The sequence below is a fragment of the Pteronotus mesoamericanus genome, unplaced genomic scaffold (genome assembly GCF_021234165.1).
Source record: "Pteronotus mesoamericanus isolate MK-2021 breed Mesoamerican mustached bat unplaced genomic scaffold, CSHL_Meso_final contig_116, whole genome shotgun sequence".
Taxonomy (NCBI): domain Eukaryota; kingdom Metazoa; phylum Chordata; class Mammalia; order Chiroptera; family Mormoopidae; genus Pteronotus; species Pteronotus mesoamericanus.
Window position 1 is genome coordinate 15,486,959 of NW_026555027.1, and position 72,089 is coordinate 15,559,047.

Here is a 72,089-nt window from a genome sequence, read left to right on the forward strand (position 1 = left end):
AGGATGTTAAGTCCTAAATTCTCAGGAGCACCAATAGTCTTTTGGAAGTTACTCCCCTTAGAGAAAACTAACCCCCCTTTACCTAGAGGAATATAGTCTGTTCCCATGACTCCCAAAGAGGGAATTATCAGCAAAGCATTTCTGAAATTCTGGGCAATTTTGTATTTAAGTCACCACAAGTGAGATTCCACAAGTTAGTCTTTTTTATTCTAAAGATGAAAGTAGAGAAGTTGATATCTTTTATATATATTTTTTCTTCCAGTATTAGATTTAAAAAAAAAACCCAACTTTTTGCTTTTCACTATTTTCCATCCAAACTTTACATCTGCAAAAAGTTATACAAAGAACAGTATCCCCAAAATCACAGGATAATTTATAGGAATACTACAATTCAAATCAACGTTAAAAATGATAAATGGTTTCTAAAAGAACTTCCCTTCCAGGGGTTGAGTTCTATCACAAGTTTACCAAACAGAATACTTAGTTTAAAATATTTGCATTTCCAGTACTTTATTTTATTCATGTTTTTCACAAGGACAATATATAGTATAGTAATTTATTAGTAATTTAGTAATATAGTAATTTATTAAGTTATAAAAAGACTCAATTAGTCAACATTGCAAAATAAGTAATAATTTATGCATAAACTAATACATTTATATTAAAGTATATTAATACTAATTAAACTAATACTATAGTAAAGCATAACTATTAATAAAGTAAAACAGTTACATTAAACGTTATAGGACAAACTATTTTAGGGGTCTTCTCTAGTAAGTTTGTACAACTAAAAAAATACCTTGAATTCACTTTTTTGATAAGATTGCGGTGGCTTTTTGTCTTGTTTGTTGTTAGCTTGGACTGCTTTTTATGCCTAAGCTTTTAGGATAAACACTGCCAATAAAAGATAAATCAGAGATGTTTCATTGATGACATATGATAAAAGTTACTGGGTGAGGTGGATGTTAAGGTTTAATATTTTAAGCCTTACACGACTGAGAAGGAGGATGCCTCAAAGAGCACAGCTGAAGCGAAGTGGCAGCAGAGGCAACCATGGCTTCAATCAATTGTCAAGATACAATTACAGACAGTGGTGGGGAAATGTGGTAAGTATAGCAACAATGAGAGTAGCACAGCGCACAGGTCAGCCCAGCAACAATTAGACCCATATCCTGAATTGCCATTTGTTACCCGTATGATCTTGGAAAAGCCTCAATTTCTTTATCTATACATTAATGATAAGTCGATAACAGTCTGTATTCCAAGGTGGCTGGTAAGAGAGCCTGGCAAAATGTTGAACACAGTGACTGATACATATTAAGTACAAGAACTTTTCTGCAAATATTATTAGTTTTTTTCCCCCTCTCCCAACAGTGCCCTTGGAGAAGATAGCAACATCATTGTGACAGTGACTAGTTTTCTCAACAAAGAATTTAGACGATTACTGTTTCTCTGGTAGGTTGCACATGTTTGCAGTGAGAACACTAATATATGTATTAGACCGTATGATCATGTCAGAATACAATGAGATGAAGCGAAGAAAAATAAATATCGTCAAGAGTTGGAATTGAACTACAAGAAAATCATAACAACAAACATTTATTCAGACTTTTTCATGGACTAGCATGTTTTGGAAAGCATTTCATGTTAACTCGTACAGATCTAATAATAACCACATAAGATTGACACTATTTTTTCCCCATTTTATTGATGAACAAATAGAAATCTAGAGAGTCAATAACTTGCCTGAGATCATATAAATAATGCATAACAGATGGGTCTCTAAGCAATGTTGTCTATATCCACAGTCTGAGGGAAAGTGTTATCCTTGATGCTAAATAAGCAAATCACAGTAAAGGGGAAAAAATGTGTATAACTTAGGTTTAGAGCCAGAAAACATAAGGAAAATAGAGAGACTTAGAATGATGTGATTCATCTACAGTGTGGGTATAAATTGTCTTATGGGGCTGTAGATGCTAAACACAAATCTAAAAAGAAGTGAGAATACACGTAACTACCTTGTTTCAAGGGTCTTATAAGTGCTTATTGAATCATCACTGATTACATAACTGGGAGAGCTGGATGGGTAAATTTGCAAAATTAAATGACTATACAATCATACAAAGTTAGATGTAAAGCCTTATACCTAGAGCTGAGTTTTTACTCAAATGAGACCATATGGCAACTAAGTAGAAGAGGGTAAGAAAAAATTAAATACCATAATCTGGAGGTCTTTTTTCTGCATATCTAAGGGCAAATTGGAAATCAAAGAACCAGATCAAAAAAGCATTAGTGTTTATCAGATATTGCTGCCAGGTACTTTATCATGAGAAACATCACATGCTGCTTTAGTGTTGGCAGAAGTTTTTATTGAGAATTTAGAGTAAGAAACAATGGTAAGATAGCTAAACACACCTTAGCATAGGTTATATTACTGCTATGGGAATTCTTAGGAACAGGATGGAGAAAACAGTAATATCTAGAAGTGCGGCTCGCACATCTTCTGGCATCAGGTCCCTTTGTAAGGAAAAGCAATTTGGAAAAATTTAGACCCAGTTATTATATCTTAGTTGTTAATTTATTTTAAGTAACAATAATAAACATGTTAACAAAATAACATTTAAAATGATACATTTTCACCACAAACGATGTTTGGTGAGAAAAAGTAGCTTTATTTTATATTTTCTCACCTTTCTAATGTCTGACAGCTTCAGAGCTGGATTCTCATATCTGTTTCTGTATCCAATATTTGTGATATCATATATCATATAGCTCTTGGAAAATATCATTGTACTCTATTTAGAAATCAACGATGAAAAAGGTAGATATCACCTTAGTATTATTATGAAAATTATTTTCATCTCTTGGACCCTAAGTTATCAGAAGGTCCACACTGAGAATTTCAGGAAAAAATATGTTGGCAGAGAGTAGATGTTTAAATAATGCTTTTGAAGGAATGAATGTGTACCTGAGTTGCAAGTTGCCATAAAATTTGTCCTGAAATTGCATTAGATGTCACCTTGGGAAATCATAAATTAGACAAGCCGCTGTGTTCAGACTGCCACATTCATCAAAACTCTTCAGGCTGAGAACTCTTAAGAGAATTGACTACACTCTGTTGTAATGACCTGATCTTAGGTAAGAGAATATGGCCATAGGAAAGTATAGGTGAACAACTTTGAAACAAAAAATGCAAGAAAGAATGTCACTCAGCTACAAAGCTTTTTAATCTCATAATAATGAAACTAGTTAGGATTCTAGCCTACAGGATATAACCCTCAAAGACATCATAAAGCTTATTTCAATGTAAACAATTTTTTTTTGGCTGTCTACTATAGGTACTGTAACATATGTTACAGTCCATATCATTAGACATTATATCAATGTTTGAGATATATAATACCAATAAGTATATAGTCTTACAACATAGAAGTCTTAAAACATAGAAGCTATAAAACATATGTATAAATATATTATGATAAATATATAATATATCTTTTATATATTATCTAATTTATAGATAATATATAAATTGAAGTGAGCTTAAATAAATTCAATTTTAAATGTTATTTAAAATTTGAGGCTAAAAGAGATCAACTTTCTACTGTACAATCCTTTTGAAGTAGTCATTTAAAAATGATGACTTCTTGTTGTGCCATTTTCCATTCCCAATGTAATCTCTGCACTAATATAAAATATCAAAATCTTAATGGCTTATATATCCTGGGAAAGGTGCTTTACTACCTCAACCTTTTCAATATTCTGTATTTTGATTGCCCTGCCCTTCAACTCCACTTATATTTTATAGCCTCATTGAACTGTGGGGAAGAAATTAGATTGGCAGGGAAAAAAATCACAAAATTCTAAATATTAAAGGTGTCAGCTGCAAGTCTTAAATTGTCTTATTTTATTCACCAATGTTAAGGACTATAATGGTTTCAGTGGTCATATTTTGCAAAATAATTTGAACTAAATCAAAATAATTCTCTTATGATTTAAGGTGGTGAAATGTATATAGGTGTGTGTGTGTGTGTGTGTGTGTGTGTGTGAAAAGAACTAGCATTTTATTTAATTAAAACAAACAAAATAAAAAAAGAACTAGCACTTTATAAAATAAAATCTATTTTCCCTTTGGTTGCCAGGTTTGTGCAATATTCTCAAAGCACAAATTCAAATTTAATCATACAAGGAAGAGGCACAATTGCAATGTTGAATGAAGAAACTCTAACCAGTCATGGACAGGGGGTGTAGACGGTCCGTATGGGCTCTAAACAGCAGCTGGATTTGCCTAAGAGAAAAAAAGCAAGTGAATATGGGTGGCGGATACCACTCTTTAAAATACAAGGCAATTTCAAGGAAAGGAACGTTGATGCTGATTGCGAAGAAAAGTCTGTTATAATTAGATCAGAAAATCAGAAACAGAGGGGCTTGATTTGAAGAGCTTTACACTAGGCTGAAAAGGAGACAAGATGAGAAATTGGAGTAGTAGGAAAAGTTAAGTTGCACTACAAGTCTAGCTCCTCGCTTACATTCGAACTTGTGGGAAACAATCATATCAGACAAAGAAAGCCTGCAGGTTCTGCTTGTTCATAAATGCATTCACTTGCATTTTATTTTCCGCTTCTCCTCGGCTAGCTTTCTCTCTATGCATTTGCAGATGTATCTATCTATCTTCATTAAAACTCAATCAAGAAGAACATTTGTATTTCTAGCTGAGAAGCAGTTTTCATGGCTTGGTAAGCAAACTGCTTTCTTCGGTGCATATTATTGTAATGTAACTCAGGAAATGGCATTAGATAAGACATTCCATTCCATGTTTTGTTTACCCCAAGAGATTATAAGCAATAGGTGAAATAAAATGTATATGTATGAGCACTTAAAGATGGGATAATTACTGCCTCTATGGAAACTTCAATAATTCATGCATGGGAAGACAGTGCTTTCTGGTAATGATACAAGTTACAAATCTTTTTTTTTATTCCAGAAAAAATAATGACACATGTTCTCAAAAAAGTAGCATTCTTAGCAATTTGTTGGGCAAAGAAAGTTTACATATCAATTCCTTTGCTAATCCACAAAATTCCTCCAAAAACAGTAACAAAAATTGTGCACCTTTGCATCTGTTTGCAAAAATGTGTATAGAGATATTTATAAAAGCATGAAACCATACATATGAAAACATGAAATTGTGTCAGGGTTGTGCCCAAGATTTCAGAGAAAAAGTTGTTAGTGTCCTGTATTGTCAGTAGAGGCCACGTCCTTTGTTTTATTATAGATTGCCAAAAAAAATCACAGCCTCTTGTTATGTTGTCAAATAAGAAATTAAATTTACAGTTATATTTGTTATAAAATATTTTGGTTCTTATTATTTAAACATTTTAATGAAAAAGTTGAAACAACATCCATAATTATAACTAATAAACATCAGCTTTTTTACAGAAGTTTTCACAAACTTTTCAAAGAATATCATTTCTAACCACTTTAATACACCTCAAAATAAGAATAGACTTTTTAATAAAACTATTCAATTATATATTTTATTAAATGTATTCACATTAAGTACACATTTTATCATAAATGGACTATTAGTTAATCTTTCTATGTATAAACCACTAGTAAAATAACAGTTGTTAGATATTTAAAGATTCTCTCTGGTACAGACACTTAGATTTCTATTTTCTTTCAAAGCGTACACACTCGCTGTTTTCTGTGGGGGATAATAACAGGCAAATCAAAACATCCATTATTGATACCCCTGTAATAAGTAATTCATCTCGCTCCTACCATCACTGCTGCTTCTTTCTTCCATATTCAGTGTGTTCCCCTCCCTTGGCTTCATGGCTGCAACAGAAATAATCAACTCTTCAGTCCCCTCAGCCAGTATTTGAAATACATCTGGAATGGTGACAATTTTTAAAAATACAGAATTATTATTATCAGCAATATCACCATTCACCTACTTTAACTTCTTTTTTATTAAAAATAGATCAATTATGCTATAAAATCCATATTTTGTAAATTAAAATATGTAAAATATGAGTAAAATTTTGTGAAGATCAAATAGCCTTAAAAATAAGTTTGGATTAGGTGTCTACTCTATAAATATAAATATAAATATAATTCAAATAAAAATAAGTTAACTAGTGTCTGTAGACTTTCTTATTTTCTTTTTCCAAATGGTTTATTTTCCTACAACTCCTTCTTTAGCGTCCACCTTCCCACAGAGCAAGGGGACCATGAATTGCTCTGAGTTCTGTTCACCTGCCTCACCAAGTCTCTTCTTTGCTGGAGCTAAGAGAGATGTGAAGACATAATCATGTCCCTCCTCCTTTCATGCTTCTTTAAACCTTTTACTTCCAAATACTGATACTTCAGATAGCTGTAAAGTCTCAGATGAGAATTGTCTTTTCAGAGTGAGCTTGAGTAGAGAGGGTCACAATTTTAGAGATAAATTCCCCAAAGGTGCTCTGACTCCCATAGAGAAATCCAGACACTGTCTAACCTCAGTCCGCAGAAAAGTACAGGCACTGAAGACTCAAACCCCATTGCTTCTTCCACCACTCTCTTAATAGTCTCGCTCATGGTTCTATCACCCCAAAAGCCAGAGGGCAAGGGAGCTTAAGCAGAATATAAATCAGGATTACAAACATAGAACAGAGTGGAAGAGAGTGTAGAGGGAAATGGAGGGGTGGGGATGGGGGAATAAATAAAAAACTGGTGGTCAAGGTAGAAATAGAAACATTCTGGCATGAAAATTATTTTCTTCTCTTAAGTAAAAAAACCTCCCTTTTACAGAGCATTTATTTTTTTTAAGTAAACAGCTTTAAGAGGAGGAAGTCATCTCCTAGATTCTGGAACAGTGAGAAGACTAGCTTTAGAAAAGACTAGCTTTAGAAGACCTTGAGTGATGTTACTTAACTAATCCTTGACCTTAAGTGACAGAAGCACAATTTTACAGTAGAGTAAATTTTCTCTTGAATCTGATTGATGAAAAAGCATGATCCCGCCCCCCTTCTAACAACCTCACTCTACATTCCAGCGAAGAATCTCTACAAACATATTTTGCAGAAAATATATTTTAGCTGTCAGAAAAAGAACTATTTGTGAAACAATGATAGCTCCAACGATTTTGAAGACTCTAAATAAAAGTCATCCACCAAGCCATGCACAGGATGGTGGAAATGGGATCCAAGACGTGCTTCTTCTGTCTCTGGGTCAAGGATTCACCTACTAAGTGGGCTTACTTGTGCTTTAGCGGTCATGTCCTCCCAACTAGATGCAATTCAGTAGATAATTGGGCCACAGAGATCTCATCAACAGCAATAGGTTCTCTGCCCCTGAAGTAGAGATTTGAATTATCTCAATCATTAATGTGTCCTTAAACCTATAAATATACATGATATTATATTCCATAAAAGTTCAATAGGGATTATTAATTTTAAATGGATGTAAAAATGATGAATATATTAGAAGGTTGTTACAGAGTGCAGACCAATATTACTTCAACTTAGCAACACATATTCTATTTTCACAATTCAGGACTCAACACATTAATTACATTAATTTCTCACTTTACAAATTTGAATTCAAAATTTATATCTATAATAATATTTATGGAAAAAGTTAATTCACTTATAATTCTGCAAATACAACAAACTTTCATCTCTATCAGGGTAGAAAATGGATCAGCATACTATTTCCCATCTCTGGTTTTCAATACATATTTTTTGGATAAAGAAGAAGACAAAAAACAAATAAAGAAAATAGTTTCTCTACTGTAATATCTCACATGGCAGAATATTGTCTGTGTTCCTTTTCTCTTTTCTCTCTCCTTTTTTTAATCCAGTTACATCCCAAGCATATAGACTCGGTATATAGAAGGTGGTCAGTCAATACATGTTAAATTAACATGTCCTGGACTCTTTTTAACTACAGTATATGTTAATCAATACATTTTCTCGTTAACTGAACAAAGAGTTTATGCATTTGTTTGTCCAAATTTGCAAGAGACATATTTATATATTCCAATTTCCTCCAATATTTTCACGCTTTGTTTATAATGAATCTGGCAATTGGACTCCTTCAATTCAGCTTCAATCTTTACATTTCCCTTAGAGGTAGAAATAAAAGGTCCAGGACCTTTATTGTTCAATGGTGTGTAATGTTTTTCTTGAAGGTGCTTTGCTGGCAATATCTGTTCACAGTTACATAAATGAAAGTTTTGGAGAGCAGAAACACCATTGATTAAAGGCTTCTCTGGGCTGGCTGCAGGTCTGTTTTATTTTTATTTATTTATGTATTTATTTATTTGCAGCAAAGAAGGTAAGGACTTATTTTTAGAAGTGGCCTACACCCAGAGATACAAGCCGGCTAATGCTCAAAGATCTGGCTCCCATGGCTTCCAGAAGATGGATTATAGTGGGGAAATATCATTAATCATGGTGACTAAGGGAGTTAGGGGTGTGATCAGAGTCATGGTCTCTACTGATTGTTCCCTTCTAGGGTAGGTGGGTAGAGGGTCAGTGCTTCCCTGCTTTAGATTGCTCTTATTTTAAAAACTGAGAGAGCAATGATTCTGCCATGTCAAACTTATGAGAATCACTACAAAAGATATTTTGTACTTTGAGAAGCCAAAGATTACTTTTTATGGACTTTAATGCATTTCAAATGTTTTAAACTTAGAATGTCATATCACTTCTCATATAATTAACAATTTTGAATCTCAGGCTGTCATACCAAGGTAACAAGAGAGAAAAAGATGGTCAGTGTTTAACTGAATTAATTTACTGTTTACTGTTTGTTTATTTTTAGAAAATGGGCAAAGAGATATGTTATACTAAAGTGCGTGTTCTCTTACGAAGTAATGTTCCAGTGTTCTCTAAATTTACGTCTTTTTTTCTAGTTTTTTTCCTATCCAAGCATCTACATACACATAATAATGTGAAAGTTATTAATAATATTGCTGACTATATATTATTAAAGAGATACAGTGCCATTTATTTGGGGCATTAGTTTTAGTTTTTCAACAGTAACTCAGATATATAGAAATAGAAAAATTTGTGTCCTGCATACTATTCAACTGTCTCACAATTTCCCTTTCACACACTCAGTACCAGCAAAACAATCATCACACTGAGTAGTCGGATTCATTTAATGTAACAATCACTCCTTTCATAACTTTGTAATTCATAGATTTACCCAATCTCTCTTTTGGTTAAATACTTAGTTTTCCAGAATTTCAAAATGATTCCTTTATTCAAGGTTAAATCCTGGCTCATGAGTATTTTCTCTGTGCTATGTTTTAGACTTCAGTCTTTATCCTTATAGCATACATGGCCCAATCTATTTTATGTTGGCAGGGGATAGCCTTTTAATTATACCCAGTTCTCAGTCCCCTGTAAATTTGCACGTAGATCTTCAGGTGACTCACTAAACCAGTACCATGAGAATTCTGAATTTTCTCCCACATTCCTCCTTGGGGCACACAAGAACTTCTGAACCGCCCCCCCATGTCCTATAACATCAAACAGAGTGCTAATTAGCATAGTGGAGGGGGGAGAAGAAGAGGATGCACTGGGGGCTTACGCACAGTTAACAAGATCAGAATCTCTCTGTCCTACTTTTTTTTTACTCCTTTCTACTTCCTAGAGTTCTCCCTGTTGTGAAGCAGACTTCCTCTAGGAATAGAAAATTCATTCTCTTTGCTATTTGAATGCATTAGCCTATAGGTGTTGAGATGTTTTTTAATAACTAAGATTTTTAAATGCTAAGATCCCAAGCCTCATAATGGATTAGTATCCTTTCAGCGAACTTTCCTACATAAAATTATTTTACATATTCTCATCGTTGTTTCCTTGTCATTTATACTGATTATAAATTCCCACAATATGTTGCATAACAAACAATCATGCAACCTCAGTGGGAAAGAAAAAAGTTTCTTTTAGTTCAGGTTGGTGAGGAGGTACTGCTGCCTGAGCATAGGTAGGGTTTTCATTGGTCAATGATGGTTTTGGCTAAAGCACCTGGAGACTCATGACAGTGGCTCATATAATTCTCCTACTTCACCTGGGACTAACCTGGATATATTCTGATGTTGATAGTAAAGCGCTAGATCAGGACTAGAAATACTTAAGTGCTCTTCCTATCTCTGTTGTATCATATTTGTTAACATTCAAAGTGAGAAATTCGACTGACCCTGTTGCTGGTGGAAATCGGGCTCATCCTCGGGATACCAAGGAAAGTATTGCATGGACCCATGCTTAGGAGATTGTGGTGCAGCAAGATGGTTTATTCTGGAAGAAATACGCCCCTGAGTTTCCAATGTTCCATCTCTGTCTGTCCCACCACGGAAAAAGGCCAACCTTGTCCTCAGCAAGGCCACAGCAAAGGCAGAGTTTCTGCTTCATATTAAAGCTTAGTCCTCGGAAGCCCACGCAGTCTGTTGCATACCCTGGTAGCTACAAGAAACACAAGGTCATCTACTCCCGAGTGAGAGAGAATGCGAGAACGTATTGGGCAAGTTTGTACTGGGTGGGTGAGAGGGAGGGACTTTCTTTGTTCCCCTGGGATTATATTAGGGTGGATGTTGGATGGACCAGGTGTTTCTGATAAGTACACCCCTGGTTAGACTGACATGTCTCTATGGTCAAGTACCTCCCCCAGCGGCCCCCAACAATTCAGGACCAAAGTGGGGAACGGAGAAATGTTAGTATGCTTGGTGGAGCAATGCTATCACGCCCTGGGGTATGAAACTATGCCTTCCTGGCTAAGCAAGCAGGCTCATGCTGCCCAGTTTATTGAACTCAGTGTCTAATTCCCTTAGCCCCTCTTTTTATTAATAACTAGTTAACTGCCTATGGTAACAATCCCAGAGTCCCAACTTGATGCATAAGACCCTGCCCAGAGTAGAACGTGTTTACGGTTGCACACTAAAAAGCATAAATATAAGGAAAGGCAAAGTGTTAGAGCCAGTAATGCAATCAACTTAGCAAATTTCTTGTTTTGGGGATTAAAAAGATGTTCATACTTCTTTAATCCTTCATCCATAATTATTTATTTTTAAAACACTATACCTAATTTTTTTTCAGTCTTGGTGTTTCATATAAAGGAAGATTATTAATTACAGAAAATGCATGTTTTTCTTTTCTTTATAATTACAATTTAGTTCTTGCAAGTTAAGTGACTGATCTGGGGGAAAATATGTATATCAATAAACTAATTCAGTCATGGATTCCACTGCATCAACGTCATACTGTTCTTTATGATCCCATTTTTTTCTCTATGTTTGTTACTATTCATTCGCTTGCACACATCAAGCCCAATCAAACACAAAAGAGAGTTTGCAGCAAAGTAGAGGTCCATTAGTTGAGGAAGGCCTGGAGTCATAGGTAAGCTAATGCTCAAAGCCCTGGCTCTTGGTTGGCTTCCAGAGGATGGGTTATATAGGGGAAAAAAAAATCATTAATCATAGCAGCTAAAGGAGTTGGCATTGTGGGCTCTACTTATCGGATGGGGCCAGGGTAGGGAATAGCTTGACCACTGTGTCAGGTCCTGATGTCAGCCAGGGCATTGTGCTTTCTGGTTTCATTATGGTGTGGTCTATAGGGTAGTTCTACTTTCAAATGCCTGGGGCTGAAATACAACTGAAGTCAAGATGTTCTCTTTAGCTTGACTGAAACTCTGTTTCTGTGGTCAGCAGGTCTGAGGCTTTGTTGTTAAGACAGTTTAAACGGACTGGAATCTGATATCCTGGGGGCTTAATGATTAAGAGAGGGAGTGGGTGGACAGGGAAAAAAAGGTCTTTTTAAGGAGATGGAGTTTCTGTGTGGGTACACATTTTCCACAGGGCAGCAAGAGTCATCTTTTTAAAACAAGAATCAAGATTTGTCATTTTCTCAATATCCCTGTGTTTTTGCCTATTTACTGCAATTTAAAATCCTTGCTGTAATTTGGAGTGCCCTTCAGGACCCACTCAGTACCAGCTTCTCCAGCTTTATCTTCTTCAACTGCCCTCTGCCATGTGCGCCTTCTGTATCTCTAACCATCCTATTTCTACAACCGTGCCAATTGATATAATACAGTCACATTACTGTTATTCTGGCTTTCTCAGACAAAAAAAAATTTTTTCTTAACTACCATATAAAAATAGGTTTCTGTGTTCTAGTCTCATTAAAGTTAAAACACTTTTGAAAACTTAAGATAATTATGTAATTATATTATGTTTGAATCAGGTGGACAAATCACATCATTTTCTTCTGTTTTGTTTATCTACTGATTAACATCTCCTTGTAGACTTAGGATCAATAGACACATTCTAAAGCCATGCTTAAAATTCAGTCTCATAAAAAGTTAAAAAAGTAGCCAATAAAAAGGAAAGACATGACAAATTTAGATGATTATCTAGAATACTGAAATGGATAGTATAATTACTACGACATCTTGATGGAATAAAAGGTAACAAAACAAAACAAAAAATAAATTATTTGGGAGTGTCACTTGTTCTAATGTTGAAGAGATTCACTTAAAGAGAATTGCTTCACATATTTCATTTTCAAGTGATGTCTGAGAAATTTGAAGTTTTCCCAGCCTTCTTTCCATTTAATCCTGAAACGAATTTTCTGTTCTATACAACTCTTGATATCCTATTTATGGAAAAAACTGAATTATAACCTAGAGGTACACAGGAAGAAAAATTTGGAAATGAAACACTTAGATATTTAGAAGAAGAAAATTTCAAGCAAGTGTTAAATATGAAGTCTGTTTTATTCTTGCTCATTACAGTAAATGAAAAGGAAAAATGATAAACTCAGGGAAGAAATATTAAACAAGAGAATCAGGACTTCTTATTTTGGAAAATTCTCATCCTATCCAGATTGTAAAAGACCCTAAAATTAGAAGGTTTACTTTCAAGGAGGTGTGATCTGAAGAGAAAGCGTATTCTGTCAGGACAAGTTTTTGTTATTGCTTCAGAAGGAATAAAAGGTCACAGCATTGTTACACCTAAGACTTTTTGAAAAGATTAGGTGAGCAATTTAAGGATTTCCTCCATTAACTCAGGAGAAGCCAAAAGAAAGATTTATTGTCTAGGAAAGAGAGGTGAGGGAACCTCTCGCTGAATGGAATAAATCCCTGTGACATACTTAGGAGATCTACAAATTTCGAAACTTTATACCCTCGGAACTGCCATCTTAGACTGAAAGAGATAGAGAAATGGTAACAACAACAACAACAACAAAGAATGCATTTGGAGTTTCAAACTTCTACAGGCAGAAAAGAGGCTGATAAAACTACTTACTTGCCAACACATGCTACCCATCATGACAAAGGCAGAATGACTCCGAGGGCGAAGCTGCAAGCCCAGTGAATGGAGTTGTGAGCCACAGACACACTGAAACCTGAGAATAATTGATAATAATCGAGTTTGTCTACAATCAACAGAGGTGTATCACAGAATGTGGAATATTGAACATGTTGGCCAAATAATTTTGCCACGGTCTAATCTTTATAGGCAATCACTACTTCCATGAGGAAGACTCCTGGGGAAACAGGAGTTGAAAAATTGGGAGTCTAAATGTACATTGTAGATAGTAAAGGAGGTAAAGGTATTGAAAGGAGAGAGAGGGAGAAATGAAAAAGCCCAGAGACTGACATAACTATTCAGGGTATCATTTACTACAGCACTAGGAAAAACCTCTACAACTTAAGTAAACACTAATTCATTTGTATTTCTCAACAAATTTCTCTCAATTTGCCTAAAACTTTTCAACTCCTTGAGAAAGCACTAATATTAAACAGGTAGTAATAATCGCTAATCCTACATGATTTGTCATCACTATTTAAAATATAATGTCTACCACTAGTTATGTTCTTAACACTCACTACATGTTTGTGTGTATGTCCACATGTATGCAGGCATCATGCATATTGTACATGTTATATAGTCACTTATGTGTGTGTACTAGGGGGAAACCCCATCCCACAGAGTCCCCCCAGCTGCCGCAGATGAGGAAATAAGTTGTTCCAGGCACTATCAGTCAGTCAGGAAAAGGAGGTGGCAAATCCCTCTCATGGAGAATGCCCCAGAACCCTTCTCTTGAAGTGAATTTTATTGAGAATGATATGCTCAGGGGTATACAGCATGCATGCAAAGCTTATCAATCAATGACTAAAGGCTATGTTTACAGAAAACAGATAGAGATCATAGACAACAATTGAAGGAACACAGAGATTTGCCTCAGGTCAGGGGCTGGTAGACAGGGTGGCACCCATTTGGCCCTAAAACCTGGGAAACTGATCTTATCCTGTACTTGGACCCCAAATATCAGTACTCATTAACTCAAGGGCATTCTTAGCAAAGTAAGTTTTGTAGGACTGAATGAATTCCTGTTCCAGGCCTAATTGCCCCTAGGAAAACTCCTGATCCAGTTGGTGTCTGTATCTGCCTTTAGTATTATTTCAAGCCTGAGTCAGGCAGGCAGGGCAGAGCCGCCAAGAGACAAGGAGACTTCTTTCAGGTAGAATGAATACTCCGGCCATGAAAAAGCCGAGGGGTGAGGGTCTTTTGCCCCTTCTCATGTCCCCCAATTCCTTCCCTGATGACCCCTATGCAACTGTGCCTGGTTGTCCCTGCCATCAGGGGGTCTTACCCGTCATTGACTAAACATCCATCCTCCGGGGCCAAGCAGGGTGATGAGAGGGAAGCAGGGGCTGCACCCCTGCCAAGGGCACAGGTGTTGTCTCCTCAGTGGCCTGTTTTCCCAGGGCCTCCTTGCTCAGCTCCAGCCTTGGGGCCCTCTCGCCTGTCAGTGAGGGTACAGTCCCTGAAACCAGGCAAGATGGTTCCCAACATGTGTGTGTATTATATAATATTATATAAAGTATAAATACTTATGGATATTATTATTTTGGGAAGGGTACTTACCTACTAAAACCTAAGCTATTGATGTTTTTCTAGCCCTTAGGAGTTGAGTTAGTGGGAGATGCGCACCTCCCCTGTGTCCACATGTGTTTGCAGGCAGCCCCAGCTCAGTGATAACTCATTGGCATATACCACTGTTTAGTATCATCTGGGAATTACCACTTTGGGAATACTGGTGTGAATGTTATAATTTAGAGTTTTCAGACAAAACACAGTGCATGGAGGGACAGAAGTAAAGGCATAATCATTACGCAATTTATAGGCCTCTGTGAAAAAAACAACAACATAGAATTTGTTTATGAGCAAATACAAGCAACTGTAGAGAAGCTAGGAAATAAAACAAGAAGCTGTGGATGGTGTTATATGTTGGTGTTATATGGTGTTTTTACAGTGATAAAGACAAAGTTAGCCCTAACATGGTGGCTATGGCTGTCAAAGTTGCCATTAACTCATTTGTATTCACAAGCCTAAGAAAACATGGAAGGGGGTGAATAAATAACAGAGAAACAACTGATGTCTTATTTTCCTCTTAATAGGGTCAGCTTCAGGAGCTTAGAATTTTGCCTGAAATTAGAAATAAATGTTTCCTGATATGTCATTTTTTAAAAAAAGTATTGTATATGATTATGATAATATAAAATAGTTACATATAATTGTTATATATATCTGTTATATAGAATTATGGAATAAGATATTTTTAAAATTAACCCTGGCTGGTATTGCTCAGTGGAGTGAGCGCCAGACTGTGAAGCCAAGTGTCGCCAGTTCAATTCCCAGTCAGGTCACATGCCTGGGTGGTGGGACATGTCCCCAGTGGGGGGGTGTGTGAGAGGCAAACCACCCATTGATGTTTTTCTCCCTCTCTTTCTCTCTCCCTTCCCCCTCTCTAAAAATAATAAATAAAATATTTTAAAAATACATATTTTTATTTTTAATTTTTTCTTTTTTCTATTTATTTTTATTGTTCAAATACATTCATCTTCATTTTCCCACCACCACTTTCCCCTGTCCCACTGACTCCCACCTCCCTCCCCCAATCCTTCCCCACTTTGGCTTTGTCCCTGGGTCCTTTATACATGTTCCTTGACTTGACCCTAAAAATATATATTTTTAAAATTAACTTTAAAAATTAAATCATTCTTGGAAAAAAAATGTTTTGAGTGGAAAAGTCCAAGTGGCTTTACCTGTACCTGTGCAGTCTTCTCACAACACGAAGAAGGCTATATGCACATTTTCTCTATAATTTTCTATTTCTCAGTGAGTGTTATCATTCTGGTTTATTATGACTTTACAATGTTTAAATGCAGTCAGAAAATAGTTTAACTTTGAAAACACACTTTACTACCTGGAGAAACAAACTGAATGTCAGGAAATGACTTAATTGCAAGTGGAGAAGATAGCAATGTCGATAAGTCCTGAAAAGCAGGTTTGTTACAGGTAATCTATAATGCTGTAATCCCAGGAGACAATGAAGAGCTGACTCTAAGTAGAAAATACATTGGGTCTTGGCAAAGCTCTTGAAGAAAAATCTTTCAGGTGGAAAAAAACAAATAGACGATTAAATAGAAGGCCAAGAAAACACCTGGTTGTAAATGCACTCAGTTAAGAAGAAAAATATATTTAAGTTTAATTTAATTTTTTAAAGGAATAATGGTTGACTATATACTTGCCTAGAAAAATTTATTTTTAAAACATATTTTCATATCATAATACCTCAGCACTAACCAAGGCTACAGGACTACTCTTTAAAAATAATCCATAACATATATTAACAAAATCTAGAAAAAGTATTAACTAAAATGTAAAAAAATGTAAAAATGTACTGTCAGATTATTTTTATTATGTGTATCACAACATTGCTTATTATATCTATTATATTGTTACTGAAGTATGTCTATAATGGGGGCACGGGTGTGTCTCATATATATCAGAAAACTGAGATCTTTTGTGCCTAGAAAAGACTCTGGTTTGGATTAGATGCTCAAAAATTAATTTCCATATGAAGGGGCAAGTGAGGGTAACAGCAGAAGGCCACCTACATGAGTTACAAACAGCTTTGGGTACTCTAGTAGTACAATATCTTCGAGGTTAAAAAAAAAATCTGGCTTTTCACTTCAGAGGGAAAACAACACTATCTTTTCTTCCGTAATGGAAGCAAGGACCAAAATTATTTTGTGACAAGAAAATTCTGGCAGTAATTCAGATTGAAATTTGACTGCTATGTTTATATATTTATATTTAACAATGCAGTTTGAAATTTAAGGAGAAACTTTTATTCCTCTTCATGTTGTGGGAAACATATGTGTATGTATGTTCTCATATCATTTTGGCTTTCAAGTGGCATTTTGTAAAATTCCTATTTATCTTCTTGAACTTTACAGATAAAAATAAGCCATTGATCTGTCTTCTTTATACTCCAATTACAAATTTAGATGGCATTGACTATTTACTTAGATCTTCTTGGAACTCTGATTTATCTCTGCTCACCGTGACATTAATTTTTTTAATTAAATATTTAATTTGTTTAATTTTATAAAGAGGGGAAGGGAGGGAGAAAGAGAGGGAGAGAGAGCCATCAATCAGTTGCCCCTCATATACACAGTGACCAAGGACTGAAAACCCCCAACCCAGGCATATGCCCCGACTGGGAATCAAACCAGTGACCTTTGGCCTTGTGGGAGGATGACCAGCCAACTGAGCCACACCGCTGAGGGGAGGACTCTACTTTTAAGTTGGAAAAAAAAAAAAAAGAGAGAGAAAGATTTCTAACAATTGTGCTCATTCAGCACATTTTTCTTCAGTGTAAAAATCCAGTGATGATCTCTGTCAAAATAGATTTTTTTTTTTCTGGCTAGAAGTGAACCTGACTTTTGCGTAAAAGCTTTGCTGCATTTAACTGCTGCACCTTATGTAAATGCTGTTGCAACAAAGGCTGCCACAGCTCTTTAATACAAAATGCTTCTTTAAAGTGCTCAAATGTGTGTTCATTGAAATATTTTTTAGTGCATCTTTAAACACAGCTTCTTATTCTCACCAAGAACTTTTTCACTGAACCCTCTTCTTATTTTCTTTGCTTTGTTCTTTCCACCATTCCAAGGGTGCACAGAAAGAACTTTTTTTCCCCCTCTTTAGCCTCCACAACAGCTGCATAATATCCTCATTAGTAATCCTCTTAATATTTCTTCAAATTTAAAATTTGCTATATGGAACTGTTACTGTTGGTGTTTAACTAGGTATTCATAAAGGAAAGAAAGCAAAGGGAACTAGACTCTGAGTTGAATAAACTGGGCACCATAAACTTGTTTGTTTGCTAGCCAGGAAGCTACAGTTTCATACCCTGAAAGATCACAACATTGCTCTGCCAAGGGGATTAACACTCCTCCCTTCCTCCCTCCAGCACTGGATTGTTAGGGAATTCAGGGAGAGGACGGACCGGACCACAGAGACCTGTCAGTCTAGCTAGGGGATGCACCCTATCCAAAGCCTGTGAAAGTTTGGGATTTGGGTTGATCTTTTTGAGAAAGCACCTGGTGCATCCCAAATCCAAGCTAACATAATCCCAGGGGAAGAAAGAAGTTCTCTCTTTCTTGCTCGTGATTTGTACTCACATGGCGCACACACGTGTTTTCTTCACGTGGTCCTAACAACCATGTGACTCATGGCCATACAGTTCCACATGCAGGCTATGATTCTCAATTAGTAAAGGTTGCTAATAATAGATACTAAACTCAAAACAGCTAATGAAAAGAAATAAAACAAAACAAAAACTTGGCTCGTCAAGGGAAGGTCTTCAGGGCCTTGTTTTCTGAACATAGGTTCTTTACCTCCTTGGTTTAATTTTCTAGGTATTTATTTTGGTGCAATTGTAAATGGGATTGTTTTCTTAGTTTTTTTTTGATACTTCCTTAGTGGTGTATTAAAATGAAAGTCAAAGGGGCTTTACTCAAAACAGAATTCAAACCAATAGAATCAAACTTTTAGCCAGACTTTTATACACATTTATATACATATGAACACATAACTGCATACACGTTCTCACCAACACACACCCTCATACCTTTCTCTCCATCAATCCTGCTTTGTTCTATACTACCCTCTTTTCTGAGACTATTTCTTCCACATGGTGAAGCTGCCCTTTGTCAATTCAGGTATTTGAAATCTTTAGCACTCTCCATCAGAAATTGAATTTGACCCCTGGCTGGTATGGCTCAATGGATTGAATGCTGTCCTACGAACCAAACAGATGTGGTTCAATTCCAAGTAAGGGCACATGCCTGAGTTGCAGGCCAGGTCCCCAGTAAGGGGTGCATGAGAGGCAACCACACATTAATGTTTCCCTCTCTTTCTACTTCCCTTCCCCTCTGTCTAAAAATAATTAAATAAAATATATTTTTTTTTTAAATTGAATTTGGCTCTTTTTGAGTTACTTAGCCACCCTGGTACAATTACTGAATGCAAGATACAGATGAACATATTTAGGCCAGCTTAGGTCTTATATGCATCTTTATGGCATGAAAGACAGAATCAAGGGATTGTTTACTTCACTGTAATTGCACAGAGAAATGGAGGGCACTTCCTCAAAAATGCAGACAATATATACTTCATGTTTACATAACCCAATTTCAAATCTTAAGCAAAACTGGTAAATTAATACATTTATTTTAACAAGCTCTGACTTTAAGAGCAGGTTATTTCCAACTTGGTTTTATGAGCATACTACTTATGTAAAAACAACTTGCACATTCTCTGCAAGATTTAACCTGTCAGTGCATAAACAATAATGTTATTTTTCTTATATTCCAGAATCCAGAGTTATTAAGCTATATGCTGGTAACATTATTTCAGTCATTTAATTAATGTTGCATTGAAACCAGAGAGGTGTCTAAGATGTACATAAAGCATATGGAGTAGCTTCTGTATAGCTTATCTAAATTACTGCTATGTGTGAAATTATAATTATTTTCCTTTTCTCAAATTATTTCTAAAAGTCAACATAGCTCTAGACTGAAGACTCCAATCATTGTTAATATACAACACCCCCCAATAATCAGCACAATATCATGCCCATGAAAATTATCACACCCTCTAAAAATAAGCATATCATGAAAGACTTTTTTATGTATTGGTTGCAGTTGTACTGCTTAGTTATAAAATCATATACTTTACATTGTGTTGTCCTTGATATTTGTCTTCAGTGCCTTGTTTTCTGAGCATAGGTTCTTTACTTCCTTGGTTTTATTTCCTTGGTATTTATTTTGGTGCAATTGTAAATGGGATTGTTCTCTTAGTTTCTTTTTGATACTCCCTTATTGGTGTATTAAAATGAAGCTGATTTCTGGATATTAATTTTGTATCCTGCTACTTTACTGAATTTGTGTATTAGTTCTAGCAGATTTTGGATGGAGTCCTTAGGATTCCCCATATACAGTATCATGTCATCTGCAAATAGTGACAGCTTTACTTTTTCCTTTCCAATCTGGATGCCTTTTCTTTCTTTCTCTTGTCTGATAGCTGTGGCTAGGACTTCCAGTACTATTTCGAATAGAAATGGTGAAAGGAGACATCCCTGCATTTTTCCTGATCTTAAAGGAAAAACTTTTAGTTTTTCCCTATTGAGTAAAATGCTTCCTGTGGGTTTCTAATATATATGGCTTTTAGAATGTTGAGGTATGTTCCCTTTATCTCCACTTTGCTGAAAGTTTTTAGCATAAATGGGTGCTGGATTGTATCAAATGCTTTTCTGTATCTATAGATATAATCATGCGATTTTTATCCTTCATTTTGTTTATGTGGTGGTTCAAATTAATTGATTTGTGAATATTGTACCAAGCTTGTATTTCAGGAATAAATTCCATGTGATCATGCTCTGTGACCATCTTAATGTATTACTGTAGCCAGTTTGTTAATATTTTTTTAAAAGCTTTTTGCATCTATGTCAATTATGAATATTGGCCTATACTTTTCTTTCTTTGTAGTGTCGATCTGGTTTTAGATTTAGGGTAATGCTTGACTTGTAAAATGAGCTTAAGAGTATTTCTTCCTCTTGAATTTTTTTGGAGTAGTTTGAGAAGGAGAGGTGTTATTCTTTTGTGAATGTTTAGTAAAATTTTCCTGTGAAGTCATCTGGTCAAGGACTTTTGTTTGCTGGGAGTTTTTTGATTACCACTTCAATTGCAGTAATTGTAATTGGTCTGCTTATATTTTCTGATTCAGCTTTTGAATATTGTATATTTATAAGAATTTATTCTTTTGTCTAGGTTGTGCATTTTTTTTTTGGCATATAGTCGTTTGTGATATTTTCTTACAATCCTTTGTATTTCTGTGGTATCAGTTGTTACTTCTCTTTCATTTCTAATTTTATTTATTTGGGTCTTCTTTCTTTTTTTTTCTTTAAGAGTTTGGTTAGAGTTTTGGCAGTCTTGTATAGCTTTACAAAGAATCAACTCTTGTTCTTTTTAGTCTTTATGTCATTTGTTTCTGCTCTAGCCTTTATTTCCTTTCTTCTACTCACTTTGGGTTTTGTTTGTTCTTTTTCTAGTTCATTTAGGTGTAAGTGTAGATAATTTAATTGATATTTTTCTTATTTCTTGAGGTAGGCCTTTGTGGCTATGAATTTTCCTTTTAGGACTAATTTTGCTGTGTTCACTAGCTTTTGGGTTGGTGTATGCCTGTTTCATTTGTCTTAAGTTAATATCTGACTTCTTCAGTGATCTCATTTTTGACCCATTTGTTGTTTAGTAACATGTTATTTAGCATCCATGTGTTTGTGGGGTTTTTTTTTTTTCCAGTTTTTTCTTATAATTCATTTCTCATTTCATACCATTGTGGTTGGAGAAGATACTTGATATGATTTTAATCTTCTTAAATTTACTGAGACTTGTTTAATGCCCTAATATATGGTCTATCCTAGAAAATCTTACATATGCACTTGAAAAAAAATGTATATTATGCTGCTTTGGGGTGAAAAGTTCTGAATATATCAATTAAGTTCATCTAATCTAGTATGTCATTTCAGGCCACTATATCCTTGTTGATTTTCTGTTTGGAAGACCTAACAACTGATATCAGTGGTATATTAAAATCCCCTGCTGTGACTGTATTACTGTTGATTTCTTCATTTAGGTCTATCAAGATATGCTTTAGACAGCCCTGGCTGGTGTGGCTCAGTAGATTGAGTACCAGTCCGCAAAACAAAGGTTTGCAGGTTCGATTCCCAGTTTACAGCACATGCTTGGGTTGTGGGTCAGGTCTCCAGTGAGGGGCTCATGAAGGGCAACCACACATTGATGCTTCTCTTCCTCCCTCCCTCCTTTTCTCTCTCTAAAAATAAACAAATAAAATCTTTAAGAAAAAGATTTGCTTTCTGCATTTAGGTACCTCTGTGTTCGGTGCATAAATGTTTACAGTTGTTATATCCTCTTGTTGGGTTGATGTCATTATCATTAGATAGTGTCAAGGATTCTTAGTATGTCCCCTCACTTTTTAGCTGTTAGGCTCAGTAATAGAAAGAGTCTCTGGTAATGTGAGTTGCTTGAGGGGAGACTCTCAGTGAGTGACCAGGTAGGGACAAGAGGTGTTCCCTAGATTGATGCAGATTCAAACTCATTGCCAGTGCTGGGTTTGAGGTCAGTAACAGTCTCAGGGTACACCAGATTCAGCCACCATCTGCCATATGCCTGCGGATCTTTGTGGTAGGGCTTACTTTCAAGGATTCTTCAGGGTGAGTTCAGCAGTGTTCATCAGGCCCACGAGGATGGTCCATGTGAAGGTAGGGCTCTGCATAGAATGATGGCAGTGGCCAGGAGTACGCTGAAAAAATGCCCCCTAGAAGCTGCACAACTCAAGCTTTTCCCAGAGTGGGCCCAGCCATCCTGGAGAGTACCTGCACTGGGGTACCTGGTCAGCCACCCTGAGGAGCACCAGCGCAGCCAGGGGTTGGGGGGGTGCCCACCAGGAGTCAGGAGGAGAGGATTCTCCCCTGAGGGGTCATTGCTGCTGTCAGTGGGTTCTGCTGCTAAGCCTGAGGCACAGGGCAGTCTGAGTGCCAGCACCGTGGGGGTGGGGTAGAGTTTGGGGTGGCGAGCTGACCCTGCTGCTGCTGCCCTATGTAATACATTTCTGTTAACTGTTTTTAAAGACTAAGGAATACTAATCAGGTAAGTAATATTGGAACAAAGAAAAAGCTAGTCAAGTTTAATAGGATAATTCTGTGTTAGTTAAAAATGAAAGGGCTATTTATTATGTGCCATGTTTGAAGAGAAAGGCAGGTAATTTAATTATAAATGTGAACTTCTTGAGCTTGACATTTATCTCCTTGGTGCATAATTTTCTAGGTAAGTAACCGTGTGATATAATGCAAGGATGCTAAACTACATAAACTCTCATGCACACAAGATACCAACTAAGAGTCTAAATCAATTATAAAGTACCAAAAGAGTTTTGCCATAGAGAAAACCTGTCATCTGCACAGTACATATGCAAAAAATGCAATACACTCATTGAAAGAGAATGGAATAAAAACTCCAAGATCAAATGTCAGTCACAAAAGGTCATGCATTTCTATATCCTTATCCAACTGCCTTAATTTCATTATCAAATGTAATAATACTATTTATTTTATAGCAGTTAGTCACCATGTCATAGAAATGGGAAACAAGAGTTAGGTCACCTACATGACGTTGGCTGTTTCTACCCGCCACTCTTTCTAATTGCACATTTTCTCAGAAATGAATTTTAAAATACAAAATATCCCTGATAAAAATAAGAAGAGGGCTCTATGGTAAATATTTTAAGTAAGGAAATGTAAGATTTACAAAACAAAAATTACGTTATTGCCTTAACCGTATGTATCCATGATTACTAGCCAAAAAATGATTTTTACTATAAAATAGCTAAAAACTGAATAGTATACTTTCCTTGTTAACTCAAAATCACATATACTTATATATTTTTTCTTCTTTTGCAACTTAGGTTTCCTTGAAATTTGTCCTTCTTATATTATTCTCTGTATAAAAACTTTAAATAACCCCTGGCTGGAGTGGCTCAATGGATTGTCAACATTGTCAAAAACTGTCCTTACAAATTAAATGTATAATTTTAAAGCCAAAAGAAAATTCAAATGACAGTCTTCAGTGAATACCAGAAGAGGTTTTTTTTTTTTTGTATTTTTCTTTAACATGTGACATTATTTTAAATACATTTCTGAAATCATTTCAGAAGTTTTCACAGGGAGCATTTGTAGTGACTATATTTGTTTTATTTCTTTAAGAATCCAAACACTAGAAACAAGAAAAGAACAGATCTCTTTTTGACTTCTTACTGGTATATTTTTCCATAAATCTTGATAAAAAGAAACAGCCATAGGGGAAAAATAATAAGATACAATTTGGATATTGGAGAAGAGAAATGGAAAATAAGATACGCTCTTTTTAAACTAGAGTAGAGTGTTATTTAAGGAAGAGAGCTATAGATCTTAGACAATTTTGATTAAAAAAATCTATTTCAATTTTTTTGGAATGATATATACATGCAAAAGTATTAATGAAAGTATTATTAAAAGTATTTTAATAAAACCTCCATTTTGATTAACTCAATTAATTATGAACTTAATTGCATCTGCAAAATCACATTTACTCTACAGTGTTTGATATCACATGATATTAACAGATCTTCCTCCTACTGTAGGGGAAGATATTATACAAAGTATCTACACCAAAGTGTAAAAATCTCTGAGCCATCTAAAAAACATACTTGCCAGAATTTGAGTAACAAAAATTAATGTTTATAATGGATTGGCATACTTCAAATATGCATATAAGAATATCAAAAAAGCATAATTATACTTTAAAAAACTACTTTTTTAATCTTTGAAGATGCCTAGAGATTCAGTAAGTCTTTTGGCATCTTGATTTAAAATATCAAGCACTTTAAGCGAAATAAGCCAGGAGGCGAAAGACAAATACCGTATGATCTCACCTATAAGTGGAACCTAACCAACAATACAAAGATGCAAGGAAAATAAGACCAGCAACACTGAAAGGAAAAGAAACCAACAGAGACAAGAAGGAAGGCGGGAGGAGGGGCAGGGGAAAAGGAAAAGAAGGGGAAAGTCAAGGAACATATAGCAAGGACTCATGGACAAAACCAAAGGGGAAGAGTTGAGGGAGGGAGCAAGGGAAAGTGGTGGGGGGTAGGCAGAGACAAATGTATTTGAAAAAATTAATTAATTAATTAAAAATATATCAAGCATTTATTTTCCCTTCTATATACAGTGTGATTTTAAGGTAACTCAAGGTTCTGATGGTGGAATTTTCTTTATTAAAGAATTCCAAGTAATAATTTCAGAAAGAATGCCATGATTAGAGAGCTACATTTTTGCAAATACTAATGAAAATGGATAAAGGAAGCTATCATCAATGACTGTTAAAATGGTTAGAGAAAGAGTCAATGGAAAGTGGACAACACCTAAATTCACTGACCTACATTAACATAATTAAAATCAAGATGACCAGGCAGTATATACTTCCTGAATAATGAAATATAAAGTTAATGAGGAGATCTACATACTTATTTTTCCCAATGAATTAAACCTGACTACAACCTAGCCTCTAAGTATAAATACCATTTTATGCAATTAATTATAAGGATAAAAATATAAGGAGCTCTATGATCATGCAAATTGCCAAATAAGAAATGTGAGATGGCCAACAGGACAAATGTGTAGTTATTTCCCACAAAATGCATAATATAAACAAAGAAATTAGAATGCCTATGAATTAAATGAGAATTATAAACACATAGCACCAAATGCCATGCATGGGTCAGTCAGGATTCTGATTAAAAAATAAACATAAAAATATATTTATATGAATTAGAATATTTATAATAAATATATTTATAAGAATAAATTATAAGAATTTATAAGAATTAGGAAAAGTGAACATTGACAAGAATTAAACATTAAGGAATTATTTTTTAATTTTGTTACATGTTTTGTATTGATAATAATCTTATCTTTTAGAGTTACACATTAAGGAATTTACAGGTGAAACAATAACATAAAATTTCCTTTGAAATGGGGATACATAGAGAATACCAGATTAGAAATGTTGACAATTTCTGAAGCCAGATAATGGCTACCCGGAACAAGTATTTAATCCCTCTGGTCTTGTGTAAGTCAGAAAAATAAATCCATAGCCTGTGATTTGTTGGCCTTGCTCCAACTGGCTATAGTTTGTTGAGCTCTGAATTGGACAAATATTAACTCATTGGTAAGGATTTATTAAACCCCGTGCTGGTAGCAATTCAATTTTTAAGGCTTTATTTTTATTACCCTTATGACAAGCCCTCTTGGTGTTTGCAATTATAAAATTGATATCATGGCTGCCTTGAAGAATCTTGCAGACAAGAAGTGACATACAAGATGGGGCAAAAGTAGGCTAACAGTTGCGAGTACACAGAAAACAGAGTTATTCTTGTATTATTATTTATTAATTATTATATCATTTTCTGTATGCGTAGCTGCAAATTTACCTTTGTCCCACCCTGTAAAATGCACACACACACTTTCTTACACACAAGTGAACAGTTCATTTAGTTTTTTTGTATATAAACTTCCTTAAAATATGCATACCAATGTATGCTGTAATGCCATCTTATTTTTTATAGATTTGAATCACAACAAGCAAAAATTTGATATTTTCTCCCTAGCTCTATGTGGTCATTAAATCAAGCTGAATCATACTGCCTATTAATTGTCATTCAGGGATTATAATGACTTTTTCAAATGTGGTGACCAAAAAGAAAGAGATTTATCTTATTTGGCTTGGGTTTTAAAAACAAATAGCTAATAGGACAATTAACCTAATGCAATGAAAGGTGAAAACTAACCACTAGTCTTTGCCAGTAAGTTTATTACTCGACAGAGGGGTAGATGAATACATGGGACACAAAAAGGATTTCCTTAGCAGGAAGGGGCCCAATCACCTGCCAAAATATCAACACACACGAGAGAAAAATTGTGTCCACAACAGAGTTTGAGAAATTGATCCACTAACCATTCAACACATGAGTTCCTGTCTAAATTTTAGGTCATAACAGCTTAGAAATAGAAATCGAAAAAGTGGTCACTCAGAGGTATTTAAAATTCTGGCCACTGTTTCTTTTATTTAACTAGATAAATTGATACAAAACACAAATTTGAACTTTGAATGAGCATAGGATACAGGAAAAAGATTCTCTAGGTTTAGCAGTATGGCTTTAGTATAAAGTATCATTGGCAAATTTTATCTGAGAAGGTGTTGGTATGAGACAAGAAGCTACACTCTCAGAAGGGCAGTCGATCTGTCGATTCTGGCTATATCAACATAGGTATCTGGAAAGAAATGAATAAAAACTGTTACAGTATATATTTCAGGAGATTACATTTCAGCAATTTAGAACTAAGTAGAGGAAGCAAAGTTGAATTTTGGAGGGAGAGCAGGGAAATGGGCTATATTATAGTTAAATTCAACCTTAGTATGCAAAAAAGCATTAAAGTTTCTAAGTACCAGTTGTAGTTTGAATTGTATCAATGTTGTCTGTTGAACCCATTCATGGGTTCTCTCAGATTGTTCAATATCCATTTTTAATCAAATTTTACCTGCATATAATTAATGTTAGTTGTCATTGCTTTCTTTTTCTCGTAGGGCACATAGTTGTACCTATGCGATTTATCTTTTTTCTCTGACTATGTCATGGTATTTTTCCCTCTGCCTGTCTTCAAAAATGGATAAAAATAATGACTATACAGCTTAAAATTTTTATTAATGAAAAATGCACATTAACAGATGCTTTTCAAATATTAGTTCAATCTCTAATAGCACTCCAAAATTTTAATTCTCCAACAAAATTGAAAATCCTATCTTCTACTATGATTAGAAGTATATATTATAGTTGATGTATTTTGCAGTGTTAATATACCTGGACAATAAATAGTGTTTATATAATCCATAAAATAAAATAAACTTTTAAAAGTCATAATCCTATTAAAATGAAAGCAGCAAGTCTCTAGAAATTTTACCAAAATTAATCATATTTTGATTTTTGTTTGTTTTGCTGTATAACCCAATCTCCTTTGTTTGTGAAATTTCTGAGGTCCCTGTCCCTGAACCCTAGATTGATGATACCCAAACACATTAAAACACTTTTATGTACTAGAACTGAACTGCACATAAACCTCACATTTTAGTTCTGTTTTATTTAAAAAGACAAATAAATCTTGCAACAACTGTCAACCCCTACTAGGATTCTATTTTCAGAAAAGTCTCATCATACTGTTCAAGAAGAGGCAAGGTTGCTTTACCTAACGGGAGCGCGCCTAAGTGACCAGACCTTAGTCCGGGGACGCACCGTCTCCGTCTTCCTGGGTACCGGCGGGGACAGGACTGGGTACACGCCAGACGAGAAACTGCGGCGGCAGCAGCTGCGAGAACTGAGAAGGCGATGGCTGAAGGGCCAGGAGCTGAGCCCCGGGGAGCCGGTGCTGCCCCCTCAGAGGGTGTGGCCTATGGAGAGATTCTGGAATAAGGTTCTGCAGGACCAGGCCCCGTGGAAGAACCTGATCTATAAGACATATCGACACAGTTTCCTTGTTTTTACTCATATACTTACACCTGCTTGGATTGTTCATTATTATCTCAAATATCATGTGAATAAAAAACCGTATGCCATTGTTGAAAGGAAGCCCAGAATATTCCTGGGTGATACAATCCTGGAGACTGGAGAAGTAATTCCACCAATAAAAGAATTTCCTGATCAACATCATTGAAGATTAAGTTAAAATTTCAGAGGCATATGAGCCCAAGTTTTGTTGCTATATTACCATATTTACTTAATATATTTTCTGGGAAAGTAACTTGAATAAAGTGTACCCTTGGGTAAATAAAAAAAAAAAAAAAAGAAGAAGAAGAAGAAGAAAAAACTCTTTTAAATGTTCTGTCACATAAAAGTTTTCAAAGAACTTTTAATATTTTACCAACATGCTCGCTCAGTTCCTTATTATTTTTGGATCCTGCTGAGTAATTTTCTCAGCTGCTTAGTATGGTGATTTACATTCCTCTTCATATCTAGGTTCTTTTTTTCCTTTCAGTTTATATTGTTTGGATTGATATAGGAGCTTCAATTTTCTCAAGACAACAAGATAAGACTTTTCTTAAAAATAGACGTTTCCTGCACACTTGTAAGCTGTCTTTAGATGTCTATGTTTGTAACTAAAAAAAATGCAGTAGTAAGTATTGCCTTGTATTTTTTTTATGAAAAAAAGCTAGCTCTTGGATTTAAAAAGATATATATATATATTCTTAGTTTTTAAAAAGAGGAAATGCATGTAATTTATTTTAGATTAGATAGATGGCTTCCATAGAGTATCTAAAGAAACTTCATGGAATCTATTTACTTTTCTGAAAACATTTTCAGTGAGATATAAGGCTATCTTTCCCAATATTAAGTTAGACATCTTAATCACTTAACACTGAATGGCAGTGCACTTTAGTACAAGGGATTTCAAACAAACCAAGATGACAGTTATGATGGTGATGGCAATAATGATGATGACATCCACCTGCAATAGGTTGCTAGGTTTCTTTTTCGTTATAGGTGATATGTAAAATTTCAATATTAAACAAGGTCATTATGCTTCAATGATTCAATTAATAGAATAGTGTATTGTACTAGGAGTTAGGAATTCTGACCTTACCTCAAGCTAAGTTTAGGAAATACCACCTAAAGTCAATCCCTATTATTTACAAGCTGATAATTATTTGTATATTTTCCTGTGTATTACATATTTGTTCTTACTGGGAGCTATATACAGCCAGGAGACACATCTTTTTCTTTTCTTTTTTAAATATTTAGTTCCTAGCATAGAGAGAAGTTTCATTAAATGATTGCCAAATAAATTAACAAATCTCCAACACTGGAACACATCTGATACTTGTGATGATTAAATGTTAATACTAGAATAAATTTATTTAGAATTTTGAATATAAAACAAAGTCCTATTTTTACAAGGATGTAGATGCTAAGGCTTTGTGTCCCATCTTGGGAAACAAACTTATTTATTTCTTAAGTCTTCATCTACACGAAATATTCAAAAATAGAACTGAATATAACTAGTCATCACTTAAAATGTTTCAAATTTATTTGTAAATATCAGCATAATAAATCACTTGAGAATAATTAAAAAACTTATCAGTACTTAAATAGTCTGGTATTGAGTTGACTAAAGGATTGCAATTCATGCAACTGTTAGGGTTGAATTATAAATATCACAGAATAAACTTAAAGCCATAAAAATATAAAGTTATGAGTAGATTTAAGTATCTACAAAAAGACCTCAGGCTTTCTTTTTTTTAAATCTGAAATTATAATAAAACATACTGTGCTGAGTTTTAAAGACAAACTGTGTTTAATTTGTAAAGGAAGACTCTCTATATTAATTATAGATATATACATTGGCCATTGAACACAAGGGAGAGGGAGATAAATCTATTGATCAGGTCATCATCTCGAACTAGAAATCTATCCTTTTTATTTTAAAACTAATATTTTTCAAAAAGTCAACAGTGTCCTTTGTCAGTTCAGTCAATATATAAAAACACTCCCAGCTTCTAAATATGTGGCCAACTTTTACCACTATTCTCTTCTATTTCATAACATAATGATACAGACTCTTCCATATCGTGTTGTTTGAAGTGGTAAGTTAGAAAATACAATTCACTCCTGATATACTGGTTTTCCATGAGCACTTCACCGAATCATACATCATTTGCCAATAAACATTTTGCATAACATACATTTTAAAGATAAGATGGTAAATGACATTTTTCACTCACCTTATTTCTATATTAAAGGGCAATATTTAGTTGGAGTAGTTAAATATTTTGCATGACATACATTTTAAAGATGATAAATGTTATTTTTCTATCACCTTATTTCTATACTAAAGGAAAATATTAAAGTTAAGATATATCTATATAAACTGGATTTTTACTCACACTCCATCTTTTTTCCAGTAATCAATTTAACACTGTCAGATTTTTGCCTCATTCAATAAGATACACAGGAATAGACTCAGCAAAGGAAACATCTATTTGCAAGGAAGAATTGCTGTTACCATACCAAAAAAAAAAAAAAAAGATTTAATCACTTAGATGTTTTAATTTTAAAACATCTCTCTTCTCTACTAAAGTTAATAATGTCTCAGTGATATGTTTCGAAACAACTCTAATAACAATATCCTTTCTTTTGGCTGTCGTCCAATTCTACACATCTCTCTAAGCAATTACTGATATCACATCTGACTTATAAAAGCATTCCATAAAGGTAGATCTTGGTCAATTGAAAGAAGTATTCTGACCTCCGTGCCATCTCCTCTAAGAGGCTAATGGGACCGAATATATCATGACTTTGATCCCTTCAGTTTCTACCATGAATAATGTCACCCATTTTTTTAATATATAATCTTTATTATATTTTTCCATTACCATTTAGTCTCCTTATACCTGCTTCCTCCCAGCAGTCACCACCCTGTTGTCCATGTCCATGAGCCCTTTTCCTTTTTCTCAATCCCCCCACCACTAACTTCCTCCCCCAGTAGCTGTCATCTGTTCTCCATCTAGGAGTATGTGTCTGTTTTGCTTGTTTGTTCAGTTTGTTAGATTCCACACATGAGTGAAATCATATGGTATTTGTCTTTCTCTGATTAACTTATTCCTCTTAGCATAATGTTTTCCAGGTCCATCCATACTGTTGCAAAGGGTAAAATTTTCTTCTTTTCTATGGCCGATTCTTAATGAGAGTCACCCATTCTTAATAAAAGTAACAAGTATGGACAGAATTCACAGCTGTAGTCTGCCATGGCCAGAACAATCTCAATGTAACACACGCGTACCATTCAATAGAACCTCATACTCTCCCAGTCAGTGAAAACCATGTGAATCAGTCAATGCTGAATTATATGCATAGATCTGCAATCATGTCATTGGAAGACAAGGGAGAGTGACATAAATAGTTAGGTGCCTGAACATTTGAATTTGAGCTCAACCAATGGAAGCAATGAGAGGCCGAGTCTCTGCCTAATGCATTGCACAACTTCTTACATGGAACGGTATCACCTCGTAGAATAAGGTCAAAAGAAGAATTTGTGCCATTATATGGTTTATTAAGTTCATGAACATAACCAGAAGACTCAGAATAATCAACTCTGCATGCCTTAAGATAGTCTCGCTGTGAGCAGTTTCATGAACTCAATCAGATAATAATAATGATAATAATAATTACTGTCTATTTTCACTGTAGATTCAACTAAATTCCTCCTAGTACTCACCTCAGGGAAACTTTTCAACACCATCACTCGTCTAGTTGTTATCACTTCATTTTAATGGGAGAAACTTGTTATCTTAGATAACCTTGTTTATTATCTACTCAGGCCTTTCTTGGCCTTATTTCTAATTGGTTTTCTCTTATATGTGTGCATATCATAATAGTGATCAAAACTACATTAACAAGCATAAATTTCATCCCTATGAACTCTTATATATCTAATTATAAATCTAGTACTGTTTTTAATATCAAGAGTGTTTTTGCTAAAATGATTACATCTTACCATATAAATACTATTTTAACTTATTAGATGTAATACAAATAATCACATATAGATACATATCTATTCTCTATTGTATTAGCGTTATCAAAATACTGTATAATGTTATCATCTTGGCCCACTTCTAGTTGCTCCCTAATTTCCTATCCACATCCAAATTCTTTCACAGCAACACTATGTCATTAGTTTATAAACTACTAGATAAAATAATGCTTTACTATTTCACCTTAACTGACACTTAGCTCTTTTCAAGGAAACCCTTTTCCATGAAACTCCCCCAAGTGGTATTCTCTTACGCCTTCTCTCATTCACCTCAGGATTGCAATATGCGTTTGGTGTCCTGCTTGCTCACTATTGCCATGTCATGACTATCATTCCTCAATGGATGCCCAATCTAACAGTGGGGAAAAAAAAGTCCTCGAGTTCTGGTCAACGCCAACTTATTCACCTACCCCCCCATTTTACACTTTGGAAAATTGTATCACATAAATAAGGATAACTCATGCAATATATTATTTTAACTGGAATGCTTGGAGAGTTAAAATTGGCAATAACATTAGGCCAAGAAAACAGGCATAAAGGACTATTTTCCTGGACATCTGTGATATATGGCCACTCTCTCATTATCTGATCCTTCCCCAGATATGACTGATGCAGCATCCCCTCTATTGTAACCTCACTAACCACATAGTATCCAAGTAATATCGCAAATAATTGTCCCTTGAATTATAAAAGAAAAAAACATTTTAATAGGTATGCCAAAGATGATTTGTATTATGTAGAAATTTTTAATTTTTAAATATATATGTAAGTTTTAATATAACATATATGTATATGTTACATATATATAATTGAGCATTGCCAGCATAGATGCCACTGTGTGAACTCAGCCTCCTACTATCAAGTAATTGCCTGGTTGTGACTTTCTAAAAAGTTTAAAGTGGATATTAGTTCATTGTAAAATCTTACTTCAAATATCCTATGATGAACTATGATGACCCACAATTCAGGAATAAAGGCTTTTTTCCAAGTATACTTGGTCAATAAACCAAATTAGTTGTTCTTATTAACCTGCTGTGTCTGGCTGTTAATGTCTAAATGGTAATCCCTCGATGCAGTTGCTATAGTTCTAAACACTCTGTTAAGTAAGCATGTTCTGTTCCTGAAAGATTAATTGGGCCCCAAAGTGGAGAAAGATTATGCTGACTTAGCTGCTTTTCTGTTATCCCCCTGGAAGACTTCTGTTGTCACATAGAAGAGTAATGGAATAGCAAAGATGCTTTCAGAGTGAAGGGTAAAATAAAACCAGCAAAACAGAATCTTTACTGGTCTCAGTTTTCAAACTAGATGATATCTGTGTTGAAAATGTTTACAGCATTTCTCATGCGGCCACAGTTTCATGGTAGAAAACATGCTATAGAAGACAAGTGGTTTTGTAATGAAGGAGCTGAATTCACTTATCAAGGCTTTGAGGAGCCCAGAGAAATTCATCCCACCCATTTTGGACATAGCTAAATCTGTAAACAAGTACTTGTCAATTGTCAATATCATGGTAAAGACGATAACATAATTATTGCGGACATATGAGTTTACCTTCCTTTGGATGCTTAACAGCATAAAGTTTGTACTTGCATGTATACAGGAAGGAGCTTAATTCCAGAAATGAGAAATTAATATAAAAATCACTTTGTTGACTTTGTAATTGCTTCTAAGTTTGGTGAGAATGGCCAAACCATCAAGACCCTGTGTTCCCTGGAGTAATTAATTGCTGGCTGGCTACACTTAGAGGTCCTGAAAGCCGCAAGAAATATGCCTATGCTGTGGTGTGGACAAAGCAGACTAGGTGGAACGGACCTGAGAGGGTATTTCAAATGAAAGCCCTTTTCAGGGAATGTGAGCGCTGACGGATAAGATGGGCATAGGCCCTTCTTGTGCTACATCACTATTGCAAGTGGCAGAGACACTGCCATTTGCAGTATTAAATGGAATGAAAATATTGATTATGCGAGAATCTGGAAGTTAAATTCTTTCTCGCCCCCTGGTTCCTGTGCATCACCTCGAATTCAAATTGATGCTTCTACATCTCCACTTGACTTTCGTTAACGTCATTCTGACATCAATACTCACCTAGCAACCAAGGGATGAAGCATCAAAAACTCTTAAATGGCATATGGCATCTCACTCCTTGGATTTGGTGCACCTTGGATTTGCTTATACTTTTTAAGGTCCCACTTGACGTTCTTAGTGTGTATAGACTATTGTGCCATTTCAAATGCATGTATTTATATTTTCTAAATTCAAAAAATGAGTCATACAACTACTATTCTCTTTTTGAAGTAATTTATTCTGATCAACTTTATATATCTTAACAGCATGAAAAAAGATGTTATAGTTGTGTGTGGGGGGAGAGAGAAAATTTACAATGTGTCAAATAATAACATACATTTAATATTTAAAATTACAATAACTCCTTTATGCACTAGCATGTGATCTACCTACAGAAGAGATAAAATAATTAGTACTCAAAAAGATGCAGAACCAGAACAACACATTTAATTAGAAAATATTTTTCTCCATTACCTGAATGAGCCTGGCTAGTGATGACTATAATTTGGCCTGAGTAAATATTGTCAATGAATTTTCATTTTTCTTTTTTTGTAATCAACTTTATTATTTCTGTCATATTGCTGTTCAGATTTTAATGTTAGCCATAATGCTGACAGTATCAGTGGTTACTTCCTTTATTCATTACTAAAAGCAACCTATAGTTTCAAGTTTAAATACTAATAGAAACATCATTTGCATAAACATAGTGAAGAAGTGATTAATCAAAATTCTCTGATTAGAAGTATCCTTCCCAGTGTCAATATCTGATAATTACTTAAAAACCATCATATTAAATATTTTAATTGAGCATATTATTTCCTATGTTTTCTCAGCTGCTTCACTTCTTATATCACTATGCTTGCTGCTTTAGAGTTTATGAAAATAGTCTGTATTGTTCATGCCTACAGTCAATGAATCTGTAGTTAAGTATTTGCTACAAGTCTTAACTACTTATTTTTATAATCAAGGGAATGCTGCCATTCTTCAGTGGGAAGGACTAAAAAATGTCATTTATATTTAAGGGAAAATGAGAAACATTGAAAAGCCCTGAAAATCTTTTCATTGACATTGAAATGAACAAAGAACACTTTCTGTAGAGGGCATAATTATCTGTTTCAGAGTTGGGGGAAAATAATTTTCAAAATATGAAAATTAATATTCTTTAGTTAAGTATTTGCCTATTTTAAAGTTCTGATCATGTATAGAGCTAGTGCACAATACATCATTTTTTACTTAAAAATAATGTTTTTAATATACTAAAACTCCTACACCTCCATTAATCCCAATGCTTCTCACTTCAGTGAGAAAATGGAAGCTTTGCAACTGGACCTTGTTCATAGCCACACATCAAATCATAAACGTACACATTTATAATGACATCTCCCTTTTCTATTTTTACAAATGATGAAGTCCCTCAACTATAATGGTCTTTTTGCTCCTGTGTAAGGACAGCCCATTCTTCAGGTTGATTCCTGGTCCTCCTACTCGATGTATATATGCTTTGCAAGAATGTCACTTCAGCATTTAAACCGCTCACTAATTCGCATCATTTTCTCTGGAGAATTTCCATCAGCAAGTGAACACGCTCCAGGAGTTCCCAAATAAAATAGCAATCAAACACCCCAAACCCCTCCCCACCTCACACACACTAGCTACCACCACATTTCTGTCTTCACTGTCTTTATAGGAAAGAAAAATGTTCTTTTCACTTCCTCACTTGTCTTGGATTCTTTTCTGGAGCACTTTGAATTGCGTGTTTCCATCCCTGCCCGGGGAGTGGGGAGGAAACCCAAAACAAAACTGTATAGAAACTGTTTTTGTTCAAGTTCTGTACTGACAAATGCAGTAGTTCCTTTTGTGGGGTCCTTTAAATATCCTCTTATGGGCATTTGATTTTTATTTTGAAACTCTATTTATTTTTGGCATCTGTGATAACTCCTGAATGAAATTGCTAATTTGATCATTTAAATCATCTCACCTTCTGGGAATCCCATAGTATACTTTATAGATATAATACAGATCATGCGTAGAGATTAGAGTGGGACAGAGTCTTGATTCTCATAAAGACAATATTGTAATGAGATAAACAAGCATAGTCTGCTTTTCTTACTACATATTTATCGACAGTCATAGTTCTAGTCATGGTCATTCATCACAGTAGGTAAAAAGTTAGATTAAATTGAAACTATAGACTTTATTGGGCTCAGAGAGGTTTATTTCTGTTTTATTCTGGGGGCTGATATACATAAGTAATGTATTAACAAGACATGTAAATTACCACCAGACTTGATTCATATTCTCAGAACTCTATAAGGCATTCATAAAAAATAAATTAGCTAAAAGAATTATTACATAATATGTAACCCATAGTACTTAATATGTAACCCAAAATAAACTTGATGTATGCTTATTAAAATTAAATGCATTTCTCAAAAATTATTTTCACAGCATAGATTAAAATGCATAGAGATTAATTTTTAAAAGTTATAATAATTTTGAAGAAAAACAATGGAAGAAAGCATTTAAATGATCAGATTCAGAATGAAAAAATGATAGGTAAATCTGAAACTTATAATAACAGTTTTACTTTTTAGAATTAGTCTTAAGAATGAATTAGTTTGTTTTAGGTAGAAAACCCAGAAATATTTGAAAGTTGTTAAAATGTGTCAAGTATCAAACATAAATGCTATGTTCCGACAGTTGTTTTTCAAATTCCTATTTTCACTTGAAAGTCAGCAGAAATACTCTGTTTAAATAATTTTAATGTTTTTAATCACATTTGTAATTTCAAACCTATCTCTATGTTAGAATTTTGTATCTTTCACAATTCATTTACTTTACAAATACTTTTTGACATTGACAAAAGAACAAAAAAGATAGAATTGCTTTGCAATGAAATACATTCTGGATCACGTGGAATGCAGTCAGCTGTAATCTCTGATCCCTTTTCCATGCAACTTTTTAAATACTTAGACATCCTATAATACATATGTATTTTCTAAGAAAATCAAACAGGAACATTATAAAACAAGGAACCCTCTGAAAGGTAAGGCAACGGAAGCAGCCCCGAAACAATGATGGAAATAGAAGGTGAACAAGCACCCCAGTGCCACCGCCCTTGAGGTGGGAGAGCTCTGAGGCAGGGCCCACACAGTCCGCCAGCGGTTTTCAGTTACAGTCCTACTCGCTTATTGATGCGACCTGTACTGCCTTTCTTCTATTCAGGGTTCACTTTCCGTTGCCCCAGCATCATTTCCAGGAAAACCTCCTGAATGAATTACTTGTACCCAAATTCTTCTACTTAGAATATAAAAAGCCACAGTTGGACATTGTTTTTACCCCCAGACATGAACACAGGAAAAGAAGCAGACTCCTAACTTCGCTCAAGTTCTTCAGAGAGCAGAGCTTGTAAGGCTAACACGTAAACCAGACAGACTTCTCCGAGGAGAGATAAGGCACAGTGTGATAAAAAGAAGCAAACGTCTTAAAAGTGTGAAATAAAAACAATTGAAATTTACCAAAATCTTACGTGCCAAATGTTGAACAGTGTGACAGCTCAAAGTTCCCAAGTCCTAGATAAAAATGGAGTTCACTCACTCTCAAGGTCTTGTCCACTGCCGTCAGGAGATAGACTGAGGACAGAGCAAAGGGCAAAGGGCCAGGCTGACGCCCTGAGTTAGACAAAGCCACGAAGCCCTAACTAATTTAGACAATGCCACGAGCCCTGGCCATTGGTTTCACTGATCAGTTGATGAACCTACCATTTAGGTTGCAAAACATACCCCAAACTGACACACTTTAATAGGAAAAAAAAATTATAACATTCTTCCCAGTTTCTATTGAGTTGTACGGTCTTTTACAGTGAAAAGCTATGTTTTTTTTTACCATCAATTGGCAATCCATGATTGTTTGGTTTAAAGCACAAGTTTAAGATTATTGCCAATACTGATTGGAAATATATAATTTTTTTTTCATTTCTTCTTTGAAAAAAGAAATTTAGAATATAGAAGCTTAGTTTTATCTCAAAATTTAGAATTTTTTTAGCTGTAAGTAAAATGCAGTTGAACTCATATAATATACATTATTTGTATATGCCATTATGTGAAACTCTAGAGAAGTATCAAAAAGTAGAATTAAATCATATGGTTCATACAAAATCTCAGCGCTGCTCTATGGCAGCGATGAAAGCCTCATTTTCACCCTGTGTTTCTATACACTTGACATCTATTCATCAAACTCCTTAACTTTTGTTTTGTTTTGTTTTGTTGTTGTTGGTATGAATTGTTTTCCAGACATTTTAAAACATATCAAGAATAAATGATTTCAAAAATATTATTTTTAAAGGGTGATAAATATATAATTAGGTTATGAAAGTAAGATTAAACAAGATAATAATGATGATAAAAACTTATTTTTATATGGTTTATTTTTTATGTCTTTTTTTAAACACCTCAAGAATAATGCTCAGTGTCTCTGTTCCTGAGGCAAAACTGTAATAAAGTCAGAAAATCTTAATTGTGATTTGGAAGAAAAATATACAGAGAGAGTTAAAATTTGGTCAAGAGCTTCACTATTTTAAATTCAGAATGGATATCTGTAAGATTGATAGTTAATAATGATGCCTAAAAATGTCTCATACAATCTTTATATAGTTTTAGGACACTAAGCACTAAGAGACCTACTTTTGACAAATCCTTTGAAAATGCATTTGTGAAATAACATTATGTCCTCCTAAATGGTCTGTAGTCCCTTGAGGGATATATTATTTGTACATTTATCTTTCACACCCTCCCACACATCTAAAGCATATAAGCTCTGCTTTAAAAAAAAAAAATCGTCAATACCTACTAATTGCTTCCTGAGTAGGTTTTGGTGTTATTTCTGTGGAAGGTATAATTTAGCAAACAGATTTAGCAAGCAGCAGATAAAACAATTAGTACAAAGATTTTTTGTGAAAGTAGTGGCTGGCAGTACACCCGCAGTGAAGGCTGAATTTGTAATTTAGAAAACAGATTTAGCAAGTGGCAGATAGAACAATTAGTCTAAAATTCTTTTTTGTGAGAGAAATAGTTCACAGAAGAGAAAGAGAGAAGACACATTTGCATAAAAATGCTATGTCAATTTCACTGAAAAGAAAATAATTTTCTATCTCTACCTCTTAACCTTTTCTTTCCCTTATGATTTTTTTCTCATATATTACAGGTGATCAAGGCATTAAGATATTTCAAATGCATTACATAAGCAATATTGTCTCATGTAATAGAACCACTAAATTCTTTATGACTAAAACCACTGCAAACACCTATTGGTCTGTAAAAGAAAATAAACCTCTTTTTTCTTTCTCTTAATAAGCCTATGCTTCCTTAGTCATAGCTTGGACTTCACAAATAGAATCACATATGAGTCACAGTTAAAAAAATTGGAAATTCAAACCAACATGGACTTATAGTAAGAGTAACTATCTAAGATATCATTCATTTTAAGGACTTAATATAGAAGCAAAGAAAACATTAACATAACAGAAATGGACAAAAGAATGAATTCACAGTGACTTTGATTGGATCGCACTAGTTTCAAAAATTTTGCCCTCACTTAGGACACGATGTTAGTAGTGTGAATGCTGGCTCCTCAGGGATAGGGCTCTGTGAAGCTCTTAGATCACACTGTTATCAAGGAACGCCTGTAAAAACCAATGAGTAGTATTCCATTGTGTATATGTATCACATCTTCTTTATTCAGTCATTTATCAAAGGACACTTCAGTTGTTTCCAATGTCTTGGCCACCGCAAATAATGCTGCAATAAACATAGGGCTGCATAGATGTTTGTGAATATTTTTACTTTATTTTTATTGTTGGCACTATTACGATGTCCTCATTTCCCCCTCTTTTCCCACCTCCGCTGTGCCCTCACCCTGCTTCCCTTTGGTCATCACCACACTGTTGTCAGTGTCTGTAGATTATGCATGTTTTCCAGTTGTTGGGGTAGATACACAGAAGAAAGCTGATGAGTCATATGGCTACTCTATTCTTAATTTTTTGAGGAACAGCCATACTGTTTCCATAGCAGCCATCCCAATTAACATTCCCACCAGTAGTGAATAAGGGTTTTTTGTTGTTTTTTTTTTACCCCACAACCTTTTCAACACTTGTTATCACCTGTCTTGCTAATGATAGCCATTGTAACGGATGTGAGGTGGTATCTCATTGTAGCTTTGATTTGCATTTCCCTGATAGTTAGTGAAGTTGGACATCTTTCATATATCTGTTGGCCATTTGTATACCTTCTTGGGAGAAGTGTCTGTTCAGGCCTTCTGCCCATTTTTTAGTTGGATTGTTGGTTTTTTTTGTTGTTGAGTTGTATGAGGTTTTTATATATTTTGGAGATGTGAAATGGAGGACTACTCAGACATAAGAAAAGATGAAATACTGTCATTTACAGCAACAAGGATGAATCTTGAGAATACTGCTAAGCAAAATAAGTCAGAAAACATTAAGAACCATATGTGAGATATAAAACTGAAAACAAAAAAGTGAATAAACAAAACAAAGAAACAAAGAAAAACTCAAAAACACAGACAACAGTGTGGTGGTTACCAGAGGGAAGGGGGTAGGGAGGTAGGGAAGGGGGAAGGGAGGTAGCAAAGGGTAAAGGGAGCCAAATATATGATAACAGAAATAGACTTGACTTTGGGAGGTAGACACACAATGCAATATACAGATGATGTATCATAGAATTGTACACTTGAAACCCACATAATTTAATTAACCAACTCCAGTCCAATAAATTTAATACAAAATAAAAACTAGTGAGATTCATTACAGTAAGAGGCTCAACAAAGGAAGACCTCAGCTGTTGAGCTTGAGTAACTCTATATAAAAGTTGTAAGAAGCCTTCCAGAACCAACTGGCATGGACATTTCTTGATATTTATAATTATGAAGTCTTTGAATACATGATACTTAGTAAGTAGAGATATTTTTTCAGAATATTTATAACAAAATGACCAAGAACTCTAATGATAGTTTGACATCAATTATAACACACAAATCATGGAATAAATTAACAAGTGATTTGTGAAATTACATAGGATAAAGTTTTTCTGTTTTTTAAAAAACATTTACATATTATGTTTTTTTAATATATTATGTATGTTTTTATATGTATAATATATATAAATTTATAACCATTTTATTACCAGTTGGGTATAATTTCCAATCCCTCAGCTTCAACATTTATACTCAGTCTGTGTTGAAATATAGAAGATTTTTGTGACAGATAAGAGAGTTCACACATAAGATATTTCCCCAAATTGATTGTAGCTATACGTTAATTGTCATTCCTAAAGCATTAGTAGGTAACAGAAAGTTTGTGGGTCGTGCTGTCAGTTGCGATACGAAAAAAAAAAAATGATTATATTCCTTTTCCCACTAAGTGTTATGGTTTGCTTCTACATTATTTTCCTTCTCACTTCTGCAGTTTTTCTTCTAATAACTTTTTTCCTTCAAGACTAACCACAGTGATGAACAAATATGTTCTCATGGTGGAAAGGGAAGAAAGGTGAAAATGCCATGTGATGTCAGCTACTTAAACAAATGTTGCTCATGATCATGTGATTAAACTTAGAGACATTTTTAGCTACTGAAACAGATGCAAAATTAAAATTTTGAAATGAGAAAAGAGATTGATACTCAGATATCACTCTGTGCAATTCTTTCATTTCACAAATGAAAAAAGAATATCTAGAGAGTTGATTGACTTATCAAATGTCATCCAAAATTTTAGGGGAAAAATGAATACTTAAACTGCCCTATCAGCAAAATAGTGTTCCCAATTCATGTTTTTAATTTTAAGTCTTGACAATGTAACTTTGCCTATTTTTCAGGATATTCTCTAACAGTTGCTTTAAGTTGTAGATACAATTTCTTCTATCAATACTTTGCATTACTATCAAGAAATAAGAATAAAACTATTAATATTTTGTAGTACTTGTAATCTTTTTTGAATTTTGTATTATTTCACCTATATTAGGCAATGTCATCTCCCTTTTTATATTTTTGTTTAATTCTCTAGTGAAGGATACATCTATCTTTCTTCACATGCAGGGAGATATTTCATCCTATTACCAGCCTTCCCAGTGAAATGAGGGGTAGATGAATGAAAAATCTAAATGCCAAAAAATTGCAAGGACATACCTTTAAAGCTTTAACTGTAACTATAATTCTATAACTGCTATAAATTATTTTGTACAAATTAATTTAAATTGTACAAAATAAAATACTCAATTCAGTTAAACAAGCCACACTTCAAGTGTTCAATATTCTATAGGCCTGCTAACTACCACAGTGCAGTGTAAATACAGTATATATCTATCAGTATCTCTATCAGTAGGAAGAGCCATTGCTCAGCACTAGACATAGATGTAAATGAACATATGCAGTTTAAAATAAATCATAGCTTACATGAAAATTATCTGCCATAAGCACAAAACTGAGTGTTTGCTTGGCCTGCTACTTGTCTCATGTTAAATATTCGTACAATGGGATAAAGAAGCTCAGCCCTAAAGGGAGCTCCAGTTCATCTCTAGCGTACCCTGCCCTATTATGTAAATAGAACAAAATATCTTGCAACTGCATGATATTCTTTAGATTCATTCTTCATCAACTTCTTTGAAGTAGTCTTACTACAAAGAAGAATGAATGAGCTAAAACAAGCCTCAGGTGCTTTTTGGGGGTGGGGCTCCCTAACTGGAAAAGTACAGATTTGGGCGTGTTATGACAAACTTTTTATAGAGCATTTTTCTCTCTTACTCTTTACTTAGGCTTTTTTACATTGCTGTTCAAATACAGTTTCCCCATCCCCCCCCATTACTCTCCCTTGCCCTAACCACCGGCCCTCTCCCCCATTCAGTCCTCCCCTGCCCCGTTGTCCTTGTCCATGGGTCCTTTGTACATGTTCCTTGACTTAACCCTTCCCCTTCTCTTTCATACTCTTTTATTTGACATTTTTTGTCTTAATGAGAATGCATTTTAGGAATGAATGCATTGCATAAGTGGAATAAAAAACACTGAAAAAGTCAGAGAATCTGATGAGTGAACTATTTTAAAAACAGGTGAGTTTAGCATATGGGTGAGAGTTAGAATAAGAGATGGTGAGTAGCAATACTAAGAGGAATGTAACTTAAATTCTGTGCCTTTGATAACTAATCCAAAAAAAGTTAATAGATTATTATCTTAAAAAGTTTGAGGAATCAGCCCTGGCTGGTGCGGTTCAGTGGATTAAGTGCAGGCCTGCGCAGAAAATGGTCACCAGTTCGATTCCCAGTCAGGGCACATGCCTGGGTTGCAGCCTGGTCCCCAGTAGGGGGCTTGTGAGAGACAACCACACATTGATGTATGGTTTCTTCTCTCTCTCCCTTCCCCTCTCTCTAAAAATAAATAAATAAAATCTTTTAAAAGTTTGAGGAATTATACATTCAAAGACTCTGAAGAATTCTCAATGTAGATGCCGACATCTATAGATGATTACCGGAGCCTATACAAAGAAAAAGATTCTAAATGTCATATGTAAAGTTAGACAGAGTTGTATGAGAAAGAAGACAGTGAAGTAATAGAAAATGGTGGGAATTAGAAGGTCTGGAGTTCAGATCTTTGTAGGTAAAAGGAATCATGAACCAGTGATACAGAGATGGCATGGGCAGGTAAGAACATAGTCAATGTTAAAACCACTATCACTGAGAACCCAGGAGAGTAGAGAAGGTTCCACAATAGAAGCACAAAGGTAGAATGTCTGAAGGTGAAATATTAATGCATGTACATAATATTTGCTGAAAGGAGACCAGTGTTATCATGGTTTATGGTGAAAATAATTACAGACAGGAAAAAAGGGGTGAAAATAAATTTCAAAAATGAACACAGATGATTTGTGTGTAGGGAGCTTATTTAAGCAAGGAGATGAGAAGTTCATTTGCATAGGGGTAGATGTGATGAGCAGAAAAAATTGAAACACTTCATGAGGAGCGAAATGTAGTTTCGCATTTTAAATCTGATTTACTGGATTGAGAAAAGAGGGTTCGTAATTGCCTATGTATTTAAACTACAATAAGGCCATCAGACTTACAGTTTCTAATCTTCTTCTGCCAGAGTTAAAAAAAATAATATGCAAATTCAAGCTGCTGTCATGAGACAGGATGAAGTCATTTATGTAATAACATGTTTACATGTTAAAATTCTATTCAACCTTCATGCCTCACAGCTCTAATTGTTTCTTTTTAATAAGACCTTCACTGATCTCTGTTCAAGACTGGGTTCACTTTTTTATAAGGGGTGTAGAACATTAAATTATACGACAAAAAAGGAAATCATGATGGATAAGACAGCTGTCAAATAAGTAAGGAAATAGGTGAAAAGCCCAGCAGAGACAAGGTAAGTATCAAGACACTGCAGAAAACAATAGCAGAAGACCACCCAGGAAAACTTTAGTATCTGCAGCACTGATTAGAGTAAGAAGAATCTTGAAGACTGATGCACTGACCATTTGTCCATTTAATAGACATTTGATAAAAACAGGTTATTTTTAAAAAGAAAAAAGGCAAAGTAGAAGCTGAAACAACTCTAGAATAATCGCAGTCAGTAGTAATCCTTTCCTCATCCAAAGTGTGATAAGAGTTTTATTTCCACAATTTATTTATTAAAGGTTCCCCTAGTTATAGTAACGTAACCACATATCTATTCTTGTGAACATGTTTTCCTTGAGGTAAGGTCAGTGAATAGTCCATTAAATGTCTGCTTTCATCTCCTTTTCTCGTTCTTTGCCCTTTAACCAATATGTGGGTATTGCAGGGTCACAGATACAGTTCTTTGCTCCTTGCTCTTTTCTAACTGCATTCACTCCGTACATTACCTCATCTCTTCCCATGTGTAAAATATAAAATGCAATTTATAGATGACACTGTCCACCATATTTCATTTATTCCTTTCTCCACTCTGAACCCAAGACCAAAATATCTAAAGTTATAATCAACATTTCAGTTTGGATGTCAGAAAGCACCTCAAAATCAGCTTGCCCATAGCAGTTTGTTTGGACTGATACTTCTCCAAACTTCTCCTCCTGTATTTTCCATTTCTGCAATTGAAAGCAGCAATTAAATCAGTGGATTAAACCTCAACCCAAGGCATCATGCTTGAAAACTCTCTTTCCCCTATTCTATTCATAGTACAGTATTCAGTCCATCAGTATCCAATCAGAAAGTCTTCCGGTTATAACTTGAAATTCTTATCTCCAACCCATAACACGTCTCTTACTTCCAATAGCATCACACTAGTCCGAGGGAAAGTAAGCTTGCCTCTTACCTACCATAGCTGACTTCTATCAGCTGTCCCAAATTCTACTCTTACTCCTTTCCAAAAATGCCCACAGAGTGGAGAGACGCTTCCACAAATTGGAAATCAACTGAACTATTTTCTTACTTTCTGAACAGCTCTCTAATTCACCCTGGTTTACATGTGTTTCTGTTATCAGCTGTTGCCTACTATCGAATCATCTCCATTTCCGTGCTCTTTATTTTTCTACTTATTAAGCATATTTTACAACATCTAGCACATTATGATGACACTGATTTTGGATTTAAGCTCTGGGTTATATGTAAAAATCCTGTCGTTTGAAGCACTTACTATCTCCACATATCTTGTGTGCCTGTTGCCATGTTATTTTCTTATTCTTGTTTATTGTACTATGGCAGTCCCAATTTTTCCCTCTTTGCCCTCCTCCATCCAGCCCACCCACTCCCTAGTAAATCCCCACACCATTGTCCATGCCCATGGGTCATTCAAACATGTTCTTTAACTAACCCTTCCCCTTCTCTCCAGCATTCTCCTTTCACCCTTTTTCCTATGGCAGCTGTCAGTCTGCTCCAAGCGATGTTTTCTTTTAGTGGCTACTATATATGTATGTTAGTTTTGACTACTGTTTAACCTCTAAAGATGATTCATGCAGGAAATATTTATTTTAACATTGCCTGTGATTTAAAAAATAAATATTGTGTTGTAACTATACATCAGAGACATCCTTTTTAGAATGTTATTTATTTATTGTTACTTAATGTCACTGGAAAGAAAAACAGATAAATGTTTACATTTTAGTACCAATATACTTCTTATAAGTTTGGGGCACTGGATATTAAATTTGCAAAGAATTTTTGACATGTGACTCTTTGAATTTAGCATTAACTATTGTGATGCTGAGAAGTAACCACTCTGATAACATGCAAGTCATAGTGTGAAAATTAATGATGCAATGAATATATACTGAATAAATATGTCAGATTTTTAAGTAAGTGTTGTATATTTATGAGAGGAAATTGATGTAGAAGAATAAATACGACAGCTGCTTTTTAATCATATGTAGAAATTATGATTCTCATCTGTTACATTTAATAGCACAATGCATTTGAAAGAATGTACCACTAAGTATTCATGGTACTAAGCATTTTTGCACAATAAACATCACTAAAATAACTCATATTCTATGGTTTTGAAAACAGATTGAAGCTCCCCCCCAAACACTAAGCTATTTCATTGCTTAACACATGGCATTAGCAAATATCTTAATCTTGACTTGAGAAAACATTTTTAACCTTTGTTTTCTTAGCTTGTCAAATTAGCCATCCATGTCTCTATAATGTGGGTGGAAGGCTTGGCTCCTGAGAAGTGACACACGTAGGGTAGAAATCAAGGATTAATGACTTCTTTCTTCATAATCACTGTTACTGAAGGGAACAGTAAATCTTACTACATTAAATGTTAAAACAGTTTTGGGAATGATGGCACTATTAACAATAGCACACTTATCAAGAGACCCAGAAGGGTGGAGCACACCACTTTCAAGAGCCTGAAGCAGGCCCCAGACCACTGCTGGGACAGCCCAGCTCCACACATCAGGGTGCTGCTCCACGCCACGCTGATCTCCCTTGGCATCAGCCGCCAGAGGCTCTGCCCTGCTGGAAAGGGGACTTCGTCTGCCCTGCTGCCCACCTGACTTCAGAGATCCTTGCTTACAAGACACTGACAACTCCCTTGCCCACCATGTTGTGTCTGGGACCCACAGACTGAGACTCTGGGACTCTGGTTTGTTATCCCCCAGTTCTCTCGTAAAATGTTATTACTGATTGTTTCTGAGTGATTAGTGTTGCCATTAAATTAGTATAGATTTGGATTAAATCTACGTTAATAAATGCTGAGTGAACTTTCATTAATAAAATTCAAGTGAATAGCACAATTTCATCTGTGTTGGCTCCTTGTCATCTCTCCATGCCAATGTCACCCATAGGTTTGGGGGTGGTACAGATGACGCAGAGCTTTTGGCTCTTAAGACCTGGGTCAGATGATTTGAGCAGGGACCAAAGTCTGACTTATAGGAAAGACTATATCAGGAACATATGCTTGCGGCATTTACCACGAAGATCCAGAAAATTGCTCATCAGAGCAGAGGGAGGGTTTGCTACTTTTAACTGACATCTCCAGCTGACTGAAAGGGCTTCATGCACAGTAGGCACAGGAGCACCTGGAGAGGGCAATTGTCAACACATCATGACATCTCTGGTGTCCATATGACTGAGGACATATGCAGAGAGAATACGAGACAGTGATGTGTAAAGCAAAAGCCAGGGAACACTTGAAAATGGCCTGGAATTTGAAACAACTTTGCAACTCAAATATAAACTTTTAGCAAAGGGTGAAACTGTTAACCAGCTCAAAGTTTCAAAAACAACTGCTGAACAATCATTGACTGACCAGTAAGGTATGTTTACATCAGAATTATTTCTGTAAAACTACCATAATTTAATAATAATAATAATAATAATACAGTGATATCAGGAGTCACACACAATGGGTGAGACAGTTTATAGATACAATGAAAATTGCTCTGATAAATGTCTTAAAAGACCAGTTTTCAACAGCCACCACCACAGACACACACACACACACACACACACACACACACACACACACACAAATATGAGACATAAAAAGAAACAGGAAAATGTGACACACACTCAGGAAAAAACTATGTTTCTAAGAGGTACAGCTGTTAATCCTTGCAGATAAGACATACCCAAAATATTAAAGGAAGCCATACTAAAATAATTTTTAAAAACTATGATTTAAATGACTCAACAATAGAGAATAACAATAAAGATAAAGAAATTATATGTAGAATGAAATGGAATTTATGAACTTGAAAAGTAAAAAACTGAAGGTAAAATTAAGTTGAGTCCAACAGTAAAATCAGTACAGCAAAAGAAATAACCAGTGAGAATAAATACAAATACTTTTGTCTGTAGAGTAGAAAGAACAAAGAAAGAGGAGAAATGATCTGAGCCTTAGAGTTCAGTGGGTCATGTCTACACACGTGCATACTGAAGTCCTTGCTGGTGAAAGAAGAAAAGACAGAGAAAATATTCAAGAATATATTGCCTAGATATTTCCTAATTTTGAATAAACATTATGTACAGACCAAGAAGCTTAATGAATGCCAAGTAGGAAAAATACAAAAATACCCCATCTAAGACATATCATAATCAAACAGTTGAAAGGCAAAGAAAAAACAAAAATCTTAAAAAACAGCAAAATAAGAATGACTCATTACACATAGGGAGCCAAAATACAACTAATGATTAACTTCCCATCAGAAATAATAGAGTTCAAAGGCATTAGAAAAAGACACTTTCAGACAAGGAGAAATGAAAGAATTTATTGCTGGCAGAGCTGTCTTACCAGAAATATTAAAGTAAGACATATAGTCTGAAAAGAAATGTAACCAGATAATAACACAAATACACATAAATACATGAAGAACATTAAGAAATGTGTGGGTAAATGTACAAGTCTACATATACTGTTTTCTGCTTTTTCTCAAGTTCTTTACAAGTATTATGATTGTATAAAATAATACTACATTGTATTGGTTATATAAATGTAACGTATAGGATGATGACAGCAGAAAAAAGAGGAGATTCAGTTAAGTTGTAGGAAAATAATTCATAGTTTAAAGAATAAAGCTATTATTAATTTTAAATGAAATGTGTTAACTTAAGTCTGCATTACTGTTCCCAGAGAAACTACTAAGAAAATAACTGCAAAAGTACAGTAGATTTTAATAGACCTTTCTCCAAATAAGTCTTATGAATGACCAATAGCTTATAAAAAGCTGCTCAACATCATCATTTATTATGAAAATACTTAAGAAAACAAGATATTACTTCCTTCCTAATAGAATGACTATAATAAAATTATGACATTCTTTGAGGACATTGTCCAGACACTTGATAACAATTTAGTTATTTGAGTATTTATTTCCTAGACCTATTAGTACAAATTAACACAAACTGGGTAGCTTCAAACAAAAATAATTTTATTTTATCACAGTTCTAAAGTCCAGAAGTTCAAAATCAAGGTGTCAGCACAGCCACCCTCCTATGAAAGGTTTATAGAAGAATCTTCTCTTTCTTCTTTCTGGTAGTTCCACACATCCCTCAAAGTTTGGCTATAATTGCTGTCTCTGTTTTCACATGGCCTTCTCTGTCTGTCTCTGTGCCCTCTTCTCTTTGTATAAGACCATAAGTTATTGGATTTAGGCCTACCAAAATCCAGTGTGATCTCATACTAATTTTTAATTACCTCTACAAAGACCATATATCCAAATAAGATCATATTCTAGGTAGTTCTAGGTAGGCATGAGTTTTGGGGGACACTCTGCAACCCACTCTACCTTGCTACAGGTAATAGAAGCAATTTATCCTTTCTGGAATTGGAGCCATGAGCACTATGCATGTCTTTACGGAATACCTAACTTAACAACATGGGATCCTGTATAACATTGCCTCAGTACCAAGGCACCATTTGTTTGAAAAAATTGTAATATTAGCTCATGATCATGGTGTCCACTTGCACAAGTCCATGTCACATCATTAGGAGACAGCCAGATTAATAGGAAGCTGGAGTATCCTTTTGCTGTCAGAGTTCATTTGTAAGCTAAGAGGCGATAGCAATCAATGACCATAGTTTATGCACCTGATAGCAGAATAAATGGGTGAAACAGGATTGGCTTTTCTCACAGGGCTCTAGTATCCTAACAAGTGGACTTAATATTCCTGTCCTCAAGGTCAGGAGATTAGAGGTTCTGGCTCCCAGAGAGGAAAGGTACAGCTACAGCTAAAAATTGCGGAAAGAGAAAAGTATGTCAGCAACCTTTCTGCTAGGTGTTTCCAGGCTCTGTAGCAAAATAGAACCAGAGACAGAAATAAAGAACAAATTGACAGTGACCAAAGGGGAGAGGGGAAAGAGATAAGGGGGGAAAGAAGTGGAAGGGGCAAGTCAAGGAAAATGTATAATGGATCCATGGACAAGGACAAGGGAGGGGATGTGGGGGAGGACAGAATGTGAGAAGTAGGGAGAGGGTAAGGCAGGCAAGAGTAATGGGGGGAAATGGGGACAATTGTAATTAAACAACAATTAAAATTTAAAAAAAAACTATTAATAAACAACTTTTAATGAATTGGGTCAAGAGAAATACAAAGTCTGGTTTATACCACCTAGAAACAGTTAATATGAGAAATCTACAGTATCCTGTGGACAGGATTATGAGTATCAATTATGACCTCAGGATCAGTTGCAACATCAGGGATTGATTCAACAATCATCTTGTACTGAGCCTCTTGGTGAATGTGGAGCTTGTCACCTTCTTGTAGACTCACTGGAGAAACAGACTTACTGTGGGACCTGAGTTAGTTGAGTTTCACAAGGGGTGGACTATAGCAGAAACTTCCCCCGACAATGCCTCCATTTTGTGCACCTCCCATTTCAGCAAACGTCTCTGTCCAAGCTCTGACTCTTCTCAGGCTGACAAAATATCATTTCAGGTGTGTGCCACTGTTTTTTGTTTGTTTTTTTTTTCATTGTATATTACAGTGCTTCTTTATCAGGGCAGAAATCCACTCATCATCAGCATATGTGCAAACTGGCCATGTGAGATAGTTACTGTTTCATAAACATCAACCAGTGGGGCAGAAGACACGAATGAATGCTTCACACTTCATTTTAGTTTACAATTCAGTAAGGTGGGCTATACATCACTTAACAAGTCCCAATGGAAACAAATTTTGAATATACCGGCGTTGTCCTCTATAGCAGACATTTGTGTTGTCTTTTCTCCATTCCTGTCTTACTCCACCTGTATCTCACTTTTGCTTTCTGAAATCTGTGCCCAAATATCTACTTTCATCAGGAACATGATCAAAGTCTTAAGGGCATGACATTTGATCATTGACCACAATAAATAGTAGCAAGAGTTAAGACAACTTACACTTAAATATTCTTTTCCAAAAATAAGTCCACTATTTGACTGGGTTAACAATTTCTTTTAATAATCACTGCTATATAAAAGTAGCACTAAAACATAAAGTTGAAAGGCCAGATCCAATTTAATAATTCAATTGCTAGTGCCATCCTTTTGGGAAGTTCTATAAATATAAGTGATTGCATGTGAATTCATCAGGTTGAAATTTCAATTTTACTACCAGTTATTCATACATAAAGTGCTTCCAATGTAAATCACCATTATCATTAATTATCATTAGTATTAGTACTACAGGGGCCTGGAGATAGTTACCATCAATCTGCCCTGAATTGCAAGATATTACTTGTATTTGAAATGGAAGTTATAAAGTTATCTTTCAATTTGTGCCTTTTTTAGAAGCAGGAAAGGATTAGCAGATAAAAGGTGTTAGAGAGTACAGGAGTATGGTAAGTCTTGGTTTATTCAAATGTTCATCATTGGAGAAATATCTGTTCATTGACTTTGTTGTTGTTGAACTGTGAGAGTTCTTTATATATTCTGGATCAAATACATGATTTGCAAATATTTTCTCCCATTTTGTATGTGCTTCTTTCACCCAATTAATTGTATCCTTTGCTGAATGATTTTAAGTTTGATGTAATCTTATTTGTCTATTTATGCTTTTGTTGCCTGTGCACTCACTAAAATTTTTGTAAATTCATAAAATACTTAGGATTAAGAAGAATATAATTATATTGAAATGCATTAATAAAAATATTAAAACTACGAAAAACAATTATGTGTTCATATGATGCATAAAATGATGAGTTTTTGAGGCATAATAAAAAAGTTGTACGTTAATACAATAAATTATAGTATAAATATTGTATATAATATATAAATTATTTATATACTTCTATAATAATACAAGTATACATTTCTATAATGGTAGACGTAGAGTGATAGTGATGATTGTAGTGATGCAATATTTTTGTTCCCCATCAAAGTTAATGGACTGAGTCCCATTATGAACTGCAAAATAAAGAACTGCTTTTCTAGCACTTGGATACTTTATCTAATAACTGTTATTAAAAGAGCTCTATGCCCTAGTCAGTGTGGGTCAGTGGGTTGGAGCATCATCCCATAACCAAAATGTTGGAGGTTCATTTTCTGTCAGGGAACATACTTCGGTTGCATGTTTGATCCCCAACCTGGGCACCTACTAGAGGCAACCAATCATTGTTTCTCTCTCACATTGATGTTTCTCTTGCTCCCTTAAAAAATAAAAATAAAAATAAATAAAATAAAGTAAAATAGCTGTATATTTCCATACTTCATGTCCTCCACACTCTCAAGATCTTGCTACCCAAAATTGTTCAGAAAAAAATCCCATATGTAAGAATATTGGAACCAACAAGATGCGGAAGACAGGATACATAGAAGAAACAACTCTGTCAAAGTGCTTATTAAAAATCTTTTAAATGATAAAATTGTTATGTGCACTGTAATTAATTAAACCAAATTAACCTTTAAATAGACATTTTAAATTTTTAAAAAAGCTTTGTTCGTATTCTTTTTCTCATAGGTTTTCATAACAAGAAGCATGAAGATTTAAAACTATTCGTTAACACATTTGCACAGTAAGTGCACATAAATACTTAGCCCAGAAAAGCCCCATATTGGCAATTTAAAAAAAAAAGCTTTTATGCTTTTTATGGGGAAGAATATTAATAGAAGAGATATAATTCACTCATAAGTCTCATTCCTTGGAAACTGACTCAGAGAGCCAAAACAAATACAGAATAAAATCAAGGTTTGCATGGTTTATGAATCAAGGAAAATGGAACGAAGTAAACATAGAATTCCAGGACTAACTCCTTTTGAATAAAGCAGTAGGCAGTTGTCAGTTAGTCAGTTGCCTTAATGAATATGTTCTATGAATTAAATCAAGACTGTAAAAAGTGACTTTTATAATGAAAGAAATGCCTGACAGGAATATTTTGAAAATGTGTGTGAATGGGTCTCTAAAAATTTTTAAAAACAATAGAGCAACATTTTCAAAAGAACTTTGTAAAAGTATAATTTATGAGAATAATTGAATTGTGTAGACATGTTAAGTTTTTAATTGCGCTTGACCTACTTTGGCAACTAAGACTTTCTTGATACTCCGCCTAATTCATGAGATTTTTCCACATTATAGTTTTTTGTTTCTGAAATGAAACAGCTGAAATAAGTTAAACTTTATGTTTTTATTTGAAATTAAAAAATATTTATAATGCTATAATTTGTACCATTGATCTCTATTTTTATACACCAACATACCATATATATGTGTATATATGTATATACACACACATCCCATATATATACCATATACCATATATATATATATATATATATATATATATATACACACACACACACACACACACACACATTTTAAAAGCCAATTCATTGAATCCTTTCCTTTCTTTGGTAATGTGAAGTTAACACAACATCATAATAAAAATAAGATCTGTTAAAGAGGTATTTTTAATGTCTTTAAGATAAGAAACTTTAAATTTTCTACAGAGTCCAAGGTAATAGGTACATTTACTTGTGAATTCCATAGCAGAAACAAAAGCAAACAAAGCATACTTTAACCAGACATATTTAAATAATTTAGGACAATTTCTCTGATGTAACTTTTGTTGTATGACATTTATTTTTTTAAATCTAATTAGTAATATGCTTCCTTCCTATGACTGATAATTCCCCTGCGTGACAGTTATTCATTGCAGGTAGTGCATCATTATTTCAGGTGCAAAGATAGAGATTCTTCTTAGAACAATGAGTAAGAAAGGTAACTTTTATATGTTTATACATTACACATATCTTGTGGGTAAGAATTTATTCTTAAGTGTGTATGAGGGTGTATGAAATTTTCTTATAATCACTTTTACAAAGAAATTATTTTTTTCTAAACACAGGCAACTCTTCTTGATTTTATGTTTGCCTCTTCAATTCCTTGGCAGTTCATATAACATAAATCCATTCAATAAATGCGTGACAATATTATATTTGAATTATATTATTGAACAGCTTCACCAATTTTATCTCTAAGCATGAAAGAAGATATGAAACATATATATAAAAAAGTAGATGTGTTGTTTGATGAGATTGATTGAACAATACATATGTAGATAGATTGATCAATGGAAACACAGATGATAGAAATGTGACTGAGAGAGAAAGACAGTGAATGAGGAAGTAAGATGACAATATGGTATTTTAAAGCATAGCTTTCTAATATGAGAGAATGCTTTAGTTAGAGCCAGCTCTTTGTCACTTATTTTTTCTGTGGTTACTGGAAGGTCATTCAATATTTTCTTAGGCTAATTTTATTATATAAATTAAAAAAATAACTATTAAAAACAAAATAATAAATCAACCTAGTGAGGTACATAAATATCTTTAAAAATAGCTATTATAGGTCTGATCTAAAAAATTTCACCAAACTACTTGTAGAGACTCCAATATTAATTAAAACTCACAGTACTGAATACTGAAACTAGAAAACAAACATTTTCAGAAAAATGGGAAGTGGGGTGGTCATACGTTTTAAGGCATTTCTAATTTAGTTAGCATGCTTCCTTTTTGCATTAGTTCAAAGATCACACATATCATTGGAAACACAGCATATGGATGCATTTCATTTTGAAGAATAGAGCAGAAACATGTATTGATAGTTTTGATCAATAAAACTGGGCTGGAAAAGGAGGGAGCATTTGAAGAAAAGATATAATCTTAGAGGTGGTGCACATCAGGGATTAATTGTATTTTCACTTATAGTCTCAAGTTGATATATTAGAGAAGTAACCAGGGGTCAGAAAAAGAGAATATCTACTTGAGATGTTTTGGAAAATAAACTTCTTTCAAAGATAAATGTATGAACATACTGAAATATGGATTATCTGTCTGTGAGGGAATGGCTTAGGAAAAAAATGAAGAAATATAGGGTTAAAACTATTGTTCAGAAATAACATATGAAAGGTTCTACAGAGATTTTTATAATTTGTTGACAAAGATTTCTGCAAGAGTAACCTCCTTTAAATGGCAATAAATTCACAACTATCAACAATTGAATCTAAAAAACAAACTAAGCAAACAAGCAAACTAGAAACAGAATCATAGAAATGGAGATCATTTGGAGGGTTATCAGTTGGGAGATAGAAGAGGGACAATGGATGAAAAGGTACAAGGATTAAGTACAAATTGGTAAGTACAAAATAGGGGAATGTTAAGAACAGTATAGGAAATGGAGTAACCAAAGAACTTACACGCATGACCCATGGGCATGAACTAAGGGTAGGATTGCTAGAAGGAATGGGCATACTGGGTAAGGAGGGCAAAAGGGACTTTAGTATATTTAAAAGCATAAGCAATAAAATATACTAAAAGAAGAGTAGCCTCCAATTATATGCATGTGGAGGGACTTCATCGAAAGCAACATTTCTACTTTCTTGCTGTGCCTCTTAGTCATGGAGGTGAATCACATCTATTGGTTTACATTCTTAGCTTCAAACCACCTTTTCATAGAATTTAGAGAATATGTAAACCAAACTGAAATAAGTAATAATACCATGAAAATATAACAATCTACTATAAGATAATATAATATTGACAGATAAGATTACTTAGAAAATAAGCATTCATTGTTCATTAATTAAAACAACAATTTTTGTGAAATGGAAAATAAAAACTACAAATGTACATGAAGAAGTAGCTGCATAGTTTTTAAATAACAAAGAAATACAAACAATACAACACAAAAACCAAAACAGTTGCTATACCTAGGCACCACTGACGAATTTGAATCAAGGCAAAGCATAGAAAAATAATGACCAGAGTAATAAAGTCCAGCTTAACTTAGGGTTTCTTTGTTGCAGGATTAAACTTCAGAAACACAGGGCACTATTTCTAAATGTTAATGTAATAGGTTTTGCTCCAATGTTTATTGTTGAAGTAAAATTGTCTTTCACATTACCTCAGATAATCTCAGATATCCAACATTTCAGAAAACCAAAGAAATAGTTAGAGGGTGACTGAGGTTGGGTACCCTCCAAGGAAAGCCCAAGATAGAAATTCTTGTAAAGTAACACTTAAAGTAGTGTCCTCAGAAAGAGAATAGAGAAGCTGGACAGCGCAGGCCAGACAACTGAACAAGGATGAGATCCAGTTTGAGGCAAGCAGCCTGGCTTGTGCGGCAATCGGGCGCGTGAATTGCATCACAGATTGGTCACACTCTGAGGGCACATCACTGGCCTTTTAAAGCCCTGTGTCAGTCAGCGAGACATTGGATGGCTGACTGTCCTGAGAGGAGTGGCAGCCTATCCTCCTGGGTGAGACCCCTCTCCTAACCTGAGGACCATACTCTGATGGAGACACCTGGCAGTGATCAGCAGTCAATAATCAAAGCAGCCAGACAGCGGTGCAACAGCTCACAGAGGGAGCGCTGCATATGTCCAAGGAATCCCTGGGAATCCCTGCATTCCTCCCTGACAATACTCAGGTTAACTTGCTTATCAGTAACACTATTGTTGACAATTTCTGTGAAAAGTCATGAAAGGAACAAGAGTGTAAGTAACTACCATCCTTGAAACTTCCACTGGCCCTGAGCCTATGACTGATGCAGATCATGGCCCTTCCTCTCCTAGGGCCTGGATTCCCTTTCCATGCATCTAACACCTTTTTGGTTGAGATCACAGCGGAGCCGCTAGATGGTAGCTTTGCTTCTGGACTAAACTGACTTGGTCCCTGCAGGTACTGAGCTCCAGGTAACCACAATTACCTAAGGCCTTGTTTTAGGTAAAATCTTTACCGTTAGACAGATCATAGACCATGGTGCCACTGGATACGTGGACATGTTGCCCTGCTGGACGGCTAGCAGTAAATGTTGAAAGAAATTGAAACATAAAGTTAATTTGAAACAAGTTCTTAAAAATTGACATAGAAACATATTATAGACTTAAATATCTGCCTAAAGGAAAAATATATAATGTAAAAATAATAATTTTCAAACTGTAATCTGGGTTAAAAACTCCTTATTATATTTATATAATGCAATCTTGAAAAGAGTCTGAGAAGGGGAAAGGAAATAAATCTCTTGAACTTCTTGCCTTTAATTGTGAAAATTGAAAGACACCAAAATATGTCAGGGATGTATCTAGGCATTTCAGTAAACAGTATCTAAAGGATGTTTGATTATTGAATGAATATAAATAGTGAGTGATTTTTAACTAAGACAAAAGAATTATAAAACACCATAAAATATATATAAAAATTCATTTCTGAATAGAGAAATAAAAAATAAATTTAAGTCAACAGATAATGATGCATGAAATAAAATATTCCAAATTGTCAAAAGTCCAACCCTCAATTATGTAAAGCTTAAAAACAAGGTATTTTAAATACGTAAGTGCATGTTTGTTCACATAAAGTGAATCAACAAAGTGAAAAAATAAGTTAAAGGTGTCTGGAAAGTTACTTCACTCAGAAGCAAAAATAAAGAGGGCATTAATGACATCAAAAGAAATGGAATGCAAAGCATGAGGCATGAGCTACTGCAAAAAGCATACATTTATAGCAATAAACAGTACAAAAGTGAATAAAATTATCAACACCTAAACATTAGTAAGTATATGCAATATGTAAGAACAAAGTGTATATGAAACACCAAGAAAAATGAAAGGAAGATAAAATTACCTTTTTTGCTCCCATGGATTAAGGATTCAAAGTATTTCATCTTTTCTTATGGCTGAGTGGTATTCCATTGTATGTCTGTACCACGCTTATAACAACATGGGTGGGTCTTGATAATATCATGCTAAGAAAATGTCAGAAAAATTTAAGAACCATATGATTTTACCCATATGTCAAATGTAAAAATGAGAACAACAAATGAACAAACAAGAAAAATAAACAAAAACTCACAGATGCAGAAAACAGTATGGTGGTTACCAGAAGGAAGGGGGTGGGGAGGCAGTAAAGGGCAAAGGGGATCAAATATGTGGTGACGTAAGAAGATTTGACCTTGAGTGGTGGGTACATAATGCAATATCCAGGTGATGGATCGTAAAATTGTACACATGAATCTCTATAGTTTTATTAATTAATGTTACCCCAGTAAATTTAATTAAATATAAAAAAGAATTCAAAGTAAAATTAATGTATATAAAATATTAACAAAAGTATTGTCTTGACTTTGAAGTATTTCCATATTTTAAAAAACCTTAACTGAGCATCACCACACAGTTAATAGCAGCATATCAGTTTGTCTAAAAGCTATATTACATCAATGATGTCTTATCATTAATGTCTTAGAATTGATAAATAACATATTTAGTAAACATTCAGAGTCCTTGGAAAATTGATTTGGCTGCTAAAACAGGACATAATATGTGTGGCTGAAATAACATGGAAGTTTATTCTTTCCTCATAAAATACCTAGGGTTGATAGGATGCTGCCATCATATTGGCAGACTTGATTCTATTTGGCTGTTAATACTTCCCTTAAAATGCAGTTGTTGTTGTTTTTTAATTAGATTTTCTTTTTTGTCTGTTCACAACTCACCGGACATTAAATACAGTAGGAAGTGAGTGGCTGTTTGAGGGGGCGGGGGGCGGGGCTGTATTTATAGATTAGAAAATCCCTAAGAGTAAATTTTATAACAAAACATTGACATTTTTTAAAATGCTGACTTGAGGAGCATAAAGAAAACTTTCATATTAAAATTAAGCAGTTTCAAAAGTGTGTGTGTATATATATATATATCATTTGTATGTCTTTTTTGGAGCATGTGAGTCTTTAACCCATCTTTAAAATCAGGTTATCATTTTTTTAGATATTGGTTTATAGGATGTCCTCATATAATCTCAGGATTCACCCCTCATCAGACACATGCTTGCAAATATTTTTTCCTTTTAACTCTGTTGATTGTTTTCTTTGTTGTGCAGAAGTTTTATAGTTTGATGTAGTTCCCTTATCTATTTTTGCTTTTGTTGTCTGTGTTTTTGGTGTCAGGTCCTTAGAATTTTTACATCACTGATTAGGGAAATGAAAATCAAAACTGCAGTGAAATATCACCTCACACCTGCCAAGAAGGTTTTATCAAAAAACAGAAGGCAGCAAGTTTTGGTAAAGATGTGGAGAAATCAGAACCCTTGTACACTGTTGGAGGGAACGCAGGAGAAGCTTCTATAAAAAAAATATGAATTTTCCATTTAAAAATTAAAAATAAGGCTACCATATGAAAATCCCTCTACTGAATATTTATCCTACAGAATTGAAATGAGGCCATCGAAGAGGTATTAGTGCTCCCACGTTCATAGTAGCGCTACTCACAATAGGGTCGATGTGGAAAACACCTGAATGTTCACTGACACATGAATAGCTAAAGAAAATGCAGTATGTTCAGCCTTTAAAAAGGAGCAAAAACTGTTATATGCAACATGGATAAACCTAAAGGAAAGTATGCTATGATCCCACTTTTATGATATACCTAAAATAGACCTTTTTTTTTTTTTTTAACAGTCAAAGAGTAGAATAGTGGTTGCCAAGGACCGGAGGGAGAGGGAAGAAGATAATTACTAACAGGAATAAAGTTTCAGTTAAGCCAGATGTATAAGCTCTAGAGATCACTGTGAAACATTGTACCTGCAGTCAACAATATTGTCTTAGTCATTTATAAATTTGATTGGAGGATAGATCTCATGACAATTATTCTTACCAAAATTAAATAACATTTCAAAAAGGCTTCTACTCAGCAAGATAGAAATGTAATGCTCTGAATTCTTGTAATCACTCTTAAGCTCCCATTTTCTAATGATGTGAAAAAATAGCATTGCCCTAAATAGTAACACAATTATTTCTGCTTAAAATAACCTCTCTTAAATAACTATTGTTTCACATCCCTTGTCTTATAATTGGGGAGCCTAATGTGAATATGAAATGAGAATTTTGTCAACATTTAGAGAGGCAAAGAAGTCCGTATTTGTTTTGAAATGTCCATTGGGCTCTGTAGCAGTGGACCGTAATCAAATACATCATATTTCTGCCATATAATGTATATCAATTTATATGCAGTGAAATCAATAATGACTTGAAGTAATGTATTGTCACCAAATGGTTTGGAGAGCTGTTTGCATATTGGACCTGTTGCCACAAAGCTGTGAACGTCAGTCAAGTCTGTCAGAGTGTTTTCATCATTTCCTTGACTTTTGTTCTCTGTTCACTTAAATTAAGTATCTAGGGACTTGTTCTCATTTCAGTCTTTCTGGGATGATTGGGTTACTACATGGTTTTATCTCCACTTAGGTCTTGTTGCACAGGATTTTGAAACTAACTGTGTAAGAACTCAATGATACGTCAAGGAAAATAAATTGGAAAATGCTTGGAACCCCAGATACTTGCTATTAATTTGTTTATGGTTAGAAATCACCCTCACTGTTCTGCATATAAACACAAATGTTTTTCTAATAGCTCAACTGATATTTTTAGGTTGACTCTTAACATATATTTAAAAATTCCAAAAATAAAAATAAAATGAACATGTATATAATACCTGCTATGTGTCAGGGCATGTTATATGTGCTCTGTAAATTTAATGGGTATGAATATTTCACTAATATCATTTGTTTTTATGCAAAGAAGTCTGTTCACAGAATTTAAATAAATCCCAAGGATCATATAATTATTAAACATGTTTTGATATCTTCTTCCTCTGTTTTATGTTTTAAATTTCTTATACAATAATGTTTATCACTTATTTTTACTTTTTCTGTCACAGGACTTTATATACTCAGACTTAATTAGACCCAAACCCTAAGTAACTTCAAACCCCATGCTTCTCCCTATTTCATATACTTTTCTCTTTGTTGTAAAAAAGAAAGTCCTTATTACTATATACTATGGTTTTAAAATGTCCCACACTTTCTTGGCTTCTTTGCTTCAAATGTTTAAATTATGTGTTCTTTAACAAATATCTAGAAAATGTCAGTCATGATAATTCACTGAGTTTTAAGCTATGCAATCCTCATCAATAATAATTCTTAAGGTAACAATTATATTTTTGAAATATATCATTCACATAAACCTGTGTGAAGTCTTTTTGAAAATGAGCAGGGGAATAAATAATAATAATAATAAATCCCACTTCACCCAGCAGTGTATTTTTGAATTCAACAGAAGTGGGAAGAGCAGAAAAAATTACATGATTCCTCAGCTAATATCTATTTTTCTAAGTATGAACAATGGTGGCTTAAAATGTTCTCTTTTAAAAGCAAAGCAGCTGCAACTTTATTGCTCTCCTTGAATTGAATGTGCAGCTTGTAATGTGATATGATGTTCTATGTTATATTTTAAAAAGTATTTCTTATTTTCAAGCAGCTAAGATTCAGGCATTAAAACAAAGATGATTTTTTTTTAGTTTTCATGTCAAACAATCTGCTATTATTTCTATAAAATATACTTCTGAAGGAAAAATCAGAGAAAAAACTACATCTGTTAAACTTGAGACAGGAGCAAAACAGGACAAGGAAAGCCTCTCAGACCCACTCCTGTCCTACCCCATGGAACTACTCAAGTAGGTCACAGACAGAAGATTTTGTATCGCAGGCAGAAAAGTTTATAGGCAGAAAATTTCTCAGGCAGATATCAACCAGAACCTTAAAAACCAGAACAGAATACATTAGCAGGGTTTTTGTTTTAGTAGGTCTTTTGAACAGAAAGTAGGGGAAATGAGTCCTATAAAGTCAAGTTCCTCAGCACCACCAGTTCCCTTTTGTCTCCGCGGGTACTTGAAAAAATTATTCTAAGATTGGATCTGTAACAGTTCCCCCTACCCTTACATCCCACCCTGGATCCTCCTATTCTGAGGGCTCTCAGGATAAGTAACTGTGATTTCAACTTTCTCAAGTTTGTTCTTTTTTTCCTAAAGAGGGCATTTTTTGTTTGTTTTTATTGTTCAAATACATTTGTCTTCATTTTCCTGCCACCACTTTTCCCTGCCCCACCCACCCCTATCTCCCACCCTCAATCCTTCCCCACTTTGCCTTTGTCCATGGGTCCTTTATACATGGTCCTTGACCTGATCCTTCCCCTTCTTTTCCCCCTCTCCTCCCCTCTCATTACTGTTGGCTTGTTTTTGCTTTCAATCTTGCTGGTTGAATTTTTCTTGCTTGTTCGTTTTGTTGATCAAGTTTTAAAACACAGGGATAAGGCCTTCATATCTGTTGCAGAACTGTCAAGTTATGCATGTCTGCCCTCTAGTTAGAAAAGCATTCAGTTAATTTTTATAAACTTTCTGGAAAACAACTGACTACTCTTCTTCTGTATAGGAAATTTTAATAAGTTCCTGCTGAGAGCCCCATTTTCTTGTTTTTGTTAGAATCCCTATAGGGTTAGGCCAATTATAAGTTAGTTCTACTCAATAACAAAGCTGCATTGTCTCATTTTTCTTGTGGCAAGATAGTTTTCAGTGAACTTCAAAACAATATTCCTGAATAGCACTAAAATGTATCCTATTCTTACAATGTTTTACACATAAATACACTGTATAATACAGAAAAGATGAAACTTTTGGTATTTGTATGAAAAAATAAAATGAAATAATTAGGAACATACTTGTTGTTTGATCTAGTCTCATATTTCATAACAAAGCATAGAAAGTGGCTTTTTTTTTCCTTAGATCGTCACATTTAGATATAATGAAACCCAGGGAAGTTCAGTTAAGCACAATTAAATGACATCCACATAGTTAAGCATATTGTCTCAAGACTTAAAATCTGGATTAAAATACTAATTCTAGTACCTCCTAGGAAAGTGATCTTACCAATTAAAAATAAAGAGAGTGATTCAGCTAAAAAAAATCAACCATCTATCATTGTAGACATTCTACTCTGCAAGAAGACACTGACATTAGACCTGTGGTTTAGGGGTGTTGGGTAACTGAAATCCAGCTGATGCTCTCTGTATCTACCCATGACTCAACAGGCCACCTTTATTCACAAGGTCACTTTTTCTAATTTGTCATCAAACAAGTGAGGAATGGGCTAGTAACAGCATGTGACAATACAAGGAAGGGACCCTCCTAAAACAGAATTTATTCATAAAAATGGTGTATTTATTCTTACATGTGTAAACTTCAGTCATCTTCAAAGTAGTTTCCATTTGATGCAATATACCTATTGAGATATTTTTTCCTACTACTCAGAACAGTTTTTGAACCCATAGATGTTGATGCCTTTTAGTGCTTCTGCCATTTTTTGTTTCACCTCTTCCACATTGGCAAAAATGTTTCTCTTTGAGGCCTTTTTCATCTGGGGAACCCAAACAAAATATTTAGGGCAAGAAAAGGTGAAGAGAGAGCATGGTGCATGGGGGCCATGACATTTTTGGTCAAAAACTGCTGAACCCTCAGTACAGTATAGGCAAGTGTGCTTGCAAATCACCCTGAAAGGGTCTTTGTAAATTTCACTGAAACTGAGCACAGCCTCTCACAACAATGCCAGTGGTGCATGGGTTCAGAAGGGTTCCTAGCACACTCACCTTGCCAGGGAAGGCTGTACTACAAGGTGCCCATTATCCAGAAGTTAATTCTGGGATTTTTAGGTCCCTTCCCATCACATATGTTTTATAGCTGGTTATCTTATGCTGCTCTACCTTAAGAAAACTCTAATAAGTTTGTGTTTACTGTTCAGTATATTCTATTTTATTTCTCTCATTCTCATTAATGGACACTGAGAAGTATGGACATAAAAATATCTGGCTTTGAAAGGTAATCATGTTGAAAGAATTGAAATAAATAGCTTTTTAAAAGCTCACCAAACCCTTAATTTTTTTGTGAAATTAGGTAAAGGCGCATATTCAAAGTAGATATAGTTGTGAAGATAAAATTTATGCTTAAATAATCAGGCATTAGTTACATGAAGGTATAAACCCAATTTTCATTTCACAACATTTATTCTTGAATAAATATAAAAATTATAAATTCAGCAATGATAGCTGTAGCAAATACATAATCCATTGAGATCTTACCTCATTTTACTAAATTAATTTTACTTACATTTCTTTTATTCTTTATTTCCTTGGGATTAATGTCATGTATTAAATGCTTATTTATTTATGAATTTTACCTTTTGAATAAGCACATGAATATGAGTAAATTTTTTTGATGGGGTATAGTTAATCTTATAGCCATTGAGAGCAACTATATCTGCTGAGTGATTTTTAAAATAATGTTATATTTTGTTTTAAATGAGAACTCTTGATTAAAATTTTACAGCAAATAAAAAGAGTCAAAAATTATTTTAATAATTTCTTATTCTAAGTAAAGAAAGCTAATATATATATATATATATTTTTTTTTTTTTTTTCCTGAACCACATGGCACAGACGTTCTAGCCATTTTACTGCCCTGATAAGAAAATTGAAAATTGGTTTGGCTCAGTTAAAATGAAGAAAAAGTTAAAATCCACTGTATGTGTCTGTGCTCCATGTGGCTAGATATTCGGACCAGAAAACATTTATTTGCACCACCTTATTTGCTGTATGCTGGCCTCTAATTTATTTTGTTATAAATATGGTCCACATATAAAACTATCAGAACAATAGATGTGAATTGGATATTCTCCTGAAAATATTTCTGATCAAATGAGAAGTCATTCCTTAATGGCTTTTAATCTGGAAGGAACTTCCAAAGATAAGTTACTCTTACCTTATTATTTCATCAAACACAGACACAGAACTAAGACTCAAACAAACAGAGAAAATTTTAAAGTTAAATGTCAAAGACTTCCTATGTGCTTTACTTAACAGAAGAGGCTCCAAATGATAACAATTTAACTAATGACAAAGTTACTACAATTTTCTCAGAGAAAAAATTTAGTAAAATTTGAGCTGAAACTCTGTATTTGTTAGTGAGAAAATATTTTTACTAACATTTCCAAATTATAATAATCAAGTCTTTTATTTTGCTTCAATATTTAATAAAGGTGACCAAGATATAAATTAGTATAAAATTGAATTTCACTTTTAATTCTTTAAAAGAGAAGCTGATTCTTTGTCTCGTGATTGCTTATGTGCGTATTATTTTGTCAATGTGACTTTACTTTAATCTCAGAACTGTGGTGTCCTTTAAAATACTCATAATGGGCTCTACTCATTTTTACAAAGACATTATAAATTGGCAGAGAATAAATTGTTCAAATTTTTGTGAGAGGCCTCTAACACTGAGAAATATTTCAATAAAAATGTTGCTTAAAACAGCATATTCTGAATCTATCCAAGGAAATTTCCTGCCAAAACATTTCTTTATATCAAGCAAAATAAATAAATAAATAAAAATAGTCTGTCGGACCCATTAGGAATCTTTTCTAATTTTTTTAAAACTGTATTTTTTTTGCTGGGTCATAAATAATGTATTTGAAAAAAATATAAACTCAAATGGGTAAATGTACAGTGGTTGTTCAAAATTTAAAATACTTCTCAATTAAATAGTGTTAATTATTAAAGATGGTTTAGAATTGTAATACCTTCTAGCTCTAAAATTAGTTTTTATTAAAGGAAGAACAGTCCCTCCCTAATTTAAGAATTATTTTTTCATTTTAAGCTTTTGTTTTTATTAAGAGTTCCTTGATGCAAGTATAGAAAACTGTTCAGAATAATTTAATAATATTGGAATTATTAGAAGGCTTGAAAACAGTTCTTTGAATGTATAGAAAGACTAAGAAGAAAAGTTGAGAAATGAAGAAGAGTCCAAATGAATATAGAAAGGACAGAAAAATCCCTGCTATATTCTTTTCTTCATCTCTTTAAAAATTTAAATATAGTTTTTATACAATATGATGTTATTTATATTAGTTCCAGGTGTACAATATAGTACTATAGTGATTTGACATTTTATACCTTTCAATGTGATGACTCCAGTAATTCCAGTTATCATCTGGCACAATAGTGACTTTTTGCAATACTGACTTTATTCCGTCAGCTTTTTCGCCTATTCCCATATTTTCCCCCCTCTGACAACCATCCCTTTGGTCTCTGTTTCTGTTTTCATTTGTTCATTTATTTTATTTTTTTAAATTCCACATATAAATAAAACCATACAGTATTTGTCTTTTTCATATGTTCTTTTTTTTTAAGATAAAAAAGTGTATTCAAAGATTTATTATTTATTTATTTATTTTCTTTTATTCTTCTTCAGTTACAGTTGTCCCCATTTTCCCCCTAGTAATTTCCCCTGTCCTACCCACACACCACCTCGCACATTCAGTCTTCCCCGCTGGCCGTTGACTTTGTCCAGGGGTCCTTTTATACATGTTCCTTGACTTGACCCTCCTCCTTCTTTCCCCCAATATCCCCTCCACCTCCCTTCTGGTTACTGTCTGTTTGTTCTTTATTTCAATGTCTCTGGCTCTGTTTAACTCACTTGCTTGTTTTGTTGATTAGGTTCCACTTATAGGTGAGGTCATATAGTATTTGCCTTTCACTACCTGGCTTATTTCGCTTAGCATAATACTCTCCAGCTCCATCTATGCTGTTACAAAGGACAAGGGTTCCCTCTTTCTTTCTGCCATGGAGTGTTCCATTGTGCAAACATATCACAGTCTCCTTATCCACCCACTTACTGATGGATACTCAGGTTGCTTCCAGAACTTGGCTATTGTAAATAATACCGCTATGAACATTGGTATACATGGGTTCCCCATGTGTTCTTAATCACACCTATAGATTCAAAGACCCATGCAGAAATGTCCAATTGGCTGAGACTGTGTCTTCTATTCAGTCCCCAGTAATTGCATAGGGCTGATTTGCCCATTTTTTTTTTCTGTTAATGAGAATTTCTCAAAAAATATACAAAGTTTAAATACTGAGTAAACTTTAGTCCAACCTCTTGCATACTTACCATCAAAGGAAAGATTGGTTGATGTACATAATCTTCCCTTGCAAATCTGTTAAAAATGACATCTGTTAAACCCAAACACATTTACTCCCAAAGCAGTCTCATTAGTCATTGTAGCAAAATCCAAGTTTACAACTTCCCCATTGTAATCATCCCTTCCATGATTTGCAATTACTAACCAATTACTAGCACACTGTGATTTTGTGACATAGCTTAGCTTGTTCTAACTATAAAGTTAATGACCACTAAACAATACCAGATAAACGGTTGGGTGAAAAGGAGATAAAAAAGAAACCTAGTCAGCAGTTTGGATTTCATTTAAAGAGTTTATGATACCATTAATCGTTTGTTAAATATATTTATTGATTACAAAAATTTTATTGTAGTCAATAAACTTCCTTTTGACAACTGCTTTTGACCAAGTAAAGATATTGTTTACAACTCTGGACTGAGTATACAATAGTCCCCCTTTATCTGCAATTTTGCTTTCCATGGTTTCAGTTACCTACTGTTAACCGTGGTCTGAAAATATTAAATGGAAAATTCTAGAAGTAAACATATCATTAGTTTAAATTGCTTCTTGTTCTCAGTAACACGATGAAATCTTGAGCTATCCTCTGTCCTTCCCAGGATGTGAATCATCCCTTTGCTTAATAACTCTATACTGCATATGGCTTAATTAATAGTGTGGGAAATATATTCACTGATAATTTATAAATCTTTACAAATAAATATATTTCCAGCATCATTATCTGAATAGAAAATAAAAAAGACAAATGACTATACTTCATCACAGCATTGTACCTCATGGTGATCAGATTTTATCATGCAGGGTCTGGCACAAGTAATACCTTGCTTGAATGTGGTTGGTAGGGTAATAATATGGATGGAATAATTTTTAGTTTTAATTTAAACATTTCACCTAAAATGTCACAAGATGTGTTTCAGTGTGATATTGTTGTGTTATAGAATTACATGTTTATGATTTTGTAGTAAAAAGGGGCATTATTTGTGCTGGGCCTAGTATGATTCAAAGATTGAAGGTTCTGAAACTGAGTGATCAAATATGAATTTCATAATCTATTGCTGAGGCAGTTACAAGCCTTCTCACATGAAAGAGGTATGGAGTCAGAAATCACTTTTTACTGAGTACCACCTTGTTAGTCTTTGCAAATAATATGCAAATATGTCTTAGAACTGGCCCCCTATAAAATGGTTAATTGGTTATATATAAATTATTTAAAATTCTGGTTCAACAAGTAATTCCTTTGAAAACATCAGAAATACAAAGTTTGCATGCCGTTATTGTAAACTCAAATTTCCATGGTCCCTTACAGTTCACAATGGATTATCTGATTATATAATCATACAAATCTAGTTATTTATAGTTTTGTGACTACTAAATATCATAACATAATTTCTGTCTTTGTTTTGTACTTTATCTGTTTTGTAGCAAAGACAAATATCCATTCAAAGAAATTTAGTCAGTAATCATATTAATGTCTTTATATTAATCTAAATATTTTTGTTTCCATAAAGCCATTAAAAAAATCTCATAACTTGTAGCTATCCTATATATACTGTTTAAGCAATAACTTTTTTTTTTAGAGAACAGAATCAAGAAGGAGATCTATAATATATCAGGTGATTCTTACTAACCCCTTGGAGAGTCTGACTGATTTGGAAAAAATCTTTCTACCACAAATCCCAAAGAACAGGTTACCTTGACAACAGACAATTTAAAATAACATATCAGCTATTCTTAAATCCTCATAACTTTTATAACAATGTAATAGTAGTGGTTTGGGAAATATAAATACTGTATTAGATAATATTTTAAGAAACTTGAAAACTTTCTCATTGCTCTTTGTCTCATTAATTTCAATTGATAGCATTTCTGGTTTGTCAAAAATATGTATTTATTCAAAAAGTTAGCAGAGGTTAATAATACTCATTGGAGCCTGTGCAGCATGCTGATTTCTCTAGAGAATTCCCACTGCAACTAATGATTTTTTTTGTGTTAGTGGCAGACCTACATACATAATTATGTTCCTTTAACTGATGAAGTATCTGAACCTCAGATAAGTGTCTTTGGCAGGATTTTCCTATGAACAGGGGGGAAACCTGGAACAAAATATTCATATTATCTTAACAGATAAATATTTTAAAAAGTTTTTGTAGATATCTGGAAGAAGAGTCATATGCTAACTCTATTCTTAATTTTTTGAGGAACATCATACTGTTTTCCATAGTGGTTTTATCAGTTTATATTAACACCACAGTGATATTCAGAATTTTACTTATACTTTTTTCCACTGACACCTGTAAAAACAATTTGAGATGTTTCACAAAATTAATTGAAATGCAAAATTAAAAAGATAAAAATAAGGAGAGGTCATAAGAAATAAAAGCCACATGGCACATAGAGATTTTTATGATCTGGTCGGTGAGTACTGAAACCTTGTATATTAGATTCTGTTCCACTTATACTGAAATATGTCTCATTCTCTAGACATACAAGCTCTATTTTCTCTCACATCTAACATTTGGCAAAAGCTCTTCCAGCTCTCTAATACGTACTTTTCTACTTTTAAGACTTCTAAATTGCTATCAATCTGTGAAACTCACTTTACATGTCATTCAATCTAGAAATTTGTTATTGTCCTCCTCAATTTGAGATTATTTCCTTTCTTCTGTGTTCTTATAGCAGCTTGAACATATCTTGATTTTAATGCCAAGCAAGTCATACTCTATTGGAAATCTTGCTAACTTGACAGGCACTCTCACTAATCTTCTAACAATTAGATAGCGAAATTCATCTCTGAAGATGACTTTTCATGGGTTTCCTAGTCTCACCGAGTACATTAGCAAGCCCACAGCTTATTCAGAATGACAGGATGACTGAAAATTTAAAAGAAACTTATACACATTAATGTGTTTATTTGGATACTATCTTTAGCTCCAAATAAATTGAAAGTTAAGTGAAAAGATATTATTTTTTTTGGCTTACTTTTTTCTCCTGAAAACCCTATATTAATCAAAGATTAGATCATTCAATAGGATAAAGTATAACATATTAATACATACTTTGTGAGCATTTTCAAATTATACATTTGGAATTCCATTTGTTTTACTCTTTTAAACTTCACGGAGAATTTTGGATGCCTGAAATTTGTGTGATCAGGTTTACAAAAAAAAAAAAATTAAACAAGGTCATTCAGTTAAATTTGAATTTGAAATAAATAGCAAGTTTTATATAATTGTTTTAAGCTTAATTTTACACCATTTGTGTTGCTGTGTATATTTTTCCTTTTTATTTTATATGTTACTTATTAGTATCTCAAGTGTTTTTATTGTAACAACATGTAATATGTAGTTTGGTCTTGCCATTTTTATTCGATATGATAATCTTTGCCTTTTAAATTGGGTAGTTTATGTAATTTACAATTAATTCAGCTATTAATGTGATTAAGTTCAAGTCTGTCATTTTTTTTCTTACCTAACCTTTATATCTTTTCTTTCTAGTTTTTTTAAATCAATATAGTTGTTTAATAAAATTTTCTTACCTTTTTAACTATAACTTTTATTTTATTATTTCAGTAACCATTTAAGAGTTGACAAAATGAAACACAAACATACATCTTCTATTTAACTCATTATATTTCACTTACACCATTCTTATATAAAACTATCGATTTCTCTTTCACTCTTTAATGTAGACAATGCGTAGGAAGTAAGCATTTAATTCTTACCTTTGATTCACTAGTTGTTTGTTGTTTGAACTTTTACCAGAAAGGCCAAATGAAAGATGTCAAATACTTGCATGCCATAAAGGTTGGTCCAGAGATTCATGTCCTAATGTCAGTTTGTCCAGAAGAGTGCTGCCAACCTTAAAAATCTGAGCATTGTTAATGAGGGAACATAATAGAATAGGAAATGCTAAAGTATAAATCAGAAGTCACATAGACCCCCAAGAGGAGAGAGGTCCAGTAATCAAAGCTGAGCTCTCCCATAAACTACCTTCCACATACTATACACTCTTAGAACAAGTTTCTAAGGTAATTTGTAATTTATCTCACAGATATCTTAGTTCCTTATTTTGTTTTCTATATGGACAAGTTGAGTGAGTTAAAGAATGAAAAAATAAAAATA

At 34.1% G+C, this 72,089-nt stretch overlaps 1 protein-coding gene across 1 annotated transcript; it reads left to right on the plus strand.

The window, feature by feature from the left end:
• The first annotated feature begins 1,053 nt into the window (after positions 1–1,053).
• On the plus strand, positions 1,054–28,844 carry LOC129073965 (NADH dehydrogenase [ubiquinone] 1 beta subcomplex subunit 6-like). Its single transcript, XM_054577659.1, has 3 exons — positions 1,054–1,106; positions 1,375–1,455; positions 28,202–28,844. The coding sequence occupies exons 1-3, from the start codon at positions 1,054–1,056 to the stop codon at positions 28,722–28,724; spliced, it is 657 nt and encodes a 218-aa protein (XP_054433634.1). The 3' UTR covers positions 28,725–28,844.
• The last annotated feature ends 43,245 nt before the right edge of the window (positions 28,845–72,089 follow it).

Bases quoted from the DNA above. Each gene is read 5' to 3' on its own strand.
- LOC129073965 (XM_054577659.1), top strand. From the start codon at position 1,054: ATGGCTTCAATCAATTGTCAAGATACAATTACAGACAGTGGTGGGGAA. The intron at 1,107-1,374 runs GTAAGTATAGCA...CTCTCCCAACAG, and splicing joins GACAGTGGTGGGGAAATGTG to TGCCCTTGGAGAAGATAGCA. The intron at 1,456-28,201 runs GTAGGTTGCACA...AACCCCTACTAG, and splicing joins AGACGATTACTGTTTCTCTG to GATTCTATTTTCAGAAAAGT.